This window comes from Hyaena hyaena, unplaced genomic scaffold (genome assembly GCF_003009895.1).
Source record: "Hyaena hyaena isolate Hyena2069 unplaced genomic scaffold, ASM300989v1 scaffold_836, whole genome shotgun sequence".
Taxonomy (NCBI): Eukaryota; Metazoa; Chordata; class Mammalia; order Carnivora; family Hyaenidae; genus Hyaena; species Hyaena hyaena.
Window position 1 is genome coordinate 298,938 of NW_024081464.1, and position 72,089 is coordinate 371,026.

The following is a 72,089-nucleotide window of genomic DNA, read 5'->3' on the forward strand; positions in this document are numbered from 1 at the left end:
TCAGAGCAGCCCACTTCTCCCCCTGCTCCATCCCCAGTCCCCACATGCCTTCCTACCTGTATGATCCTCCCAAAACTAACACTGTGCCCTCCACTGGTGGGGTGGTGAGGGAGGTCTCAAAGTGTAAGTCTTACCCACAGAATGCTGATAATCTAGTTGGTAATATCAAGCCAACATATCCAAATTGATTAAAGATGTGTCTGGTACTAAGCCATGAGCAATGGCTCTGAGGGCACTAGGAATCCAGAGGAAAGAGAGCCCCATGTAGGCTGAAGGGATCAGTGGAAGCTTCCAGAGGAGGAGGAACCAGCTGGAAGGCTGTAGGTGTTGGGAAGAACATTCTGGGCAGGCACTGGAGGAATGGAGAAAGCCCTGCTGATAAGCTACCCAGGTGAGAACAATTGTAGGGGAAAAGGGTAGCAGGAAGGAGAGGGAGAGAAGGCCAGCTTGGCAGGTGCTGTAACTACCACGTTGGCCAAGCATGGGCCTTGGGACTGCGTGCTGGAGGTCCAGTGAGCCATGGCCTCCCACCCATCTGGCTCAGGCAAGCTGGCTGTCAGCTTCCCCCAAGTCCCAGTAACATGGGGGCTGCCCCATTGATTGGTCTGTGAAAGGCCACTTGATGGGCCGGTTGCTGAGAGACGGCCCCAGAGGCCAGGGCTGGGATTAGCGAGTAGCCCTGTTTGCTCTCCTTGCTGGAAGGAAAGAGGACTTTGGTCTCAGCTTATCAAACTGCCCTGGGTTTGAAAGCCCAGGAATGCAGCCTTGGGCAAATGTGCAGGTTCACAGGACACCCATTAATCAAACAGTTCCCTTCCCTCCACCCCTAATAACCTGACTCCCACTGTACACACATACACACACACACACACACACACACACAGACACACACACTCACTCCCACTGCACTTTTATATGGTCTTTTGGAGGTCCAAGCCTAGGTCCGAGGGCACTAGGAATCCAGAGGAAAGAGAGCCCCATGTAGGCTAAAGGGATCAGTGGAAGCTTCCAGAGGAGGAGGTCTTTTGACAGCTGTGGCAGGTCCCAGTGGAGGCGTTTCAGGAGAGCAGATTGGCTTGGACACTGTGTCTTTCCCCTAGTTTGCCTGGTGGGCCTCCTAGAGGCAGCCCAAGTCCAGTTGTGGGTTTCCACAAAGGTGTGCGGGCTGGCCCACCCCCTTCCTCTTTACTTCATACAAATAGCAACACATTGTTCCCCCAAGATGGAAAGAAAAACATTCTAGGTGGTAACTTTTGGAGAAAAACTTTTTAATCATTAAATTCTTTCTCCAAGCCTTGTGAAATGAAAAATGACATTATTTGTTCTTTTATATAGCAGGCGAAACCACAGTAGAAAGTCACATATCAGTCCAAGAGGTCAAACCTCATAACTTCTAACCCAGTGCTCCTGTCCCTTAAGGGCAAAGTGGTAGAGATGGGTGCATTGAATCTAAGAAAATTGAATTTCTTAGGAATAAATGTAGGGGTTCCTGGGTGGCTCAGTCAGTTGAGCATCCAACTCTTGGTTTTGGCTCAAAACATGATCAGGGGCATGAGTTCAAGCCCTGAGTTAAGCTCTCCTCTGATAGTGCAGAGCCTGCTTGGGATTCTCTCTTTCCCTCTCTCTGCCCCTCCCCTGCTCATGCTCTCTCTCTCTTTCAAAATAAATAAATAAACCTTTTTTTTAAAAAGGAATAAATGTGAATAAAAATTATAAATGTGAGTTCCTGCTAACTAGGTTCTGGAAACCAAACTCCCAAATCCCAGATGGGGGTGCATAGCTTCGAAATAGCCAATGTGGAGAAGGTTCATGGTCTTGAGTACATGCTTTGAGTTGCCTATGGGCAACTGTGGGCTGTGGCCACCAGATCACTGATGTCAACTTCAGTGGCAGAAAGGATAGAGACTAGAACAAGGAGATAAAGAGCTAACACACTGTACACTGTTCAGAAATTGTCTAAAATACTATGCTCCACTCTGGGCAGCATACTTGACATCACCCTAAATTGTAAAGGGGAGCCCAACCCAAGAGGGTGAGCTGGCCAGTGAGGGGCTTCAGAGTTATGTTGGATGAGAAGTGTATGCAGACTCTGGAGATGCATGTCCAGAGGTTTGTCAGCTCGCCTGGGATGCACACGTTACCATCTCTCAACTCCGCCCACTGCCCTCCACCCTGTGGCTGCAGCCTTAGTGCAGGCACCCAGCACCTCTGGCCTAGACGCCTCCAGCAACCCTTCTTGGACACTCTGCCCAGGTGAGAGGACAGCTTCAGAAATGCCTTCATTATTCCACAGCCAGAGTGGCGTAGTTAAAATCCACACCTGATCCTGCCTTTCCCCACTTAAAACTTTGCAGTACGCTCCCACCCACTCCCCTTGCCATGGCCTCAGGATAAGTGCCCAATGATGCACATCCCGCAGTTGTCTGGGACCCATACGCTCTAAGTTATCTGCAGTTTGGGGGTGCTATGCTGTACCCCCAACCTTTGCCTATCCTTCTTCCTCTGTCTGGAGTGCTTACAGCCCCAGGATTCCCAATCTGAGTACACTCTGCATGACCTCCAGCACATGGCTGGCTGCCCTCTCTTCTGGGCAGTGCAGCCCCCTCTGCTCCCCCAGCCCGCAGGTTCATCACCCTGTGGGGCCTGCTCCTCTATCCTGTCTGCCATCTCCACTAGACCACAGGCTGCTCGTAGCTGATCGCATGTCTGCCCCCAGCTCCGAGCACCAGGCCTGGCACCCAGCAGGTACCCTATCAGTATTTGCCAAATGTATGAATGCCAGCTGTTTTCAAATATTTGAAAAGCTGTCATGTGGAGAAAGGGTTAGTCCTAACCTGAGTGGCTCAAGAGACACAATCAGGACCAGTGAGTGGAAGTGACAGAGGGGCAGAAAACAGGTGGGCTTTACCTATAACATAGATGGCTCCTGAAGGAGTGAGTTCCCTGTCACTTGTGGTCAACAAATGGGACAGGATGGCACCTTGGAGGGGGTGGCAATAGAGGGGATTCTGTTTAAATGAGAGCATCTCCATGGCCTTCGAGCTCCAGGATTCTAAGGACTAGTTCTATTTGGGGGCCCCCTCTACACATACACACCAGTCGTTGTGTAGATTTGAGCTTTCCCTCTTGAGAAGCCTCAGAGCTGTTGAGGAACAGAACGCAGCCCCAGCTAGGATGGAAAATCAGTCACCATTCTGGAGAGGCATGCTTTGTGTCTTTGGGAAGGCAGTGAGATTGATGTTTGGCCATCAGCCCATGGGCTCCTAGGAAACAGCTGGACTCTTCTCCACCCCAAACCTGTGGGGCCAGCGCTTGGCTCTCACCTTCTCCTGGAGAACCAAGCGTTGTGTTCCTTCCCAAAGCTGGGACCGGGGTCTTTGACATCAGATCCAACCCAGGTGCAGTAGGGGAGGGGAAGTGACCTCAGCTCAACCAGCACGGCTCCTTGGCCTCAGCTGGGCTGTCCTCCCTCACCAGCAAGGTCACTGTTATCTGCTCTGTGAATGCGCTCGAAGGGCCTGGACGCCCTCCAAATATGTGGAGGGAGTTTTAACCTAACCCAAGACTGAAAGGCCTCCCACGCCTGACATTTTCCAAGTGCTGTAAACTCTAGGCAAGGACAAGAAAGGCACTTGAAAGCACTTCTGTAGCCAGAGGCCTTCAACATTACCTGCACATGTATGCATACACGTCAGTATGTGTGTCTGTGTGTCCATGTGCATGCATATGCCAACACGTGTGCATGGGTGTGCCTGTGTCTATATGTGTTTTGTGCATACATGAACATGCGTGCATGTGCATATATGTGTGCGTGTGTATTGGGAAGGGGTAGAGAATCCACTTAACTTTGATTACGAGGCGGGACTTATAGAAGCATTTTGTCCAGAACCCGCTCCCAGGCGGGGAGGACAGAGTAAAATGGCTCCAATTCTCAATCTCTAACTGCGTGTTGGATGTGCTCACCAGCAGTCCCCTCTGCCGCTTTGAAATCCTTGACTGTGAACCATCTTCATCCTCCACAGAAACTTCTGCTTCCCTGTGGCTGTCCGAGCTACCATCACTTTTTGAGGGTCTAATCCTCAAAGCCACAGGGAAAAAGTGAGATGTAATGTGGGACAGTCTTGAATCCCCACCATCCCATTGCCAGTTATGTGACTCGGGTGAGTTAGCCTCTCTGTGCCTCAGTCTCCCCAGCCATCCAATTTGGAAATGGTCCGATGAGCTGATACATGTGCTTCTGATATGTGCAGCACTGTTACTCGTGGCTTCCCAAACTCTTTTTGTGTAGCTCTACATTTTGTGTAGCTCCCCACATTGTAAATCCACTTTTGCAAAACAAAAAACAAGAGAGCTCTTTCCCAGCTTCCCTTCCTGCAAGCCCATGACTTGTGTGTCACCAAGGCATGCCCCTGCGTGAGACTCTGAGCTGTTCACAGGGAGGCAGGCAGGGTGGACACCTGTGATGGAGGGTGAGGCGCAACAGAGGCCACTGAGCAGTGGCTCCCTGACCCGGCCAGCCCTGCCCGGCCCTGGGAGTTCCCAGAAGATCTGCCAAGCCCAGAGCTCGCCCACATTCTTAAAAAACTTCTTCCTTGCCTTAACTGCTAGCTAACACTGATTCTGTGGTCTGCAACTAAGCCCCCACTGACTTCTGAGAATCCACTACCACCTCAGGCATCAAAGTGGGAGCAGTTATGACTCGGTTCAATGAGATTAGAGGTACAAAGCGCCTAGTTTATGTCTGCTTCTCTCTGTGTAAAGCCTCTGGCATTCAGCCTTCAGGAGACAGCCAGGCTCCTTCTTGAAGTACGTGCCCTTTTCTGAGCTTTGCAGTAAAGCCTGAAGGACCGAGCCCCAGCTATGTGTGTGAGGTCTCATGCGGCTGATGGCAGGGCCTGGCCCTGCCCTGTGCCTCCTGTTATTGGTGTCTGGGAAGGAATCCAGAGGTGGCATGTTATGGAGACTGAGCTACAAGCAGACCCTGGAAACCAGTCTATTGTCTCGCTTGGAGATTTTCCTCCATGGCTAACGAAGACCTCAAGCCCCAGGTTCTGAGTTAAGTAGTTTGAGGAGTGTTTAAAAACAAAACAAAACAAAAAGTAGCTAATCCAGTATCTAGTCCTAAAGAAGTTAGTTGGGTTGGGGAGACATCTTAAATGCGTGGGAGAGAAGATTGACTGATAAAAAAAAAAAAAGTAGATTTGATCTTTTATTATTGAGAGGCACCAACTGTACCCCCTGCCCCCTGTCAGGGGGGTGAGATGCGTTTTGCTGGAAGGCAGGTTTTCCCAAAAGAAGTTAGATAGAGCCTGAGCCTTAAAGCATAGGCAGGACCTGAAGGGACAGAAAATCAGCAGCAGGGGTCCTGGGATGAGAAATAGCATAAGCAGAAGTAGAGTGGAGAGCCTGTCTGCTAGAATGGAGGCTTGTGGGGAAATAGAGAGAAATCTATCGAATTCCCAAGACCATCAAAGCCCGGGGAAGGAGCTTGAGTTTCAGTGCAGGACGAACATGTAGTTGGGTTGAAACAGAGGTGCCATTGACCGCACCTGTTTGGCCCTACTGTTTATTTTGAGCATATCATTTTGATGTTATCTGCCCCCTTTTGGAATCAAAACCCCCTGGACCCCTTTTTTGGAAGGTTAACCTGCTATATTCTTTCGTGCCTTCTGCTTCACTAAAACTGCCTCGGCAAAGAACGTTCCTGATGGGCTTCTTGCTCCCAGATTTAAGGCACCTCTTTCAGGCTTTGTCTTACTGCACCTCTAGTGTTTAATGTCATGAATCTCTCTTTTGTTCTAAAAACTCATCTCTCATGGCTTCTGCCCAGCATGCTCCTTGTTTCTTCTCTCCCTCCTCTGGCCATCCTGCCATCCTTGGCTCATTGGACTTTTCCCTCTCTGACCTGCATTGATATCATTTGTTCTCATGATGCCAACTGCCATCTACCTGCTGACCACACATCTACTACCCAGGTCTTTCCCAGAGCTTGAGACACGCATGTTCAAGTACCTAGATTTGACCAGCCCCTGATGAGTGGAACAAAATACAGGCATTCCAGACACCTTAAATTCAAAGCCCTGATTCCTGATCATCATCACAAAATTGTTTGTCCTCCCTCTGTTAATGGGCACAATCATCCACCTAGTGATCCAGGCCAGAAAGGAGGGAACTGGAATCGTCTTTTTCTCCCTGTCTCAGCCTCACCCCCTACTAATCAGAGGCCCTGCAGACTACCCGCCATCTCTGCCCTGTTCAGCCCCCTTTCCTCCCCTTCCCACCCCTGCTCAGGCCACTAGCATGAGCTCCTGGGCGTACAGACATGACTGTGTCACACCCCTCCCTGCATCATTCACTGAGTCTCCATTGCTCAAATTAAAGTCTAAGTTCTTTAGTGGAGCATATCTGCCCCTCTGTGGCATGGCCCTGCCTCCTTCTTCCACCTTTACCTTTCACTCTTCCACTGCACACTCCATTCTTGTAACCATTACCTGCTTGCAGTTCCCTGGGACATCATCCTGTTTCCTGCCCCAGTGCCTTTACTTGGGCTGTTTCCTCAGCCTGTGTTATGGATTGAATATTTGTGTCCCCCCTTCCACCTAAAATTTGTATGTTGAAATTCTAACACCCACTGTGATGGTATTAGACAGCAGGCCCTTCAGGAGATGATTAAGTCATAAGGATGAAGCCCTTATGAATGTAATTAGTGCCTTTAAAGAAGAGACTCCAGAGAGATCCCTTTCCCTTTCCACCATGTGAGGACATAGTAAGAAGACAGCTGTCTAAAAACCAGGGAGCATGGACACCTGGATGACTCAGGTGGTTGAGCGTCTGACTTCATCAGGTCATGATCTCACAGTTCGTGTGTTCGAGCCCTGCATCAGGCTCTCCACTCTCAGTGCAGAGCCCACTTCTGATCTTCTGTTCCCCCTCCCACCCCTCTCTATCTCTATCCCTAGCTTGTGCTTTCTCTCTCAAAAATAAATAAACATTTAAAAAGTAAATAACTAAAAATAAAAACCAGGAAGCAACTCCTCACTAGACACTGAATCTGCTGGACCTTGATCTTGGACTTCCCAGCCTCCAGAACTTTGAGAAGTAAATTTCTATTGTTTATAAGCCACCAGTCTATGGCATTCTGGAATAGATTACTGTGTCAGGAGTGCCCTTCCCTCCCTCCTTTACCTAGATAATGCCTATCTATAGACCTTGCACGATGCATCTCAAGAAACATCTCCTCCAGGGAGTTTCCTTACCCCAGACTGGATGAAGTGTTCTCCTCTGCACCCCGATACACCCCATACAAAAACACTTACAGCAATGTGAATGTTCTTAACACTACTGAACTGTTCACTTCAAAAAGAGACAAGATAATAAGTTTTATATTATGTATATTTTACCACAACTGAAAAAAAAACATTTACTGTACTGGTACTGATATTATCTGATTATAGCCACATCTTTCTCACTAGTCTTTGAGCTAAAGGATTGGGGCTGCATGTTATACAGCTTTGCAAATCTGTCACCCAGCATTGTGCCTGGCACTTACCAGGAGCTCCATTCGATTTATCAAATGGAAGCAAACTGAACTGCAGGATGCTTTGGAAGTGAGGAGTGACTGGGGACAGGAAGGACACAGTGGAGTCTGGTACAGAAGCCAAAGTATAGGGGATCAAGTTCAACCATGAACACTTTCCTTCTTTCTCTGAGAAAATCTTCTGAAACCAGGAGGGATCCCTGAAGTAGGTGATTAGGCAAGTTGAGGGGAAGATAGACTTCTCTTTGCTCTCTGGGACTGCTTCTCACCAGGATTCTTTGCCCTTCAAGGAGGTGTTGAGCCATAGGTCAGAAAAGCAAGGTCAACAGGAGGACAGGGAAGGCATCTGGAGCCCTTGTGTGATAGGACTTTCCACTTAAAGGATAAGCAGGAGACAGGGCAACAAGCTAAAAGATGTCTTGGGGGAAGCAATGAGCCAAATCTAGAAGTTGGGAAATTATGCACAGTCTCACTAGCACATCAATGATGCTAGATAAAAGAGCGTTAAAGGCTAAAACTGCCAGGTGCAATGCATGATCACAGATTAGCATCTAGTGAGGACATCTAGAGAAATTTGAATACAAAATGATGAGCATTAGAGGAAACTAAGTAACTTACTAATTTTTGTATTCTAATGTTATTTTGATTTTGACTATGTGAGAAAATAATCATATTTTTTTAGAGATACATTTCTGAAATACTTGAAGGTGATATGCTATGATAGCTGTAATTCACTTCAGAATACTTCAGCACTGGGGCGCCTGGGGGGCTGTTGGTTAAGCATCAACTCTTGATATTGGCTCAGGTTGTGATCTCGTCGTCTGCATCAGTCTCCATGCTGAGCATGGATCCTGCTTGGGATTCTCTCTCTCCCTCTTTCTCTACCCCTCCCCCCCTCAAAATAAATAAAGAAAAACTTTGAAAAAATAGAATACTTCAGCATCAAAGACAGTGAGTTGTAGGGGGAAATGCTGTTGTGAGAAACTGCAAGTTAGAGATACTATGAGTTAACAGCAGTTATTTTATGAAAATTATTGCAGCTGTTGAGTTTATGCTGATAACAGATTTTTATCATGCTGTTCTGTTGTTATAACAGGTCAAACCATTTATAACTTTATCATACCAAGAGCTATATGGGTGTGTGTTACGGACTGAATGTTTCAGTCCCCCTCAAATTTATATGTTGAAACTCTAATCTCCAATGTGATAGTTATTTGGAGATGGGGCCTTTGGGACCTAGTTAGGGTTAGATGAGGTCATGAGTGTGGGAGTACTGCCCTGATAGGAAAAGGAAGAGACAAGATGCTCATGGTCTCCCTCAACCACGTGAGAAACAAGGAATCACCAGGATCAGACCACGCTGGTACCCTGGTCTCACACTTCAAGCCTCCAGAACTGTGAGCAATAAATATTTGTTTAAGGCATTCAGTCTATGGCATTCCTGTTATGGCAGCTCATACAAGACAGAGTGAATGAAGTCAATATATCCAGTCAAAATTATTTTACTAACAAATGGAGACCCTTGGATGTCTGGATTGTGAATGTGCAGTTAATGGGGAGTCTGAGAGCTAGCTGGGAGGGAGATCAAATGCCTGAGAAGTGACTCAGAGAACAAGTGAAAGAGTACTTGGCCAAGATCATTTAGATCCAAAGCGCAACAAATCCCAGAAGAGCATCTCAAAAATCAGAAGCAGAGTCTGGGCTGTGCTGAAAACTCAGGAGCCAGAATGAAGGGAAGCTTGAGCAGATGTTGGGAAAGCAAGGACAAGGAGACCAGAGGAAAGACTTCGGGACAGGAAACACACAGAAACTGTTTCACATACCCTGTGGTCCTTCTCTGCAAGCGGCCCATGTGACACCTGTCCAGTTAGGATCACAAGTATAAAACCAACTTTACAACCTCAGGGAGGTCATACTGGAAAGAGTGAGTGTGTGTGCAAGTGTGCATGCACACACATATGTGTTTTCATGGTGTCTGGCCCACAGCAAACAGAAGGGGTTCTTTGAAGAGCCAAGCACAATAATATTAATGAAATCTGGGTTGACAGCCTGAAAGTGAGTTTACTAAAACTTAAACCATTAAAGGCATACAAATGAGGTAATTTAGCTTAATGACAAATAGCTGTACACACCTCAATGGTCTTGGAGGACATGAGTGTGTTACCATAAAGTACAAGAAATGAGGCTTATCATGATGACTCTTTATCATAAAGAAAAAGTTATATACAGTAGTATAGGGAACTACATTTAGGGAACCAGAGAGCAATGTGATGATTTTAGGGTCATTAAACATTATTAACGTATTTTAAAGTGATATTTTTGAGGAGTGACTTTATCAGACTATTAGTGCTACAAATATTTCATGTACAAACAAATGCCACATAGCTGCATTTGTGACTGTAATAAAATAGCCTGAGTGAGTTTACTTCCAGGGTAAATCAAAGATTTCAAAACTACTTTTTCTTTACTTTTCTACATTCAAATAATCAGTAATTCTTGGGGCCAAAGAAAGCCAGGAAAGCATGAAGAAATGTTCTTTACCTTGATCAAAAATTATTAATGACTACTCAAGTCCTGAAAGATGTATTTAGTTGGCATCCAAAAGAGCCCATTAAAAGGCACATTTGAAAACTAACTTGTAGGGGCGCCTGGGTGGCTTAGTCGGTTAATCGTCCGACTTTCGCTTAGGTCATGATCTCGCGGTTCGTGGGTTCGAGCCCCGCGTAGGGCTCTGTGCTGACAGCCAGCTCAGAGCCTGAAGCCTGTTTCAGTCTGTGATTCCCTCTCTCTCTGACCCTCCCCTGCTCACACTGTCTCTCTCTCTCTCTCCTAGAAATAAATAAAAACATTAAAAAAAAAAAGAAAAGAAAACTAACTTGTATATGTGGACTGAAGTACATTTTTCTTGCAAAGAATATATGTGTATATTATCTCTGTTATTAGAAGAAGAAATGAAGGAAGATAAGATGCCATCTATCTCAGTTTTACTGAATGAGCTTTTGTGTCCATCCTGCCATCCCCAAACATCTGATGCCTCCCCCAGTGAGGGACTCAGCCCCTCCCAAAGCAGTCCTTTCCAGATTTGCAATCCTGTTTTTAACACTTCTCTGGAGTATGGTGCGATGCATTTCTCCAGATTTCCACCTGTCATCCCAGCTGGATTCTGAGAAAGTTAAGACTCTAGGTTGCACTGTAGTTAACTTAGGCTAAGAAGAATTTATAACAAGCATGTAGGGTGTCACCCAGGTTCTCAGACCAGAAATGCAGAAAAAACAAAGCCAAGCCTAAGGAAGGCCCTGAGGCTCTATCCATCTTACTGCACAGCTTTTTTGGATAAGTCCAATTCAAGGGAAGAGTCCAATTTTTTTCTCAGCAAAGTACCTTTCTTCACTGTAATGTCCCAAAGAAGGATGGGGAAGGTGGGGGAGGTAGATTGTTCTCAAGGTCACAGTTCAAGATATGCAAAATAGTTGACTCCCAGTCTCACAGAACTAAAAGGTATCCCCTGCAAAGTCTAGCCATCTTTCTTCATAGCAGCCCTTCAAATACCCAAGTCCAGAGTCGTGTCTCCTTTGCATCTTCTGCCAAAAATTCTTCAGTTTTCTGTCACCCGATATGACTGTGTGTCGCTTCCCTATCCTGATTGTTTCCAACAGAACTATTGGAACAGAACTATTATGTAGTGCCTCAATGCAGGGATTTATGGATACTTGAAAATTTTTAATTTTTCCAACACAATGACTATTCTCATGTGGCCCTAGCTAGGGAAAGCAAGCTGGTCTCTGGATTTCCATACCACCCAAGAGATACTTCTCACCAAGTGTTATTGGCTCTAAGGGGAAAGAAACACACAAGTGATGGAAACCAATACAGATGGCTCAAATGTTCACACTTGAGAATAATTTTTCCAACATTCTCACATTACAGGAAGGAAACAAGACAGCCAGAGATTGGAAAAGATTTGCCAAATACACAAGTTACTTGAGGGATAAAACCAAGGATATTCCCTGATTCCCACACTCCTAGCTCAATGTCCAGAGGCCAGGGCCTTGGCTCACAAAACTATGTGAGCTTATACAATCAAATTGTCTCCCTCCAAGATATTTGTTCCAACTATACCCTCATGGTCTCATATGCCTGTTTCCTCATCTGTAATGTGAAGATGACAGATTTCACAGGGTTGTTGCAAGGGTAAAATTAAATATTATACATATTCTCACATCAAATGTGATTAATGAATAAATCATCACCATTATCATTATCACTGCTGTCATTATGAGACCAAACTTCGTAGAGTGGAAGAGGTTCAAGGCCACAGTGCAACAGGATGACCCACTTATTCAACCGCTGAACATCTTCCATGCATAAGGCCCTGTCCACCTGCTTTCCTTTAGGCACTCCAATCATACATATATGGATATACCTTGTTTTATGGCACTTCATTGTATTGGACTTTACAGATATTGTGTTTTTTACAAATTGACAGTTTGTGGCAACCCTGCCTTGAGCAAGTATATGGGAGCCATTTTTCCAACAGCATTTACTCACTTTGTGTCTCTGTGTCATATGTTGGTAATTTTCCCAATATTTCAAACTTTCCATTAATATTCTATCTGTTACAGTTCTGTGTGTTACTTTGATGTTACTGTTGTAATTGTTTTGGGGCACCATGAGCACCACCCATGTAAGATGGCAAACTTAATCAATAAATTATGTGTGTGCTCTGATTGTTTTATCAAATAACCATTACCCCATCACTGTCCCTCTTCTTGGGCCTCCCTGTTCCTTGAGACACAACAATATTGAAATTAGACCAGTTAATAACCCTACAGTGGCCTCTAAGTGTTCAAGAGAAAGAAAGAGTCTCATATCTTTTACTTTAAATCAAAAGTTAGAAATGATTAAGCTTAGTGAAGAAGACATGTTGAAAGCTGAGATAGACTGAAAGCTAGGCCTCTTGCACCGAACAATTAATCAAACTGTGAATGCAAAAGAAACATTTTTGAAGGAAATTAAAAGTTACTCTGGTGAACACACAAAATGATTTTTAAAAAAGTGAAACAGACTTATTCAGATATGGAGAAAGTTTGAGTGGTCTGGATAGAAAATCAAACCAGCCACAACATTCCTATAAGCCAAAGCCTGATCCAGAGCAAGGCCCTAACTCTCCTCAATTCCATAAAGGCTGAGAGAGGTGAGAAGGCTGCAAGAGAAAAGTCTGAAGCTAGCAGAAGTTGGTTCATAAGGTTTAAGAAAAGAAACATCTCTATAACATAAAAAGGACAAGGTGAAGCAGTAAGAGCTGATGTAGAAGCTGCAGGAACTTATACAGAAGACCCAGCTAAGATAATTAATAAAGGCAGCTACACTAAACAAGATTTTTTTCAATGTAGACAAAACAGCATTCTATTGGAAAAAGATGTCCTCTAGGATTTTCATAGCTAGAGAAGAGAAGTCAATGCCTGGCTTCACAGCCTCCAAAACAGGCTGACTCTCTTGTTAGCAGCTAATGCAGCTGGTGACTGAACTGAAGCCAGTGCTCGCTTACCATTCTGCAAATCCTAGGGCCCTTGACAATTATCTGTATATACTCCCCTGTGCTGTATGAATGGAACACAAACCTGGATGAAAGCACACATGCTTACAATATAGTTGACTGAATATTTTGAGCCCACTGTTGAGAACTGCTCAGAAAGAAAGATTCGTGTCAAAATATGACTGCTCATTGACAATGCACTTGGTCACCCGAGAGTATTTACAAAGAAATACACTTTATAAAGCTACAGCTGCCATAGATAGTGATTTCTCTGATGGACTTGGGCAAAGTAAGTTGAAAATCTTCTGGAAATGATTCCATTCTAGTGCCAGTGAGAACATCTGTGATGCATGGGAAGAGATTAAAATATCAATATTAACAGGCATTTGGAAGAAGTTGATTTCAACCCTCATGAATGACTTCAAGAGATTCAAGACTTTCATGGGGAAAGTAACTGCAGCTATGGTAGAAACTGCAAGAGAACTAGAATTAGAAGTGGAGCCTGAACAAACCATAAGAGACTCTTAAATACAGAGAACAAACTAGGGTTCGTTGGGGGTTGGGGAGAGGGGAAAGTGGGTGATAGGTATTGAGGAGGGCATCTGTTGGGAAGAGCACTGGGTGTTGTATGGAAGCCAATTTCACAATAAATTATATTTTTTTTAAAAAAAAGAAGTGGAGTCTGAAGATGGGACTGAATTACTGCAATCTTATGATCAAACTTGAACAGTGAGGAGTTGCTTCTGTTGAATGAACAAAGAAAGAGACTTCTTAAGATAGAATCTACTCCTGGTGAAGATTCTGTAAAGATTATTCAAATGATAAGGGTTTATAGACTATTATATAGACTCAGTTGATAAAGTAGCAGCAGAGTTGGAGAAGATTGACTCCAATTTTGAAATGTAGGTGGGTAAAATGCTATCAAACAGCATCTCATGCTACAGAGAGATCATTTATTAAAAAAAAAAAAAAGAATCGATCAAGCAGCAAACTTCACTGTGATCTATTTAAGAAATAAGATATGGAAATTTAAGAAATTGCCACAGCCACTCAGCTTTCAGCAGCCACCACCCTGATCAGTCAGCAGCCATCAACACTGAGGTAGGATCTTCCACTAGCAAAAAATTTATGACTTGTGGAAAACTGAGATGATGGCTAACATTTTTTTAGCAATAAACTACTTTTTTAAAAGTGTTTTTATTTTGAGAGAGAGATAAAGTTGGTGGCGAATGGAGCAGACAGAGAGAGAGAGAGAATCCTAAGCAGACTCCATGCTGTCAGTGCGAAGCCTAATGCAGGGCTCAAACTTGTGAACCATGAGATCACGAGCTGAGCTGAAGGTGGATGCTTAACTGATGGAGTCACCCAGGTCCCCAGCAATAAATTACTTTTAATTAAAGTATGAACATTTCTTTTTTAGACATAGTACTATTTTACACTTAATAGACCATACTATAGTATAAACAGAACTTTTATATGCACTGGGAAACAAAAAAATTCATTTGACTCACTGTACTGCAGTATGTGCTGTATTGCAGTGGTCTGGAACTGAACCTGCGATATCTCCAATGTGTGCCTGTATTAGGCTACTTCAAGTGGTCCCACAGCTCACTGGGATCTGTAGGTTTTCCCAGTACTTTTCTCTGGGTTTCATGTTGAATAGTTTCCATCGCTATTTCAAGTTCACTAATCTTTTCTGCTAGATGTCTAATCTGCTGTTAATCTCATCCTGTCTAGTTTTTACCTCAGACATTCTTTCTCATCTCTAGAAGGTATATTGAATCTCTTTCCATGTCTTCCACATTATAGTCATATTTTTCTCTATCTTCTACAATGTATACAATATGCTTACAATACCTATTTTAGTATCGTTGTCTACTAATTCTACCACCTGTCTCACTTCTGAGTCTGTTTCTATTTTTTGATAGATCTCTTCATTATAGGTCTCATTTTCCTGCATCTTTGTATGCTTGGTAATTTTTAATTGGCTGAGAGACATGGTGAATTTTACCTTCTAGGGTCCTGGATAGTTTTGTATTCCTTTCAATGTTCTTGAGTTTTATTCTGGGATTCAGTTAAGTTGCTGGGAAACAACTTGTTCCTTTCAAGGCATGCATGTAAGATTTGTTAGGATCGGTGCAGCTTTAAGTCTCAGGCTAAGCAGACTTATTGCCACTATGGAGGCCATAACCTTCTGAGTACGCTGCCCTATCCTTCAAGTATTATCAGGTTTTTCACACTAGCTTGTGGGAACAAATCACTGATTTGTGTGAACTCTGAGGATGGTTATGCTTAGTCTTTGAAGGGGTTGTTTTCCTAGCTTTCAGCAGTTTCTTTGCATAAATGCATCTGTCAAAGCTCTTCCAACTACTTGAGTGGTCCTCTGAAGGTCTCCAAAGCTAGCTCTCTGGGTAGCTCTCTCCTCTCCACTACTGGGTCCTGTGAACTCTACTCTCCCCAAGGAGACTGCCAAGCTCCACCTGAATCTCCCTGTCCTTATACCCCCTACCCCCTACCCCCAGTGCTGCAGCCTAGACACTTTCTCCTGTGTCCCTTCTCAGGGATCTCTGTCCTGCACTGCCTATTGTTCATTGTCTAAAAAACAATGTTACCTATATTGTGTCCTGTTTTTCAATTGTTTAAGGTGAAATTGAATCTGGTTGCTGTCACTCCATCTTGGCTGGAAATGGAGTTTCTGCTTCAACTCTTCTTTTTTAGAGAACACAGCTCTTTTTCTTCGCTGAGCATGAACCCTGGAGGATGCCAGGATTGGTGCTGCTGCTGTCATTTTACCTCTTCAAAGAGCCTGAGCCCAAAGCCAGCACAGTAGAGAGCAGAGCCAAGGGATGGAAAGAAACAGAGTCCTGGTGATGTTATCGGAGCCCTGAATCAAACCAGCTAGATGGGTTGGGGGAGGGGAGGGGAAATCCCTTTGCTCAGGCCAGGTGGGGCCAGAGTTTTACAGCATCTGAAGTGAATGAGTCTTAAGTGATTTGCTTTCCTATTTAAAGGTACATATGAATACTAGCATATGTCATTTCAAATTGGGGCAAAGGTTAAAAAAGCATCCTGTATAAAAGTGCTTGTCATCCTGTACACAGTAGGTGCTCAGTAAATGCTATCCCTCTCTCGTGTCCTCAGGTATCTGCTTCCTCCTTCCCATTATTGATCTGGCCTTCAAAATGGATCCATTTCTTTCTCCTGCCACCTCTCATACTCCTTCTTTGCAGTTAGTAGCAGGTCTGTTCCTTGGTTTCCCTTGGACCAGAGGGAGGGCTTTACAGTTAATATCCTGCCTCCTCTGATTGCAGCTTTAAGAGGTGTAACATTTGATAAGCTCCATTTAGCTTGGCTGTGCTGCATTGTTTAAATTATTCAAAGACAGATTGCTCCCCTGCCCTGCCCTCCCCCTCCCCCCAAGGATTTCTGCTCTACTGAGCCTGCTGCCTGCAAGTTACCAGGAAATAAGGAAGGGGAATCAGCAGGGCAGTTTCTCACTGTAAGGCTGAAAATCAGTTCCAGCCGTTGTTCCGCACCCATCACACCCCATTATTCCTTGCTAATTGCAAGCCTGGTATGCAGGTTAACTCTTTGAGAACAATGCTGGCTTTGATTGCTCTAGAGGCACAGAGCTGCCGCTTCATCTCTCCCGGCCCCCTCCCCTGGGTCTCTCCACCCCTGGCCCCCCACCCCATCCTCAGCTGACTGTGCCTGTCTGGGATTCCAAGGATCTTGCTTTGAGCAAGAGGAAATCTGTTCCCCAAGCGTTCTGTGGGCAGGGTGGAACATAGCCTTAGCAGCCTCATACCTAAATGATAGCAGAGACATACAACCCAGACTTAGCATGTGCTCCATTGCGTAAGCTGTCAAGCCTAAGCTTGTTTCCTAAAGGGGAAACAAGATGGCAGGCGTATCCCTACTCATAAAACCTCAGAAAATACTCTTTCTGGCCCAAAACAAGGAAGGAGAGCACTCAGCCATAGCCTGGGGACATGCTTCCCATTTATCATTCATCAGAGCAGGTTGCTTAGAATAGACAGAATAAATGTGGATGCTTGTCAGGCACTTTGATGGGGAAATATCATTTGAGGGACCATGTATTTCGTCTACAAAATTCATTCACCTGGATTTAACAGTTTAGAACAACAAAAAATAGTTGTAGGAGGGCTCACAGCCTTCAAAGCTTAAAATGTTTACTATCTGTTTCTTTACATAAAATGTTTGCAGACCCCTCATCTAGAATGCAGATTAAAAGAGACTAAGGTGACATGGCCACTAAAAACAATGGGAGCTTGTATCAAATTGGATCCCGGACCAGAAAAAGAGCACGAGTGAAACAAATGGCAAAACTTGAATAAGGCCTGTAGATTAGATAACAAAGGGCATCAATGTTAATTTCTTCATTTTGATCATTGTACTGTGGTTCTGTAAGATGTTAACATTTGGGGAATTTGGGTGTGCGGGAGCTCTTCGTACTACTTTTGCAACTCTTTTGTAAATTTGAAATTGTTTGGAAAAAAAAAAAGACTCACAAAAAAATGATAAGGGAGATGGAGAGTCTTCCTCCCCAGAACCCCAGGGACCTTGGGAAGGCAGCTCCAGGGTAGGGAGGCATCTGGGGGAGGAACACTTACACCAGTGGCGGTTCCACTCCCCAGAGAGCCTGAGTGTGAGTCGAGGGACCCAGAAACCGTAGAGAACATAGACTTTTGGAGAGGATGTGGAATGAAGAGGGAGGGGGAAACAAGATGGCAGGTGTATCCCTACTCATAAAACCTAAAAGTTCAGTAAATTTACTAGCCTTATGAAGTATGTGTGTGATTAGATTTCTTGTCTAAGAAGTGAAGAATCCAAAGTGGTGCCAGCTGCCACGAGACAATCGAACTGGTACACCTGGCTGTAGAGCAGAGAGGACGACCACGAGGGAAGTGAGGACAGCATTTCACACAAATCTTGGGCGTCGTCAGGGAAACATGATTGGAGGCAAGCACACCTAAATTGCCAAGGGGTAAGGAAGGCTCAAATGCTGAGTTACTCTCCCGTGCTTTGTGCTATAGAACACAAAATGTGATTTACTTCCTAACGAGAGAGTTGACTCTGATCTGCTCCCTTGATCACACGCAGTCCAAACTGGCACTGGAACGATAAATGAGGCACTGCGGAAGTCACCCCATCCAAACTGAATAATTCCCTGGTCATATACAGTCACTGACTGCGCTGTTTGCTTTCTCCAACTATCAGAACCTGCTAACCAGACTCTGGAGGAGGTCCATTTGCTGTGTTGCGGACAGCACAGTTGATCTGTGGGTTACCTGCAGTTATTATTAGTTAGTAACTAATAACAAAACAGAAAGACCCTGCCCACTGCAAAAATGTCTTTAAGAAGAGAGGGTGTGAAGAGGGCAGATTTTATTAGGTAGGTACAAAGATGGCCAGATCAGGCAGTGTGTGGCCATGGGGATGAACTTTGCAGTCCCCAGACTGTAGAGGGCTTCACTGACCAGGGGCCCCAGCCACTGTGCTCTGAAATCCATCACAGTGTTTACAGGAAGACCACACTTCCAACTTCTGCACTCAGTCAGCTGAACACTGGGTGGTATTCCTGGGACACCCGAGACCCCTCTAATGGCCAGTATGAACCTACAGTCTCCTCTGTTTCTCAAGCTGGCCTTCAACTGCAACATATCAAGAAACTTCCACCCAACTTCTTTCTCTCTCCTTCACTCCATTTACACTTGTTTACAGACTGACAGCTCTTCTAGCTTTCCCAACTCTCTCCCCATTTTCTCTCCACAGTCCCTAAACCTATTTTGGCATCTGTTTTTTAGAGGATCAGGGCTAACCCAGGTGACTCTGAGATGCCAACACCTACCTGATACAGAAAGAAGGGAAGGGGCAAAGTGCAAAAAGACTTTAGGGAGGAAGATATTTTAATACCATTTTATTAATAAGGTGTAAAATTTCAGGAACACAGTCTTTTCAAGTTTGCACAAATTCATCTTTTGTTTCAAATTTTCAGGAATACAATCTTTACTGGAATTATAAGGAGGGATGGTATTCACTAAAAAAAAAATCCATCAACCTATTGATCTCTGATTACCACCATTTGAGGTAGTTATCACTTTTATACTATTTAGTGTCTAACCTTCAAAAGTTTTGTTTAACAATTACTGAAGGCATTTTATAAGGAAAGGAAAAGTTCATCACCCACCCCAAAAGTAGTGAGAAAGTATTCCAGAAGAATAAGCTTCAGATTTATGGGTCAGAAGGAGTCAAAAAACCCAGTGCGAAAACATCCGGTTGATGTGACCTCTATTTCCACAATTGCATAATATTTATAAGATACAACTGTCAAAGTGATACAGTTTCATGAACTGGCTTTACTTACCTCTCTGCAAATGTTTTCTCCAAAATAAAAATAGACCAGATAAATCTATTTACAAAGTAGGAAGCTGCCTCAGAGACTTACATAGAAAGGGGAAAATGAAAAAATAAAAAGAAGAGGATGGAAGACAGAGGAGAGAGTGTGGAAAGAACCCTTCACACCAAGCTTAGCTCTGTAAGGGGGAATTTAGATGGCCTGCAGCTAGGAGATGGAAGGCCCATTAACCTTGTGACTGGAGAGCCCCTGCAGAGGACAAAGCCAGGAAATGTCTGGGTTGGCCAATCCTGCTGCTGACAAAAGTCCTAGACAAAACTACTCAAAATGTCCCCCATATAATCCAAGTGGGTGAAAACAGTCAGTGTAGAGGGAGAATCTTCTTTCTAAGAGAAACAGAGAGAAATGTTTGGAAAACATCTCTATCTCCACGTACTCCAAGGATGTCGGAGGCACTGTCTGGGAACCCAGGAAGAGGAAGTAGTCCTGAGATGTGAGAAGACAAACATGGGATTGAGCTCAGCTCCTTCCCACACTGAAGAAGCCCAAATGGTTCCCTAAGAACAAAGAGGTAACACCCCCAAGAATGTTAGCACTGGAAAGGCCTTGGAGCTCACAGAAGCCAGCCCGTTGTGTTGAAGGTTAGGAAATAAGGCTCATAGAAGCTTAGAGCTACAAAGAGCTGGTAGCACAATATTGGTGTCATGACATCAGCCTGTGACTCAATTCAAGAAGGCATTTCTGGGCTCCTCACCTCAGTGACTCTGTCAACACCTACTTCCTTGGCTGGATTTTGGACTCAAAGCTGCCCAAGTGATACAATCATATTTGTCTTTCCTTAAACTTTTCCTTAAATTTCCTTAAATTGCTTTCCTTAAAGCATTGTTGTTTTTTAAGCACAACTCGCAGTAAGAAATATCTTTTTAATTAAGTCCAACATGTATATACAGTTGGAGTGTATAAAATATATGAAGCAAAAGTTTTTCAAACTGATACTCACCCTATTTACAATACATTCTAGTATCCTTTCTTCTATCTCTTCTCGTCTCTTTTCTCTATCACTGAAAAGAAATGTTGCCTGCAATTGCACAAACATTGGCTGAAGGGAGGACCCGAGTGGCCTGAGGGTACTTTCTAGACCCAAAGGGGCCCCAGAAGAGATAGCAGTTAACTAGTGAGACTCTACTCACAGGTGTGGCTGGACATCATCATCAGGGCTTTTTGAGAAGACTGGAATTATGACCACATGAGGTCCCCATGACTGTGAGGTCCATGGGTCATCCCACTACACTAGGTCCAATGGACATGCCTCAATTCAGATGACCATAAAACTTTTTACTAAAATAACAATAATTTATACTTCCCTTATATGCATTATCTCACTAGAAATCTCTCAAGAACAACCTAGCAGAACAGACAATGTTATTCCCTTGTTTAACTGATGAGAAAACTAGGGGCTTAGTTGGTTAAGCATCCAACTCTTGATTTTGGCTCAGGTCATGATCTCACGGTTCTTGAGAACAAACCCCAAGTTGGGTTCTGTGCCACATAGAGATAGAGCCTTCTTGGGATTCTCCCTCTCTCTCTCTTCCTCTTCTGTTCACACACTCTCTCTCTCAAAATAAAAAAAAATAAACTAAAAGAAAAAAAACAGATGAGAAAAATAAAGGTTAGATTATCTAAGTGGCATTGGTCACTGTGGCCAGAACTAAGATCTGGATCTTATGATACTCTTTCTACCGTGACCCTCCGCTTCTCCCATCCCAGCGCTTTGATGATTTTCTGTTAAGAGTTGAGGAATCCTCTGATTCTAGAAATGCTTAGTTCTTCCCTCTTTCTTCTGGTTCTCAAGTTCTGACTGGACTAGGAAGGTCCTTGAGTAGGAGAAATTCCTACTAGTCAACTTACAGCAGTCTATGCAACTGACAGCCTCTCCAACAGAGGTTTCCACCAAAGTCAGCTTCCACAAAGTGCCTGAGCAAATGTTTAGGAATAACAGAGAGGGTGGATGGCTCAAGAAGAAATATGAAAAAGCCACAGTATTTTCAGCTCTGCCTGGAAACTCTTATAAGCATCCGAGGTCAGCAGCGATTTACAAAGACGACCAAGATATTTGACCAAAAGACACTGTGTGCTGGGGGTTAATGTTTTTATTAATTGATTGTGTTTGCAGCTTCTTAAAAATATTGTATACCCACTGGCATCCACCCCCGGTGCCATTTTGACAACCTCACATTTATCAACACAACTGCATCAAGGGATTGCCTCCTGGCCTCATTTATCAAATAAGCACTGTCTGCAGATGTTCTGGGATTTGTTGTACTTGGGATTAAATGCAGTGGTGGGGGGTAAAATTAACGGGGTTTCTATAAATATAACTTCTCTGGCTCTTGTTAAAACTCTAGGGGTCACAGGAAATCTCTGGTTTCAAACAAGGCTACGTGGAATGATCCTGTTTACTTGAAATGTCTAGCCAAGATCTAACTTTGCTCCATTAATACTAAATAAATAATTTCCACAGAAGCTATTTTTTGGTCACCTTTGCCAAAAATTTTGAGAAGAAGGGCCAGCACAGAAGCCTTACATGCATGTTTCATGTAAAAGCCACTAGAACAGTGGAAACAAGGCTTCCTTACATTTTTTAAGCTGTTTCATGACAGATAAAACTCAGCTGGTGAACCAATCTATATAAAATGACCCATCAGGACTACCGCACTGGTGTTAAAAAAAGAAATCAATGACACTTGTTAAAGATGGTGAGGCAGACTTTATTCAGGACTGTCAGGATAAGTGTAGGAACCATGCAATGGGATTTTATGATGGAAGAGAGATTGGGCTCAACCCTGAATATAGCACAGGCAAGTGGGGATTTGTAGCCAATATGGCAGTCAGCAGACAGAAAAGTAAGTGGAAACATCAGGGGTGGGAAACTCATCTTGCCCCTGGTTAAAAAACCATCTAGTGGGATTCCTGCTGGAGACAGGGCAGGGTAATCAAACATCACCTGGAGATGGAGGGGACCCAGGATCCTGATCAGATATTGAGGCTGAGAATGTTCTAGTGAAACTGACTTAGCAGGGTTCTTCCTAAAACTAGATTTTACAGGGAAGTGTACAGATGAGCCTAGGAGAAGAGTCAGGTGCCTAATTAAAGTTTTGTCAAGCAAATAATCTTTTGTCACTGGTTGCCACCAAGAGATAGTTCCATGAGCTTCATATTCTCTCCCTAACCAAACTTCTCTGAAAAGGGTCTAACAAATGTATTTAGCTAAGATGTCAAAGGTTGGTAAGTGGGGTTCCCAGATACAAAATGAAAAAATACAAAACACTCAGTTAAATCTGAATTTCAGATGAACAATGAATAATTTTTATGATAAGTATGTCCCAGGGCCCCTAGGTAGCTCAGTCGGTTCAGCGTCCAATTCTTGAATTCCGCTCGGGTTATGATCCCAGGATTGTAGGATCGAGCCCCACATCAGGTTCCTCACCAAGTGTGGAACCTACTTAAGATTTTCTCTCTCTCAGGGCACCTGGGTGGCTCAGTCAATTGAGCATCTGACTTAAGCTCAGGTCATGATCTCTCAGTCTGTGAGTTCGAGCCCTGCATTGAGCTCTTGTGCTGACAGCTCAGAACCTGGAGCTTGCTTCGGATTCTCTGTCTCCCTCTCTCTGCCCCTCCCCCATTTGTGCTCTGTCTCTGTCTCTCAAAAATAAATAAGCATTAAAAAACTTTTTAATTTAAAATTTAAATAAATTTTATCTCATGCAGTATTTGGAACATGCTTATGCTGAAAATTATCCACTGTTTATCTGAAAATAAAATTTAATTGAGCATCCTGTATTTTATCTTGCCAGCCTACTGGTAAGACTCAATATGCTACCATTTCAAGGGAATTTGAGTTTTTAACATGAACATGAGTAGATGTGGTTAGAAATGAGGAACTGAGGGACTGTGCTACTTTGCCAGGCAAGAGGCCTTCCTTGCCCCCAAATTTGCTTTGTATAGAAAAGGCAGCTTATCCATCTATCTCCTACCTTGTCACTACATAATAAAGCTTTGTGTCTTGACCTGTAGGACTGCTAAGAGCCACCATTACTGAGTGCTTAACTGTACACTCACAATTGGAGGTGGGTATTATGACTCCATTTTTACAAAAGAAGAAACAGAGTGCAGGGAAATCAGAAAATATGCCCAGTTCACCCCCAAGAGAGGTCACCAGAGTCAGCCAAGGTCAACACAGGAAGGAACATGCTGTTCCTCAAGCTGCCACGCTGGGCACGGGAGAGACAGAGCTGGACAATGGGGATGCAGAGGGGCGCCCAGACGCTGGTGGATAAACCCAATATCACAAGGACATTGATGTGAGCTGGGGGACTTGAGGAAGCTTCAGGCCAAAGCAGTTTGGGGGGAAATCAGTAAAGGAAAAAGGGGATTTAATTTGGAGGGAGGTGGAATGGGTGCCGCTCTGATTTCTGAAAATTGTGATCCTAACCGCCATCAGCCCCTCCGCTTGGTAAAAGTGTACCCTTTCCCATTGGGCTTATACCCAATTTATAGGAAACTCGAGCCATAATTTCAGGAAAAAAGCAGCCTCCTCAACCTTATTATTGGAAAAGGGTTCTCGGTCCCTCCACCCCCAGCATTCTCTCATAGGACCCCCTTCAGCACAAACCCCCAAGGTTGCTATGTATCTCTGATTAGTGCCCTAACAAAAGCAATTATCAATGTCACTCTAACCTCAGAGGCACCGACAGTGTTTCTCACAAGAGGTTCAAGTTCTCTGCACGGCTAACAGTGGTTCTCAACTGGGGCAATTTTGTCCCCTGGGGACGTTTGATGATGTCTGGAGATATTTTGGGTTGTTGTAACTTGAGAAAGGGAGGTACTAATGAGCTCCAGCAGGTAGAGGCCAGCAGTGCTGCTAAATGTCCTACAGTGCACAGTCAGCCCCCACAGCAAGGAATTATCCAGCCTGAAACCCTGGCCTAAACTATACGTTTAATCCCTTCATTTGAGAAGCAGCTATTTAGTACCAACCATGCCAGACACGGGGCTAGATGCTTGGAATGTGAGATAAAGTGTGGTTCTTGATTCCATCAGCTCACACTCTGGGTAGGAAGAAAGACACAGAATCAGAGCATCTCCAAACTGCACATGATAGTAGTTGTGCACAAGGCTAGGAGCACAGAGAGAAGAGGAAGGGGTAATCCTGCCCCTGGAAGGTCCAGGAGGGCTTCTAAGAAGGGAACATTATAAAAGGGCTGTAAAGAATGAATAGGAGTTTGACAGTGGGAAAGAGAGAAGTACCCAGGCACTGGGCCCGAAGGCTCAGAGGCCCACGGGTGTCAGAGTAACATAAGCACATTCCAGAAACTATAAGGAGTTCAGGCAGCCGGGGCATAGCGAAGGAAAAGAGTGGGGCCAAGCAGGGAGGGGTCTGGTCGTGTGATCACATTTGAGAGTGAAAAATTCACTTTGTATGGAGGATGGTCTGGAGCAGAGACAAGGGCGAGAGGATGAAGTGATAATGCAGAGGGCGAAGGGGTTTTGACAGTGATGGACAAAGCTGAGAGACTTTAGAACTTAGTGACAGATGCTATGGGACAAAGAAAGGGCTCCGGGATTTAGAGGTTGTAAGAAGAGGGTGAATGTCGATGTGGTTGGTGAGGAGCAGGATCTGAAGGGGTTTTGCTGTGGGGACTTGGATTATACTTGCTAAGGCTGCATCACAAAGTGCCACACACGAGAAGGCTTAAACTACAGAAGCGTATTTCATCATGGCTCTGGAGGCTGGAAGTCCAAGATCAAGGCGTCAGCATGGTTAGTTTCTCTTGAGACCTCTCTCTCTTGGCCTGCAGACAGCCGTCTTCTCCCTGGTCCTCACATGGCTTCCCTCCATCCGTGTCCATGTCCTAATCTCTTCTTCTTATTAAAACACCAGCCATATTCGATTAGAGCCCAGCCAATGACCTCATTTTAATTTAATCACCTCTTTAAAGGCCCTATCTCCAAATAGGTGCTGAGGATTAGGACTTCGAAATAGGAGCTTGGCGGTGGAGGGTCCCCAAGTCAGCCCATGACAGGAGGGAATGAGCTCTGTCGCTTTCAGCCCAGGAGTGGTCAGCTTCACACTGGTTAACACGCCAGCCTGCTGGGCAAGAGATGCAGGAACTTCCCATGGACCAGGTAGCCAGCTGGTTGTCCAGTCCAGAAAACTTCAAAAGCCCATTTATTGAGCAACTACTATGTGACTGACATGTTACGTGTGGCATGCCATTTCATCCTCACAGTAACTCTGCAGGTAGGTACAGCTGTCCTTGTCCTACAAATGGCGAGACTGGGGTCCAGACATCTTGAAATACTTGCCCAAGTTGTCATAGCTCTTTTGAGCAGCATTGGCCTGTTCCACCGCTGCGTCTTCCCCCACACATCGACGGGCCTGCCCACAGAGCCCAGTCTCCACTGAGGAACTGGCACAGGGTCCCTCGGGGAGATGCTTTGCCTCCGTGTTACCCATCTCTTGGTTGGCAGACCCCAAGCCTAAGGTGTCCCCACCGCACCAGAGACATGCCCGTGAAAACAACAGGTAGCTCCTGGGACACCAGAGCCTCGGGTCAATATTTACCCAGTAATTCAAGCAGGCAATAAACAGCTTACAGGTAGCCTCCCTCGCACACCACACAGCCCTTGGACTGGGCCCAGCCCGGCAAGTCTGGGCTGGGGCCTCCTCTCCTTGACCCTGGAAGCAATGGCTCCCTGCCTGACTGTAGAGCAAACATCCCAAGGGAGCTTTGAAAAATCCTAGGGCCCAGGCCATGCCCCGACTACTGAAATGAGGGCCTTGGGAGAGAGACACACGCACCAGTGTTCTTATAAGGCTCCCCAGTGTGTAGGCAAGCCTGAAAAATTGCTGTGATCTACAATGTGCTGGAGGCTCCTACTGTTTTTTGTTCCTGAGGCATGTTGACATGCAGCACAGAGCCCCTCCCCTCCACATTCGCACCTCTGGCTCCTCTCGTGCAGACCACACACTTATGCGTAGATGTCCACACACCATGGGGCACGTGCACACACACACCAGGACCACTTGTCATATGCCCATAGGATTATGATGCATCAGAGATGAGCTTCTCCGGGACTTCTCCAGGCGAGGGAACCCGGGTCACAAACCCTGGTTTGCCCCACATCACCCCAGCACCGACAAGCTTAGCCGAACAGTCTCAGCTCCTGCTGCCAGCCGGATAAAGGTGCCAGGCCTGCCCCTGAGATGTCAGTTCCAGGATCTGGGAGGGCGATTCCAGTGGGCAGCCTACACAGACCATCACAGTTAGGGGAGGAAAGGGACCTTGGCAATGATCTCAGCCCTTCTTTTCTGTGTGGAGAAACTGAGGCCCAGAGAAGGAATGTGCCTTAGGTCACCCAGGAAAGAGCTGACCATCCCCAAGCACGGCCGGCAAAATGACACTGACAACCATCTCAACCGTGAGCATCACTGACCACTTGCTCTGGGCCCACTGATCTTCTCAGTGTTAGATGTGTTCACACTCAACCCTCACATCCTTGGACGTGGGGGAGGGGGGTTCCCCAATTTTAGAAAGGAAGAAACAAACTTTTTCTCATCCCCCCTCTTTTTCTTTAATTTTTTAATGTTTACTTATTTTTATGTTTGAGAGAGAGACACAGAGACAGAGCACAAGATGGGGAAGGGCAGAGAAAGAGGGAGACACAGAATCCAAAGCAGGCTCCAGGCTCTGAGCTCTCAGCACAGAGCCCAACACGGGGTTCAAATCCACGAACTGCAAGATCATGTCCTGAGATGAAGTTGGATGCTTAGCCGACTGAGCCACCCAGACACCCCAGCCCCTCTTTTTTTTTTTTTAATTATAAAATACACATAACATAAAATTTTCCACTGGAACCATTTTTAAGTGTACAGTTCAGAGGCATTAAGTACTTTCACATTGCTGTGCAACCACCATCCCCATCCATATCCAGAGCATTTCATCTTCCCAAAGTGACACTGAACCATAAATTCCCCTTACCACCTTCCCCCAGCCCGTGGCAACCACCTTTCTACTCTCTGTCTTTATGAGTCTGACTATTATATAGGTACATCATCTATGAGGAATCATACAGTATTTGTCTTCTTGTGACTGTCTTATTTCACTTAGTGTAACTTCCTCAAGGCTCATCCATGTTGTGGCAGATGTCAGAACGTCCTTCCTTTCTGAGGCTAAGTAGTAGAATCCATCGTACATATATCCCACATTTTATTTACCATCAACGAACATTTGGATTGATTCCATTTTTTGGCTGTTGTGAATTATGTATGCTATGAACATGGCGTATAAATACCCATCTGAGCCTCTGCCTTCAGGTCTTTTGTGTATATACCCAGAAGTGGAATTTCTGGATCGAGTGGTAACTTTATGTTTAATTTTTTGAGGATCCCCCATCCTGTTTTCCACAGCAGCTGCACCAACATTCCCATCAACAATGCATGAGGGTTCTGATTTCTTCACATTGTCACCAATGCAGATTTTCTGTTCTGATAGTAGCCATCCCATTGGATGTGAGTGAGATGGTGTCTCAGTGTAGTTTTGACTTGCATTTTCCCAATGATTATGGATGTTGAGCATCTGTATATCTTCTTTGGAGAATGTGAAACTTAAGACTTTTCAGTAACTCTCAGTATCCATTCAGTAACCATTAGTATTAGCACTATTACTACGATCATTCATATTACCAGTACTATCACTATCATTAATATTAGCATTGCTGTTACTGCTACTGCTCTTATAAAGCTTCTTAAGACTAGAATCAGCCAGTTCTCTCTCACCACACAGCTCTGACCATATCCCTGAATCTGGGGTAATACTAGCTTGGTTGGGGCTAAAGGAAAAAGGATCAAAGAGTATCAGGGCTTTGTGATTTGCTCTCTATTTCAACATTTCTCAAAAAGTGGGCTCTGGGCTTCCTGGATCAGAGTTAACGGGAAGGTGTCCTTAAACTCAGATTCCAGGTCTCCCCCTCGGACTCACTGGGCCAGAATCTCTGGGTGGGGGAGCACTGGACATTTGTAGAACACAAGTCCCCAGGGGACTCTCCACTCAGTATGACTGATCATCATGGCCCATTGATGCCGGGGCAGGAGCCTTGCTCCCTAGTGAGCCTCATGGACATACTAATGATCCTTCCACCGAAAACAAACAAACAAACAAAAACCTTGTGTGCTTTACAAGGTTTTTCCTGCTTTCATGAATTTCTACATTTCCCTGGTGATCCTATATTAGTTTTACACTGGAAAATAAGCATGTTAAATGTCTATTTAACTAAAATATTTGAGGCATCAATATACCCTTTGTAGCAGCTTTTTTAAAAGTTTTTTTTTTTTTATTATTTATTCCGAGAGAGAGAAAACAAGCACATGCATGAGTGGGGAAGGAGCAGAGAGAAAGAAGATCCCAAGCAGGCTCCATGCTGTCAGCACAGAGCCTGACATGAAGCTCCATTTCATGAACCATGAGATCTTGATCTGAGCTGAAAATCTAGAGTTGGATGTTTATCTGACTGATCCACCCAGACATCCCCTCTTTTTAACACCTTTGGTGAGACATAACCCCTATGTAATAAGCTGCACCATTTAAGTAAGTATACAATTTGATGTTTTGACGCATGTATGAACCCATCACCAGAGTTGCAAGAATGAACATATTCATCTCCCCCAGAATTCTCCCCTTTGCAAGGGCACCTGTATTCAGATTCAGATAAAGATAGCTATCATTATGCCAGCAGCTGATTTTGCTGAGCACTTACTATATAGCAAATTCTTTTGCACACATTATCTCACTGACTCCTTACAATAACCCTGTAAGTTAGACCATGATTATCTCTAAGCTTCACTGAAGTCACAGAGGGGCTAACCTGCCCAGTCGCCCAGCTAAGATGGGCCAGAATCAGGATTCACATGTCTACTTGAGACCCAACCTCTTCACTTCAATGCTACGGCACTTCCTGCACCTCAAATCCCAGAACCAGCATGTAACGAATGCAAAATCCGCGTCTTTTGGCACACTTGCAGTGGAGTTCTCCACCCAGGACTTCAGCCACCACCCCTGGGAATGCACCCCCCAAGGCTTTGGGACAGAGCCTATCTCCTGTGCTGTTGCAGAGCCCAGCTAGATGGGAGAGGGTGGGGACTGTCCTGGCCCTCTCACCCACGCACCTCCCTGGTGCTAGAGCCCCTGGGCCTCACTCACCAGGGATGCAGCCCCACACTCTCCAGTGTTCACCTACATTCTCTCCCCTCTTATCAGGAGACACCTGACTGGGGCATCTCTGAAGAGAAAGGTGAGGAGCATCCCCCTCATCCTCAACCACAGCCCTCGGGAACCACAGCACCCAGACACAGAGCTGCCTGACTGTGCATAAGGTGAAAGGAATTTTGAGTTCTGGCTAATCTAACAAGGAGGAAATAAAGATACAAATAAACGCAGGAGGAAAGGAGAGCACAGGAGGAGGGTCTAGGGAGAGGGGGTACAATATGGCCGTTGGTGCTAAATTCTCTTGTGAGGTAGCCACAGAACCCCAGAACAAGGGCACCTGGGTGGCTCAGTCAGTTAAGTGTCCAACTTCGGCTCAGATCATGATCTTATGGTTCATGGGTTCAAGCCCCGCATCGGGTTCTGTGCTGACAGCTCAGAGCCTGGAGCCTGCTTCGGATTCTGTATCTCCCTCTCTCTGCCCCTCCCCTGCTTGCTCTCTGTCAGTCTCTCTCTCAAAAATAATAAACATTTTTAAAAAATTTTAAAAGAGAACCCCAGAACAATACTGCCCAATGTTGCATTTAAATGTGTCTGCTGTGTTGTCCCAAGAGATGAACATCCCCTCACTTTCCCCCAGGCCTTCTGTAAAAGTCAGCCTCCCACAAAAACGGTACCTCTCTGCTGCTTGGGGGCGTGAAGACAGAGGAACAGTGTCCTTCAGAAGGCAGCAAAAGGGTGGCAGACAAGGACGCCGACAACAGCAACGCAGAAGGTGGGCAGGTGGGTGGGCTGATAGTCTCCAGGGACACCGGAGAGAACCTTGACTGATTGATGGCCATGCCAGCCCTGGCTCTGCCCGCATCCTCTCGCATCCCCCAGAAATCCTACCAAGGATTGTCCTGGTGACCTCCTCCCAGTCCTGGAGCCAGAAGGGATTAGCCACATGCCAAAAGCCTAGAGGCCTGTTTGTCCCAAGGATTATGATAAGGAAGATGTCTTATAAGCCCCATTTTACAGATGAGGAAACTGAGACTTCTGCCCACTTGCTCCCTCCACTGAGCCACAAATCCTTCCCTTTACTTCTCTAAAACAAAGGAGTTGAACTTTGGGTCCCTCCCCACCCTTCCTCTTCAAACCACACCACCTAGCTCCCTGCCTGTGTTCACCTGCACCTCCGTGGCATATGTTCCCTCACTGCTCTAGAGAGAAGACCCTCTACCAGCCATTCCTTAAGAGTAGAGGCCACCCGTCCCTCCCAACCACCTGAGTAAATTCTGCACCAATCCATGTCCTCAGCTCTATTTTTAAACATTAACTGTGGTAAAATACACATGTAACATAAAATGTACTCTCTTAACCACTTGTTAGTGTGACGGTTCAGCGGCATTAATTGTTGTGCAAACATCACCACCATCCATCTCCAGGACTCTTTTTTATCTTTCTGAACTGAAATTCTATAGCCATTAAACAACAACTCCTCATTCTCTCCTCCCTCCAGCCCCTGGCAACCACCATGCTATTTTATGAATTTTATGACTGACCATTCTAGATACCTCATGTGAGTGGAATCAGACAGTATTTGTCTTTTTGTGACTGGCTTACTTCATTTAACCATAATGTCTTCAAGCTTCATCCATGTTGTAGCACATGTCAGAATGTCCTTCCTTTTTAAGGCTGAATAATATCCCATTGTATGGAGAGTCCACATTTTGTTTACCCATTCATTCACTGATGGACACTTGGCTTGCTTTCTTCCATCTTTTGGCCCTTGTGAATAATGTTCTGAATGTGGACGCACAAATATTTCTTCGAGACCTTGTTTTCTATTCATTTGGATATATGTCCCCAAACAGAATTTCTCGATAATATGGCAATTCTATGTTTAATTTATTTTCTTAGGAACTTCCATACTGTATTCCATAGTGGCTGCCCCATTTTATATTCCCGCCAGTAATACAAGAGCCCAAATTTTTCCACAGCCTCTCACTGTTTTCTGTTTCCTATTTCCCCCAGTCTCTCCCTACTTATGCTAGTGAAAGGTGGAAAAGTTCAACCTTCTCAAGGTATTTGTCCTCTGGATTCTCAATTTCTGTATGGTTCCCAATGTGCACATTTTTTACATCAGATAAAACAAAATCCAGGTGACTGAATACTTTCCTCTTCATCCTGTTTGGCTTCTGGCGTGGAGATGATTGGAGGTCACTTTGACCTGACTGCGGGAAGGTCAGGACACCTGTCCTGATGGCCACCAACTCTGGGCCTCTGGGCTGGCTACAAGCAGAGACCTATCATGAGATTGTTGTGCCCGATTCGCAAGTCTCCTGAGACCCCCAAGGAGCTGACACTGATGCAAGTACTAAAGGGTCTTTATTACAAGCTCGAGCAGGGGCTCACCAGCCTACCAGTGTAGTGGAAGCAAAGTGAAGCCTCGAACAAAAGTGAGCAGGGTTTTTATGGCCTAAGGGACGGGAGTGTTACAGTGCACACGTTGTACGTATAGCATCATCACATAAGCACCAATTACAATTGTACAGCACCCATGGTAACAGCTTTGGCCATTCAGTATCTGTGAGGTGTTCATTACTTTTGGTGAGACCCAATCATGACTTTTGAGAATCCTTTGAAAATGACCAATTATGAGGTGAGTTCAAAGGGCCCACATGGGGTTCAGGCAAGTGGTGAAAAATTGACTAGTTTGTACAGAATAACTGTCTACAGTTCCTAGCCTTGACTCAGACCACAGGAATGTTTTCTGATTAGCTGATCTGAGGGCGGTCCAAGGATGGCTTTAGCCTTGAGCAATCTGAGGAACTGGGGCTACATGCAGCCCGAGGTTGCTCTTAATGGAGGCCTTAATTTCAAAATGACGTTACTTAGGCTCTTCAAGATCTTCACCTTGGCTGTTGATTGGCTAAAAAATAAACTTGCTGCTTATTGGTGGAATGTGGGATGTTCACAGAGATATTCATAAGCACAATCAGAAAAAGGCAATCCCAAAGAAGCTCTCAGACATAGAACGGCCATCCTGGGAAAATCAGGATTTTAAGGTCAAAAGACCTGCAGAAGATTTTCTGTCCCGTACTTCCCTCTAAAACTCCATGGCAGAAAGACATCTACCCTCTTCCTAAAAATCTCAAGGGAAAGGAAAGAGGTTTCTGTGCATTTGTTAAATTATACTGCTGTGATCTGAATATTTTTGTGCTCTCAAAATTCGTATGTTGAAATCCTAACACCCAAAGGATGGTATGCAGAGATAGGGCCTTTGGGAAGTGATAAGTGGGATTAGTACCCTTATAAAAGAGATCCCACAGAGATCCCTAACTCCTTCAGCCATAGGGAGACAAAACAAGAGGACGGCTGTCCCTGACAAAGTGGGTCTTCACCAGACACTGAATCTACTGGCACCATGATCCTTCCAGCCTCCAGAACTGAGAGAAATAAATGTATGTTGGTTTGCTGTTTAAACCACCCAGTCTGTGATAATCTGTTATAGCAGCCTGAACCTCCTAAGACACATGCCATCAGAAAGAGGCAGGAGGAAGTTAAGTAAAGTGTGTAGTATTGGTTGAACAGCTACTCTGTGAAAGCACCATGCTCTGTGTTTTATGTATTTTATATGATAGAACTCTCAAAATCCTGAGGGATAAATAAAATTGAGGCCATTTTACAGATAGGGAAACTAAGGCTTATGGGGGAGAGGTGGCTAGCAGCTTGCCCATTAATGATGGTGATGTAAACCCAGATGCATCAGACTCCAAACACTGTGCTTCCAAACAGCCAGCTGCTGCTGACTGACACCATCTACTTCAGCTTCCCTGCCTCTTTGCTATGGTGGGGAGTACAGAAGGGGTGATGGGGACCTGTGGTTTCAGACCCTGGGGCTCTACTTTGCAGGCTTGGGGCTGGACCTTCACCTTTCTGAGGTAAGCAGGCTCCAGAAGGTTGACCGTCACACAGAGGTACTGACTTGAAAACAAGGTAGGGTTAGGACACCTGGGTGGCTCATTTGGTTAAGCATCTGACTCTTGATTTGGGCTTGGGTCATGATCTCATGGTGTGTGAGTTTGAGCTCCATGTCAGGCTCTGTGCTGACAGTGTGGAGCTTGCTTGGGATCCTCTCTCTTCCTCTCACTCTTCCCCTCCCCTGCTTGTGCTCTCTCTCTCTCTCTGCCTGTCTTTCTCTCTCTCTCTTTCTCTCTCTCTCTCTCAAAATAAGTAAACTTTTTTTTTAAAAGAAAGATGACCAGATGGTGAAGGGTTGCCTGACTCCCCCTCAGATACCATCTACTATCTCCAGAAGCCAAATCAGGGTCAGAACCAGACTGATAAGAAGAAAGTCTATGCCAAGTGACCTAGGGATTATTAAATGCATATTTTATTGGGGTAAGCTATACATAACATGTATTATGTTAACTATTTTTAAGTGTACAGTTCAGTGGCATTAAGTACACTCACATTGTTGTGCAACCATCACTGACATCCATCTCCAGAACTTTTTCATCTTCCCAAACTGAAATTCTGTCCCCAGTAACCACCAACTCCCCACTCTCCCTTGCCCCCGGACCCTGGCAACTGCCATTCTGCTTCCTGCCCCTATGAATTTCACTACTCCAGGAAGCTAATGTAAGTGGAATCATATACTGTTTGTGCTTTTATGGTTGGCCTATTTCATGTAGCATAATGTTTTCAAGATTGAACGTATGGATTATAAGATCCTTTGCACGTCATGTTGCCTGGTAAGCCACCCCTCTCTGCTGAGGAATTCATGCCAATTGGCCTGCACTAGAAAACCACTATCAAACCCATGCTGGCCTCTCTGCCCATGGACCATATCTCCAGTAAAGCCATGTTAGGGGAACATCCTCTTCATTTCCACACTTCCAGATCTTGCTGAAGTCCCCAGATGTCCAGGTCACTTTTCACTAATTTGCTTTGGGGTATGCTTCCCAGCCACAGCTGCACAGGCCCTTAATCTCATCAGGGTTAGGCACCCCCCCCCACCAAATACCCCAAGGGTGGTTCCCCCAGGAAAGACATCCAGAATCAGCAACTGCCTTATGGGGCTAAGGGCTCTCGGTTTCTGCCATTCTGCTGGGCACCTGCTGGCCTTCTTCTAGTCTTCTGCTCATTGACTCCCCCAGCCCAAGTTACAACCCCCCAAACAGAGCTGACCTCTGTGTCCCTCCCCCACTGCTTCATTCCAGCTCGTCCACCATCCTGCTCCCTACCTGTGCCCACCGGTGCCAAGTTGCCATTTGTCCCCTCACTGCCTCGGGGAAAGACCTCCCTTCAGTCATTGCTTGAGGACTGAGGCCACCTGTCCCTCCCAACCACCTGCTGGCTGCCCCAGACTGCCCAGGAGAGCTTCACCCTGACCTCCTGGGAACACATGGCCACGGATTGCATCATGCACACCTTTAGACTGCAAGTGCCACATGGGCAAGGACTCTGCTATTTGTCTTGGCTACACCTTTTTCTTTAATTCCCTGCTATCCTCATTTACGGCCCCATAAAACTACAGGATTAGAAAGAAAGAAATTACCCATTGGCCGTTGGCGCTCCCTTTTCTGGGGAGAGGTTGGGAGGGGTCCTACTGTCCAAGTTCAGAAGTGAAAATAGCACCTTTCACCTAAATAAGGAGAGGAACCCAAGAGGCCTTGCAGAGCTCGACAGCTGCCCTCTGAGCCCTGTCTTGTCTGCTTGCAGAAGGACTTCCTCCCCGAGTGACATCTTCTGGATGTGTCTACATGTCCCACCTCATCCCATCTCCTATTCTGTCTCCCACCTTCTCACTCCAAGCTGTCCTCTCCCCTGTAACTGTCCCGAGCTGCCCCCAATCCCCACCAGAACCCTTCACCACCATCTTTTCCCCCTCTTGGATCCCAGGCTTCTCCCTTCACCAAAACCCTCTCCCTGCTTCCCCAGCAAATCCTTTCCATGGGACCTCTCTCACCTTATTTGTAAACAGAGAATTAAACTAAGGACCCTTCTCCCAGAAGCACCCTCCTTACTTCCTCAGCCCTACCTGTCACCACGGACCACCTGCCCCTGCTGCTGCCCAGAGGAAGCCCCACTGATGAGGGGCAGGGCCAGCTCGTGGTCCCTAGAGAGCCCTTCCAACCTCCCACCCACCACCAGTCACCCTAGCCTACAGGCGGAAAGACCCAGCGGACAAAACCCTCATCACTTCTATCTGCGACGGAAGCATTCCAGGGCCAGCTTCCCACCTCCACATTTTAGAAACCACCTGCCTTTTCATCTTCTTCTCAGGCCTATTTTTAAAAAGTGATAAGGGCACCTGTGTGGCTGAGTCAGTTGAGTGTCTGACTCTTGATTTTGGCTAAGGTCATGATCTTGCAGTTCATGAGTTCGGGCCTCATGTCGGACCCTGTGCTGTCAGTGCTGAGCTTGCTTTGGATCCTCTGTCCCTACCTCTCTCTCTGCCCCTCCGCTGCTCATGGTCTCTCTCTCTCTCTCTCTCTCTCTCTCTGTCTCTCTCTCTCAAAAATAAATATTTTAAATAAATAAATCTATAAGGAACTCACCAAACTCCACACCCAAAAAACAAATAATCCAGTGAAGAAATGGGCAGAAGACATGAACAGACACTTCTCCAAAGAGGACATCCAGATGAGCAACAGACACATGAAATGATGCTCAGCGTCCCTCCTCATCAGGGAAATACAAATCAAAACCACACTGAGATATCACCTCACACCAATCAGAGTAGCTAAAATGAACAAATCAGGAGACTAGAGACGCTGGCAAAGATGTGAAGAAATGGACACCCTCCTACACTGTTGGTGGGAATGTAAACTGGTGCAGCCGCTCTGGAAAACAGTGTGGAGGTTCCTCAAAAAATTAACAATAGAACTCCCCTATGACCCAGCAATAGCACTGCTAGGAATGTACCCAAAGGATACAGGAGTGCTGATATATAGGGGTACATGTACCCCAATGTTCATAGCAGCACTCTCAACAATAGCCAAAACATGGAAAGAGCCTCAGTGTCCATCAACGAACAAATGGATCAAGAAGATGTGTTTTATCTATACAATGGAATACTACATGGCAATGAGAAAGAATGAAATCTGCCATGTGTAGCAACATGGATGGAACTTGGGGGTGTTATGCTGAGCGAAATAAGTCGGGCAGAGAAGGACAGATACCATATGTTTGCAAGTATAGGTGGATTAGGAGGAACTTAACGGAGGACCATGGGGGAGAAGAAGGGGGAAAATAGTTGGGGAGAGGGAGGGAGGCAAACCATGAGAGACTGTTGAATGGTGAGAACAAACTGAGGACTGATGGGGGTGGGGGAGAGGAGAAAGGGGGTGATGGACATGGAGGAGGGCACTTGTAGGGATGAGCACTGGGTGTTATATGGAAACCAACTTGACAGTAAACTATTTAAGGAAAAAATATATAATAAAATTAAATGAATGAATGAATGAATGAATGAATAAATGAATAAATAAATAAATAAATAAATAAATAATAAATTAATTAATAAATAAAAGATGAGAGAACTCCTTCTCTTACCAACATTCAGTCCCACAACTAGAGGTATCTTTTACTCCTCCCTCCCTCTCCACTCACATCCAACCTATTTTTGTGACTTAAAACTTCATGGCAGACCAGGCCTCTTGCAGCGTACTTCCCCTGGGCTCCACAGCCACCTCCATCACTAGGGACCTGGTCCTCTCCAGCCTGGGCTGGGACACCAACCACCCAACAGCTCTCCCCACCCCTCCTCATTGCTACAGAACAGCCTCAGCAAGCCAACACCCGAAGCCTTCATGGCCCCCTTCCTCAAAGCCCTAAATGATTCCCTATCTTCTATAGAACAAAGCACTCAAAGCCCTGAGCACTCTGACCCCAGCCTCTCCTTCCAGAATCACCTCCCATGACCTCAGCGTAAGTACCCTACACTACAGGTGAATGCACTTATTCATCCTTCATAGGATGTGCCTGGTTTATTCCCTGCTTTCAGGGGAACGTGCAACTAAGTGAGAGAGAATTTAGTTTTGAAAGAAAGCAGCTATTATGTTGTGTCTGATGGGTAGCAGGAATGATCTAGGAGAGAAAGAAGGGATGAACCAGAGGAGAGAGGGGAGATCTGTAGAGGCCACCCTCAAGCATCAGGAAGGAACAGGGCCCACAGGAGAGAAGGGAGTGGCCTTAGGATGAGCAAGGGCAGCATGGCCACACACAGATAGGAAGGAGGGTCAGACAGGTCCTGAGAGAGGCAGGTGGGTGGACGTCAGGCTTGGAACACAAGATGGCTTCTGTTTTCTCAATGAGATAAGTAGCTGAGGGGCACCTGGTGGCTTCATTGGTTAAGCGTATGGCTCTTGACTTCAGCTCAGGTCATAATCTCACAGTTCATGAGTTCAAGCCCTGCATCGAGTTCTGCACTGACAGCATGGAGCTTACTTGGGGTTCTCTCCCTCCTTTTCTCCCTGCCCTTGCCCACTCACTCTCTATCTCTGTCTCTCAAAATAAATAAATAAACATTAAGAAAAAGAAGCTGAGATAGAGGAAGAAGAGGAGGTGTGGAGGTCTGGAAAGAGAGAAAGAATGAAATATAGGATGACATCAACTATGAAAATAAACACCCATTTATGTGTGGATATGTCTGTCTATCTGTCTGTCTGTCTGTATATCAACCCACCTCTCCCTCAATCAAGCCTGGACAGAAATACATCAAAGTGTAATGTGAGGCTACATCTCAACAGAGGGTTTACAGGTGGCTCCTGTTTTCTTCTTTGTATATGTTTATATTTTCCAAAATGTGTCCGGAGAGTGTGAATTAATTTCATAGTTAAAATAGAATTTTTCAGAGGAAAAACGAAATGAGTTACAGGCCGGTATCTGAAGTTGAACAAAATGGTCACTTTAGAAAACAGATTAGGAGAGTCTCAAACCAGAGTCAGCCTTGAAAAGAAAAGGCACATTCTGACCCACATAGGAACAGAAGGGTTTGCCTCCTCCAAAGAAGAAACAAAGTGGCTATAATCTTTCTCTCTGTTACCACACACACACACACACACACACACACACACACAAACACACACACACACCAGGAGCTGTAGGGACAAGGAGAGTACAAGGCTATGAAGCTCTGTTCTCCCCACTGTCTGGGGATCTGTGTTCATGAAAATTCCATGTGTCTGGCTTTCCAAGACCAGCCCACATCTCATAGTCTGTCCATTTTTTTCTTTAACGTTTATTTAATTTGAGAGAGAGAGAGAAAGAAAGAAAGAAAGCAGGGGAGGTTCAGAAAGAAAAGGACAGAGAGACAAGCCCAAGGAGATCCCACACCAGAAGCACAGAGCCTGATGCAGGGCTCAAACTCATGAACCATTAGATCATGACCTGAGCCAAACCAAGAGTCAGATCTTAACCAGATGCTTAATCCAGGTGCCCCTCATAGTCTGTCCATTTGACAAGAAAAGCACAGGCAATGAAGGAAGGAAAGAAACTGGACCACGGCAAACTTTAAAACTTCTGTGCAGCCAATGACACAGTCAGCAGAGTGAAAAGGGATTCTACGGGACAGGAGAGAATATTTGCAAATCCTATAACTGATAAGGAGTTAATACACAGAATATCTCAAGAATTTCTACAATCCAATCATAACAGAAAAAACAACCCCCTGAAAACTGAGCAAAGGACTTGAATATGCACCTCTCTAAAGGAGACACATACAAAAGGCCAAGAAGCACATGAAAAGATGCTAATGGTTAGGGAACTGCAAATCAGAACTAAGAACGGGAAACATATTCCCAACTAAATAGCTGGAAGAATGTCGTGGCCAGGTCCATGCAGTTCTGACTCAGGTTTCCCAGGAAGAGCGAGGCATCCGTGTCACTGAGGTGACCAAAGCACGCATTAGATGCCTCTCTTAGGGGGAAAGGTGGAGACGATGTACAGGGTCTCACGGGATGCTCTTGGGTGAGTCGGGGCCACCCCAGGATTTTCACTCCGAAGAGCTCCTTACTTGCATCCAAAAATCAAGCGTATTTAGAAGGGAAAGGAGAGACAGACTCAGGTTGGATTCATGGAAAAGGCTCAAGGCGGATCCAGTTCACCGGCTCCCTGCCCATCCTGTGTGAGTTCAGGGCCATGCACCTCGAGCCCTGGCAAGGCAAGGCAGAGGTTTGCTGCCCTCCTGCACCTCGGCCACCTGGCACCGTGGGGCCTTGTTCAAGGCCTCCCCGCAGGTTAGAGGCCGAGCCTCACGCACGTCCCTGACTCCACTGTATCCGGTCACCGCCCCCAACCGGTGTCTGATACCAAGCCTGAAAAGCCACCAGCGTTTTCAAGAAGCAGCACAAAAATCTGAGCAACTTCATTTTGTCTGATGGAAGTCGCTCTCCCCACTTACCCCGTCTGCGTCTGGCCTCATTCCTACTCTTTATTACCAACACTCAGACTCCCTGACTGAGGTCAGGGTCAGACTCCCCTGACCGAGGCTCCCCAGCCTCCTTCCTGGACGAGCTGGCCGTCATCATGACTGCCAGCCTCCTCCTCCGAGCTATGTTCTTTCCCAGCATGGCCATCGGACGCCGCAGAGCGAATCTCCCAATCTTCTCCCATCACTCGAGATGGTACCTGTTCTTTTCCGCTGGGGTAGTCTAAACAGGCATCTTAAGAGAAGGACATTTATTGCCAAGACAATTGGAGATAAGGGAAGATCATCTGTCTGCCCAAATGGCTCTGCCGGGCCTGAGGTGCGGGGCTGTCAGAGTGATTTTAGCCCAGACCCTGCTAGACATTAGGCTCTTACAAACTCGAGATAAGGCCCTCGTTTTTATAAGGCTCGGAGGAGGAGAAGGGAGACGGGGAGTTGCATGATAGTTGCCACTGTAGATAAGGAGAATATATATTTTGTTTAACCAAACCTGTCCTTTGGCTGGAAACTCCAGTGAAATAGCATCCATCAAATCCTTTTCTGATTTACACAAATACCTGATTCCCCCGATAAGGAAAAGTGTAAGTCAACACTGCTCAGTTGTAATTGGGTGTTACCTGCCCAGATACCGGACTTTTTATCTACAGATCCTTTTGCAGGCTCCCTTGGGCTTTATCTGCCTCCTAGGTGTGACCAAATTGCCGTGTGTCTCTGTGTGTGTTGGTTCCAAGGGTCCGTTCATGAAAATGTCACAAATAAATGCTACAGAAAAATAGTGACTTGGAATCTTAAGAGGAGAAAAATGGGAGATGACAGGAGAATGATGGATCTATTTAACAATCGTACCTAAGCCGCCTCGAATTGCCTGCTCTTCAGAGATGTCGTCTGCTACCCATCACCCATAACGCAGGGAAGCCGAACCCGGGGGGGGGGGGGGGGGGGGGGCTGCCCTGATAAGATGCCGACGCTGTGGTAAATCATCCCACACCTCTGGACTCAGTTTCTCCATCTCCAAAAGCGAAAATTGTATCTACCGCCATGTATCTATCATGAGGATAAATGAGCTGCGTTAGGCCAAGTGATCTTAAAACAGAAAGGCTGCTGGATTAAATAAAGATTTACAAAGAATTATGTCCAAATGACCATTATTGATGATGTGCTGCATGAAGGTAATAGATGACACCTGGAAGGGACTCCAGAGAAAACCTACTTCCGGTGTCTCTCGTTCCAGATGAAAAAAAAAAAAAAAAGAAAGGAAAAAAGCCAGGAAACCGTCCCTCACACACCCACACCCAACACACACCTTCCTCAGCTGGCTGCTCAGGTCAGTGCCCGGGGAAGACAAGTTGGTGATGCAAGCCACTGGTAACTCAAAGTCCATCCTTCTAGCCCTGAAAAGTGACACGGTAGCAATGCAGAGAAACAGCTGGGACGCAATTTTGAGCAACACAGCAGAATACAATGTAGCACGCATTCTGTGCCACAGGTGTGCATGGGAAAGGCAGTGTCTCAAGATGAATGAAATAGATGTTTGGGAGTGGGTTTTAGTTTAGAATTTGGTCTCTAATTTCACTGCTTTGTTGCTGGTCTATTATTACACTCTTGGTAAAAGAATTCATTTTTTGCATGCAATACAGAAATGGATAAGGTAGAGGCGCTTGGGTGGCTCAGGTGGTTAAGCATCTGACTGGCTCAGGTCATGATCTCGCAGTTTGTGGGTTCAAGCCCCGCCTCGGGCTCTGTACTGACATCTCAGAGCCTGGAGCCTGCTTTGGATTCTGTGTCTCCCCCTCTCTCTCTGCCCCTCCCCCACTCACACTCTGTGTCTCTCTCTTTCTCAAAAAATAAATAAACATTGGGGCACCTGGGTGGCTTAGTTGGTTTGGCGTCCTACTTTGGCTCAGATCATGATCTCACGGTTCATGGGTTCGAGCCCTGCATCAGGCTCTGTGCTGACAGCCAGCTCAGAGCCTGGAGCCTGTCTTCAGATTCTGTGTTTCCCTCTCTCTCTCTGTCCTTCCCCCACTCACATTCTGTATCTCTCTCTTTCTCAAAAAATAAACATTAAAAATGTTTTTAAAATATATCTTTAAAAAACTGGATAAGGTATAAATGTAAAAGTGCCTACGCCACCCTCACTCCCCAGTCTCTTAATCCCAATCTCCCACGGTAACTAGCTTTACGTCTGCAGCATCTTTCCAAACTTTCTTAGATACAAACCTGAATCACAATGTTTGTATTTATGTGGTTTTTTTTAATGAAAATAGTGTGAGGTGGTGACTCTCAGATGTCACACAACTCAACAACCAGGAAAGAGTCACCCTGTAACTATAAACCCTCAAAGTGAGGGAGGGTACACTCTCCACCAAAGGACCAGGAAAAGATGACTAGTGGAACAGGATGAGAAAAGAGTTCATTCACCCTCTTAAGAGGAGACTTTACTCCCAGAAAATCACAAACTCAGCATGGCTCCTCCTGGTCCGGTTTCTTCCCCTTCGGCCCGAAAGCACCGAGTGTGTTAGTCTGTGGACTCAACCACCATCAGCTTAGTCACAGTCCAGCTTGATGGAGGGGAGGCGCTGAGGCATCAGTGAATCTGCGTATGTGAGTGACTTGAGAAAAACAAATCATAAAACAGGAATTATGGGAATAGCGGGTGGAGCAGGCAGGCACTGTGTCCAACATATTTTGTTATGTACATGGATAATATTCCTGGAAAAACCACCCTCTTTCATGACCCAATTCAAATGCAACTTTCATTAAATATTCGTTTATTCTTAACTCTGGGTTGTCATAATGTACTAATCCAAATTTTGGAACAGGGTACTTTCTTTTTTTTTTTAATTTATATATGAGAGAGAGAAAGAGAGAGGAGGAGGAGGAGCAAATGGAGAGAGAGAGAGAAAGAGAGAGAGGGAGAGAATCTAAGAGGGCTGCAAGCTCAGTGCAGAGCCTGACATGGGGCTCGATCCCATGACCTTGGAATCATGACCTGAGCCAAAATAAAAAGTCGTACCCTCAACCAACTGAGCCATGCAAGCACCCAGAACAGGGCACTTTCATAATGCAGTGCCCTAAGTACCCTCTAACTATAAGGATACTCTCATTCACAGGTCATCCCCATCAACAAGTGTCCCCATCTATTGACCCCAAAACACTTGTAATGACCTCTCCATAGTTAGGGTTGCCTGATTCAGCAAATACAAACATAGAATGCTCAATAAAATTTGAATTTCATATAAACAACAAATCATATGTCTTAAATTTTACCTGACAACGCTATCCGAATGCTATACTCTCCACTTGCAAGATTATTTCAAAATTTTATTCGGTGATTTCATTTGTTCAACAAGTATAATCTAAAGAATGGGTGACATTAACTCCGAAATGGAAGCTTCCTTGGGGAATATTTGCTACAAATTATATATAATCTTTTTTGAAACCTACAAAATTTGTCACAATCTTGACAATACCTAACTTCTTTCAAGCTACCAACAAATCTTTGTTAAAATGTACAAGCCTAGAGCACCCGGATGGCTCAGTCAGTTAAGCTTCCGACTTCAGCTCAGGTCATGATCTCACAGTTCATGAGTTCAAGGCCCACATCGGGCTCTCTGCTTGTTGGCACAGAATCATCTTCAGATCTTCTGTCCCCCTCTTTCTCTGCCACGTGCATTCTCTCTCTCTCTCTTAAAAGTAAATAAACATTTTTTTAATGTATAAGCTCAAAATTCCTTTGCACATTTAATCAGGTACAGTGCTAACTCACTTAGTCTTTTAAATAAACTACAGATAAATCTCAGCGATATTTCAACCATGTGTCGTAACACTCTGGGTTACACTAAACATCATCTTTTCAACTACCATTTATGTAGTTATTAAATACTTACTAATTATGTGTGCAATTGAATATATGGTCATAAAAATTCTGTGAGGTAAGCATTTATTACCATCACCATTTTTACGGGTAAAACTTTGTTGTTTTATTTTTATTTTTATTCACAGGTCTTCTGCCAGACAAAAGGAAATCAGAGGAATAAGTATCTTGTTCAATTGCCAAACAGCTGATGGGGGGGCAGGGGAAGGGTATTAAACCAGGATTGTCTGATTCTAAATCTTGTGCAACTTTATCTCCACACGTCCCTAATCTAAAAACAAACAAAAAAGTTAGTAATACATAATATTTGCATAAAAAAGAGGAAGTAAGGATTAAGAAAAAGAAAAACATTGGGGTGCTTGGGTGGCTCAGTAGGTTAAGCATCTGACTTTGGCTTGGGTCATGATCTCACAGTTAGTGAGTTCTAGCCCCGCATCAGGCTCTGTGCTGACAACTCAGAGCCTGGAGCCTGCCTCAGATTCTGTGTCTCTCTGTATCTGTCTCTCTTAAAAATAAATAAACATTAAAAAAAAAAAAGGAAAAAGAAACATGTAAATCACCAGATATGTCATCACCCAAAATCAACCACTTTTAAAATGTTAGAATTAACTGATTCTTCTTCTAGACATTTTCCAACACAAATAGATAATATGGGTATATACCTAAATAGATAGTATCTATCTATCTTTCTGTCCAGCTATGTGAGCTATAGTGACCTATTCAAAATATCAATCTGATCATGTAATTCTTTTGATTAAAACCCTTCAAAGACTTACCATTTTTCTGGAATAAAACCCAAAATCGTAGCATGGCTTGCATGGCCACAAACTGGTCCAAGCCGATCTTTCCAGGCTCACCTTGATCCGATCACCTCCCACCTTACTCTGCTTATCAGCCAGAATGACCACCTTTCAGCTTTGTTAACTCAATTAACAAAAATGATGCTGCACTTATGTTTTAATTTGCATTTATATAAATTATTAGTGAAGTTTAACTTTTTTCATACTAATTGGCAATTCTTTTGTGTGTGAAATGTCTAGTTATAGCCTTCATCTAATTTTCTCCTGAAGACTTGTTTTATTCTTACTGATTTGTAAATGCTTCATATATATTAAAAACCTTGTGGGTGCCTGAGAGGCTCAGTAGTTTAAGTGTTTGACTCTTAATCTCAGCTGAGGTCTTGATCCCAGGATGGTGGTGAGTTCAAGCCCCACATTGGGCCCTGCATTGGGTATGAAGCCTACTTAAAAAAAAGAAATGTTGACTTTGTCTGACATGTAAGTTGCAAGTAACTTCTTCCAATATCTCATAGTAATTTTTTGCCATATAGAATTTTAATTTGTTATCTAGTTAAATTTATAAATATGTTCCCTTATAGTTTCTACCTTGATATCATGCATGGAATGGTCTTTCCTACCCTGAGATTATATAAGTAAATGTTCAATATATTTTTTCTACAACTTTTTTGGTTTTAATTTTTTTAAATTATATGTTTGATACAACTAAAGTTTATATATACAGTACAGTGTGAGGTAATATTTGTTATTATACTTTGTTACATGGTTAGCAGTTATCCAAACACTTATATTGAATAATCTTGTTCTTTCTGAAATGCCACATTATAATGTAGTAAACTTCTAAGTATATTTCTAGACTACCTACCTCTTTCCATTGACCTATCTGATATTATTAAGTCAGTGCCACAGTGATTACAGCTTTATAAAGCATTTTAACATTTAGTGGCCAAGTCCCCTATGATTACTTTTCTTTCATGGTCATTTTTATCCCTTTACTGTTTCAAATCAATGTTAGGGTAAATTTCTGAAGTTCTAAAATATCAATGTCTCTTTCAATATTGAGTCTTCTCATCTAAGAGAGTAGTGTGTTTCTCCATTTGTCCACCTCTTCCTTCTCCCTCAATAAAGTTTAACATTTTTTGTGAAGTCCTTCACTCTGCCTTGTCAGTGAAAACCACACTGGAAGCCCGGTCTCACAACCCCACCCAGCAGCAACATAGCAACCACACTCTCAGCTGAAAAGGTGTTAGAGAAACCTAATGGAGTTAGGACTTTCACCACCACACATGGATAACGAGGCCTTAATTTTTCTTGTGGCATAAATGGAGGCCACACAAAGAGTAACAAGACACCTCTGATGATGTCAGGCAGAGTTGCATCAGTAGAGGCTTAGAGGGGAGCCTGAATTTCCAGTAGTGTCAGAAGCCTACTACAAGAGAAGACTTAAATAAGATCCAGTCTTATAATGTAATATGCAAAATGTTCAGGTTTCAACTGAAAATCATTCCTTATACTGAGAAAGGAATATATAGGGAATATACTTATACAGGGAAAATTCATCCTGATAAGGAAAGACAATCAACCAAGATGACACACATAGTAGAATTATCTGACAAAGATTTCATAGAAGCAATAATAGAAGTGCTTCAATAAGCAATTACAAACACACTTGAAACAAATGAAAAAAGCAGAAACTCTTAGCAAGGAAGAACAAATAAAGAAGAACCAAATGGAAATTTTAGAACTAAAAAAATACAGTAACCAAAATTAAAAATTCAGTGGATGGATTCAACAGCAGAATGGAGAGGACAAAGGTAAGAATCCGTGAACTTGAAAATAGAACACAAGAGGCACCTGGCTGGCTTGGTTGGTGGTGTGTACAACTCTTGATCTTGGAATTGTGGGTTCCAGTCTCATGTTGGGTGTAGAGATTCCTTAAAAATAAAATATTTAAAACCAAAAAAAAAAAAATAGAACAATAGAAATCATTACCCAATCTAAACAACAGAGAGAAAATAGACTTAAAAATGAAGAGAACTTCAGAGATGATAGGACAATAACAAAATAAATAAATAAATAAATAAATAAATAAATAAATAAATAACATGTCACTGGAATGCCAGGAAGAGAGCAAGGTTAAAAAAGGATTTATTTAAAAAGGCTGAAAATTTCCAATTTGGCAAAAGACATAAACTTAGAGATTTAAAAAAATTTAATGAACCTCAAAACAAGATAAATTTAAGGAAATTCACCTCAAAACTCATTCTAGCCAAACTTTAGAAAAATAAAGACAAAGAAAAAGTCTTGAAAGCAGTGAGAGAAAAATGACACCCTTCCTATGAGGAAAAACAATTGGAATGACAGCATATTTCTCAGCAAAAACCATGGGAGCCAGAAGGAAGTAGAATAATATTTTCTAAGAGCAAAAAGAAAAAACTGTCAACTCAGAATTCTGCACTCAGCAAAAATATGCATCAGGAATGAGGGTAAATCAAGGCGTACTCAAATAAAAGAAAATTAATAGAACTTGTTGCTAAAGACCTACATTAAAAGAATGGCTAAAGGAAGTTCTCTAAACAGAAAAGAAACAATAAAAGAAAAAATCTTGGAACATCAGGAAGGGAAAGAGAACAACATAAATGGGAAAATATGGGTAAATAAAATAGATTTTCCTTCTCTTTTCGAATTCTAAAAATTATATGTGGCCTTTGAAACAACAATTATAACATTGATATGATTCTCACTGTATGCAGAGGAAATACTTAAGACAATTACTCTATAAATGGAAGAACATAAAGGGAAGTAAGATTCCTACACTTCACTCCTTCACTCAAAGTGGTAAAATGTTGATACCAGTAGATAGTGAGAAGTTATGGACTAATAATGTAATACCTATGTACCTACTAAAAACTCTGTACAAAGAGACACATTCAAAAACTCTGTAAGAATACCATCAACCAACACGAAATGATCAATATTGGCACAACATTCCACCCAACAACAGCAAAATACTTTTTTTTCTTTTCAAATATCCATGGAACCGATATAGACCAAGTCCTGGCTCATAAGGCAAATTTGAATAAATTTAAAAGAATTAAAGTCATACAGAATGTGTTCTCTGACCACAATAAAGTGAAAATAAAAAATCAATACCAGAAAAAGGACTGAAAAATCTGTAGACACCTGGAAACTAAACAATACACTTCTAAATAGTACATGGTTCAGAGAGAAAGTTTCAAGGAAAATCATAAAATACATAAAACTGTATGAAAATACAACATAAAAAATTTGAGGGATGAAAATACTAATTCAAAAAGATATATGCAATCCTGGGGCCCCTGGATGGCTCAGTCAGTTAAGAGTCTGACTCTTGATTTCAGCCCAGGTCATGATCTCACAGTTTGAGCCCCAAGTCAGGCTCCATGCTAATAGTGCAGAGCCTGCTTGGTCTTCTCTCTCACTCTTCTTTCTCTGCCCCTTCCTCCATTGATGTTCTCTGGTTCTGTCTTAAAAAAAAATAATAAACATAAAAAAAGATATATGCAATCCCATGTTTGTTACAGCATTATTTATAATAGCCAAAACATGGAAACAACCTGTGTCCACCAACAGATGAATGGATAAAGAAGGTATGGTACATATACAATGGAATATTACTCAGCCATAAAAGAAAGAATAAAATCTTGCCATTTGCAACAACATGGATGGACCTTGAGGGCATTATGCTAACACAGAAAAAGAAAGACAAATGCCATATGATATCACTTGTAAGTGGAATTTTTTTTAAAAAATAAACTCATAGGTACAAAGAACAGATTGGTGGTTGCCAGAGGCAGGGGATGAAGAGTGGGAAATATGAGTGAAGAGTGTTAAAAGGTACAAATTTATAGTTATAAAATAAATGAGTCATACAATGTAATGTACAACATGGTGACTATAGTTAATAATACTATATTGCATACTTGAAAGCTACTAGAGAGTAAATCTTAAAATTTATTATCACAAAAAAAGTTGTTATCACAAGAAAATAATTGTAACTATGTATGGTGACAGACGTTAACTAGACTTAATTATGGTGATCATTTCACAATATATACAAATATCAAATCCTTAACATTATTCACTTGAAACCTATATATTATATCTCAATTATACCAACCACAAGGAGATAAAGATTTTTCTACCACTACCTAGTTGTGTTCCTTGAATATGTAATCTTGTTCTGACTTAGCTTTGCAATCTGTAAAGGAGGACACAATTTTAAAAAATTGTGTTTTGGGGGGGGCACCTGGGTGGCTCAGTTGGTTAAGCATCCAACTTCAGCTCAGGTTTGTGGCTTCGAGCCCTGTATTGGGCTCTGTGCTGACAGCGTGGAGTCTGGAACCTGCTTTGGATTCTGTGTCTCCCATTCCCTGCCCCTCCCTGAGTCACACTCTGTCTCTCTCTCTCTCAAAAATAAATAAACATTAAAATTTTTTTTTAATTTTGAGGGGCATAGTTAAGGCAGTGCTAAGAAGGAAATTTATAACATCAAATGCTTGTATTAGAAAAGGGGAAAAGTCACGAATAAAATCTAAGTTCCCACCTCACAGAGCTAGAAAGGTCAGAATGAAAAAAATCCAAAGTAAGTAGAAGGAAGAAAATAATAAAGTCAAGAATAGATATCAACGAATTTGAAAACAGAAAAAAATGATAAAGAAATATCAGTGAAACAAAAAGCTGGCTGAAAACATCCGTAAAATTGACAAAACTCTAGCAACATTGAAAATTTTAAAAGGAGAGTGAAGATACAAATTGCCAAGGTCAGGGATGAAACAAGGACTATCATTTCAGACCGTACAAACATCATAAGACGAAAAGGGAGTACTATGATCTATTTTACACACATGAGTTTGACAGCTTAGATAAAATAGACCAATTCCTAAAAAAAAACAAACTACCACAACTTAATATAAAATAGATCACGTTAATAACCCTGTAGCTCCTAAGAATATTACATTTGTAATTTAAATTCTCAAAAAAGAAATATCCAGGCCCAGATTATTTTATTGGATAATTCTACCGAATATTATAAATATGAAGAAATAACACAAATTCTACACAATCTCTTCCTAAAAACAGAAATGAAGGAAACATTTCCCAATGTATTTTATATGGCCAGTATTACTCCGATACCAAAACAACACTAAGAAAAACACAAAAAGAACACTACAGACCAATATTTCTCATTTATACAAATGCAAAATCCTTAACAAAATATTAGTAAATAGAATACAGCAATACATAAAAAGAATTACTCATCATGACTAGAGAGATTTATTCCAGAGATGCAAAGCTGGTTAAATATTTGAAAATCAATCAATGTAATCCACACTAATAAGCCAAAAAAAAAGATAAATCATATGATTATATCAATTGGTACAGAAAAAAGTTTTTGACAAAACTTGACACCTGTTCACAAAGAAAACTCTGAAAACTGGGAAGAGGAGAATTTCCTCAACTTGACGGAGATGATTTACAAAATACTTATAGCTAATATTATATTTAATGATGAAAGACTGAATGCTTTCCCCTTAAGACTGAAAATTAGAGAAGGATATCCACTCTCATTATTTCTGTTCAACACAGTACTAGAAGGTCGAGCCAGAACTATGAGGAAAATAAAGAAAATAAAAGGAATACAGATCAGAAAGGAAGAAATAAAAGTATGTCTATTAGCAGATGACATGATCATCTACATAAAAAACCCCAATGAATCTCAAAAAAAGATTTCTAGAACTAAAAAATGAGCTCAACAAAGTTGCAGGATGCAAGATGTTTTTATATGCAATTATGTTTTTATACATACAATTATGTTTTTATATGCTAGCAACGATATGAGAAAACTGAAATTAAATGTATAATATATACAATTGCTCAAAAAATAAATACTTAAGAGTAAGTCTCACAAAACATGTATAGGATTGTACACTAAAAATTACAAAACACTAGTGAAAGAAATCAAGAAAGATTTAAATAAATAGAGAGACATACCATGTCCATGAATTGGAAGACTCAACATAGTAAAGATGTCAATTCTCCCAAATTTCTTATATGGATTTAATGCAACTCTTGTGAAAATCTCAGTAAGACTTTTTATAACAACAGATAAGGTTATTTTTAAATTTATGTAGGTAGGCAAAAGAATTAGAATAGTTAAAAAGATTTTGAAAAAGCAGAATAAAGTAGGAGAAATCACTTTGCTTGATTTCAAGACTTATTATATGCCTACAGTCATCAAGAATGTATAGTATTTTTAAGGAAATAGATACAAAGAGCATTGAAACAGAATAGAGACCCTGGAAATAGACCCACACAAGTACGGCCAGGTGATTTTTGACAAAGGTGCAATTCAATGGAGGAAGGATAGTCTTTCAACAAATGGTGCTGGAACAACTGGATATCCATAGGTAAAACAAATAAGTAAACTTCGAACTAAACTCACACCTTACACAAAACTAACTCAAAATTAATTATCACAGATTTAAATGTAAAATATACAGGTATAAAATTTTTAAAAGAAAGTATAACAAAATCTTCAGAAGCTAGGGTTTGGTGAAGGTTTCTTTGACATGACACCAAAAATATGATCCATAAAAGAAAAATTAATAAATTGAACTTTACAAAAATTGAAAACTTTTCTCAGTGAAAAATTTTCTTAAGAAGATTAAAAAGTAAGTCAGAGACAGGAAAAAAATATTTGCAAGCCACATATCTGACAAAAGATTCACATCAGGAACATTCAAACTCAACAGCGAAAAAACAAACAACCCAATTAGAAAACAGGCAGAAGACATGAAGAGACATTTCACTGAAAAGAATATACAATTGCAGAGAAGCACATGAAAAGATTTTCAAGAAACATCACTAGCCATCAGGAAAATGCAAATTAACATCATGATAAATATCACTGCACACCAATCAGAAGAGCTAAAATTGAAAATAGTGAGATACCAAATACTGACAAGGATGCGGGAAACCTGGATCTCTCACACATTGGCGGTGGAATATAAAAAGATACTGTCACTCTGGAAGACAGTTTGGTAGTTTCTTACAAAATAAAAATACTATTACCATGTGACCCAGTAATCACACTCCTGGCATTCATCCCAGAGAAATAAAACTTATGTCCACACAAAAACCTATACACAATTACTTTTAGCAGCTTCATTTGTAATAGCCAAGAACTGGAAATAACCAAAATGCCCCTCAATAGGTTAATGGTTAAATAAACAGTGATGCATCCATACCATGGGATTCTATTCAGCAATGAAAAGAAACAAACTAATGATAATCCAACAACCTGACTGAATCTCAAGGATATTATACTAATTTTCAAAAGCCAATTTCAGGGCTCCTGGGTGGCTCAGTCAGTTGGATAAGCATCTGACTCTTGATTTCAGCTTAGGTGATGATCTAACGGTTAGTGAGTTTGAGCACCACGCTGGGCTCTGTGTAGACAGCACAGAGCCTGCTTGGGATTCTCGCTCTCCCTTTCTCTCTCCTTCTCCCTCTCTCTCAAAAGTCAATACACATAAATTAAATAATTAAATTAAATTTATAAAATTAAAAAGCCAATTTCATAGGGTCACAATCTCACAAGGTCATACAGTATGATTCTATTTATATAATATTCTCAAAATAACTAAATTACAGCTATGGAGAAAACTGTGGTTGCCAGGGGTTAGGGAGGGGGTTGGGTGCGACTATAAAGGAGTAGTACAGGGGGAGTGGTCTTTGTGGTGACGGAATAGTTCTGTATCTTGACTGCAGCAATGGTTACATGAATCTACATATGATAAAATGACGCAGAACTATACATATACATTATACTATGTCAGTTTCCTGAATTTGATATTGTACCATAACCATGTAAAATGTAATCACTGAAGGAGGGAAACTGGGTAGAGTTTATGGAATGTCTCTGCACTGTCTTTGCATCTTTCTGTGAATATATATATGTATAATTATATTAATACATTATATCAATACTATATATATTTTATTAATACATTATATTATTGTATGTACTCAGTGGTGTATTAGCAGCCAAGGGACTTTCTATGAATAAGGCCTGTAAAGGGAAGAGCATTTGGGTTATGAGTCCTTTCCTCATATTTTAATTGCACACATCTCTCTTAACAAGCTATGGATGATGGTCAGGGATAAGAACAATGATTGCACTGTCTTCCTTTTATTTTTGAGAAAGGGAGAGAGAGCGCGCGCACGCACACAAGAGTGATGCAGGGCAAAGAGAGAGGAGGACAGATGATCAGAAGCAAGGCAGGTTCTGAACTGGCAGCAGAGATAACATGCCCCGACCCGAAGTCATTGTTTAACCAACTGAGTCACCCAGGCGCCCTGCACTGTCTTCCTTTTAAAGTATGTAATGTCAAAGGACGTCTTGATCACTAAGAATTTAATAGAAATCAGGGCACCTGGCTGGCTGAGTCAAAGAGCATGCGACTCTTGATCTCAGGGTTGTGAGTTCAAGCCTCACGCTGGGTGTGGAGTTTACTAAAATAAATAAATAAACTGTATTAAAAAAAAAAAGAATCTGAGGGGTGTCTGGGTAGCTTAGTCGGTTAAGCGGCCAACTCTTGACCTTGGCTCAGGTCATGATTTAATGTCATGACAGAGTGGAGCCTGCTTGCGATTCTGTCTCCCTCTCCCTCTGGGATTTCAACACATGTGCTGTTTTCTCTGCATCTTGAAGCCAAAAATGGCCTCCCTTAATCTCTTAATAAAGAAGCATTTCTGTGAGCACTCTCTCTGCTCCAATGTAGTTCCCGAAAGAACCTCATGGACTACCTTCTTTCCTGCTGCAAAATCATTCTCTTTTACAATTTCTGATCAGGAAGGACAATCTGCCCCTAGATAGAACCCTAAGTAGGAAAAGTGGAGGTTGCCTCCTCTCCAAATTTTAGATCAGAACTCCGTGAGGAGTGGAAAACAGTATGTAATCTCCTCAAAAAATTAAACATAAACTGCTTTATGATTCAGCAATACCACTTCCTGACAGCGGGATCTAGAAATGGGTATTTGCATATCCATGCTCAGAGCAGCATTATTCACAATAGCTGAAATGTCCATCCATGGGTGAATGGGTGCACCAAACTGGTCACTGTATGCAATGGAATATAATTCGGCCTTTAAAAAGGAAGGATAAGATGGCTAACAGACACATGAAGTGATGTTCAATGTCACTCATCATCAGGGAAATACAAATCAAAACCACCATGAGACACTACCTCATACCTGTCAGAATGGCCAACATTAACAACTCAGGCAACAACAGCTATTGGCGAGGATGCGGAGAAAGAGGATCTCTTTTGCACTGCTGGTGGGAATGCAAGCTGATGCAGACACTCTGGAAAACAGTATGGAGGTTCCTCAAAAAGTTAAAACTAGAACTACCCTATGATCCAGCAATTGCACTACTAGGTATTTGTCCAAGGGATACAGGTGTGCTGTTTCGAAGGGGCACATGCACAGCAATGTTTATAGCAGTGCTATCGACAATAGCCAAAGTATGGAAAGAGCCCAAATGTCCATCGATGGATGAATGGATAGATGTGGTATATGTGTACAATGGAGTATTACTTGACGATCTAAAAGAATAAAATCTTACCATTTGCAACTACGTGGATGGAACTAGAGGCTACTGTGTTAAGCAAAATTAGTCAGTCAGAAAAAGACAAATATCATATGATTTCACTCATATGAGAACTTTAATATTTGAAACAGATGAACATAGGGAAGGAAAGCAAAAATAATATAAAAACAGGGATGGGGACAAAAACATAAGACTTAACTATGGAGAACAAACAGAGGGTTACTGGAGGGGTTGTGGGCCCAGTAAATGGGTGAGGGACATTAAGGAATCTACTCCTGAAATCATTGTTGCACTATATGCTAATTAACTTGGATGTAAATTTTAAAAAATAAATTAAACAAAAACTTTTTTTTAAAAAGGAAGGATATTCTGACATAGGCTACAACATGGATGAACCTTGAAGACATTACACTAAATGAAATAAACCAGTCATGAAAGGACACATGCTGTATGATTCCAGTTAAATGAGGTACGTAGAGCGGTCAAATTCATAGAAATAGAAATTAGAATGGGGATTGCCAGAGACTGGGGAAAGAGGTGTAGGGAGTTGAGGTTCAGTGGGGACAGACAGAGTTTCAGTTTGGGAAAATGAACAACTTCTGGACCTGGGCGGTGGTGATGGTGCACAACAATATGGATACACTGAATTGTATACATAAAAGTGGCTAAGATGGTGAATTTTACATTATATATATTTTACCATAACTTTTAGTGTTTATTTATTCTGGGGGGGGGGGGCAAATAGGGGAGGGGCAGAGAGAGAGAGAGAATCCCAAGCAGGCTCCCTGATGTCAGCACAGAGCACAACACGGGGCTCTATCCCCAGGAACTGTGAGCCCATATCAAGAGTCAGACCCTAACTGACTGAGCCACCTAGGGGCCCCTTACCATGATAATTGTTTCTTTAGGAATAGAATTTAGTGATTCATCACTTACATACAACACCCAGTGTTCATCCCAACAAGTGCCCTCCTTAATGCGCCTCACCCATTTAGCCCATCCCACCCCCCATCACCCATCCAGACCATAATAATATTTTTAAAGTCCATAGAGGGGAGCTACGTGGGAACAAGACAGTCCTCTGGTGAAATAACAGACACACTGCACCTCTGGAGAAAGAAGGTGGACCCAAGCTTCTGCATCCTTCTTATACTGTTCAGCTCACTCTTTAGGAATTTTAATGATCTGACACCACAGGGTGTTTTACACTAAAACCTTCCTGTGGCATAGTTTTTACAGGCTATTTGGCGGGAGGGGTGGGGGGGAAGAGTGTAAAGGCAGATAACAGTAATAGACACCTTATTCATCACTTACAAAAATATTTGTAGCTAAAAATTTTTAGAAGGAACAAATATTCATTTTCCCTTTTTTCCTCCAGGCCTTCATCTCTCTAAGTTCTTTTCCACTACACATTTGCCCTTTGATTCACTTCCCTTTTCTGTTTCAGGTTCCTGGCCTACATATGGAAATAAAGTAGTAGCTTGTACGTCCTCTTCTCACTTGGCAGAGATCGTTGTAAGAATTCTGGGAGTCTAACCCCCTCAAAAAAAAAAAAAACTCAAAAAAGAAAAAAAGGATTCTGGGAGTCTGGGAAGTGGGAAATATGTTAAAATACAAAAGCATTGTTATTCTTCTTATCATTAAAGACTGTCTTTCGGAGATGCTGACTCCACAGACGAGACTCACCCTAAATAAGTCAGGGCATGTTTCTTCCTGTGTGCCTGGCACAGCCCTGTGATCTTGGGTCATTTGTGGGGCAGAGAAGTATGGTGGCCAGTAGCACTGTACCTCCATGTGTTGTAGAGTGGTGAGCTCCCCGTAGCAGGAATATTCAAATAGAGTATAGCTAATCACCTCATGGGGCTTCATGCTTTGAGCAAGAAACAGGAATTCTGAGGTATCTTCCAATACTAAGAATTCATTGATTTTGTTATTGCTACATTAGATATCAATTCATCTCGAATTCGACATGGGCTCCATCCTTTTCCAGGCTATGTGACTGGGCCACTGGCACATTTCTAACCTCTCTGATTAGGCTCAAGGATCTTATACTGTTATATAAACTGCCGGCTGCTCCTCTCGTGAGGAGTCCAGGAAATACTACATGATCTAGTGTTATTTTTTATTGCCTTCTGGGGACAGCAGGGCTGCTGTTATTGTTATTTCCACCTTCAGAGGACAATGGCGATGGCGCCTAGGTAAGCGTCACCAGGAGGCCTGCCCCACGCATCAGAAAGGCTGGACTAGCCTCTCAGAGCGACTTGGGGTGAAGAAGTCTCATGTTGTGAAGTCAGCATTTCCCCCCACAAATGGTGATTCCTTAAGTTTGTTTTCTGTAGGGCTCAGTTCTTCTGAGTGACCTTCCGGAAGCATCTCTGGAACCTTGTGAACATTGACTTATTAAAAAAACATCCGACTAGGGCTTTATTCCCTAACAGGGTTTCCTTCCACTTGTACACATACCAAAAAAAAAAAAAGACTGCTGAATTAATGAACCACTTCTCTTATCTATTTTTCCTGTTATCTAATTCCGAGGGGAAAGCTGGGAGCTCTGAGGGAGCTGGGAGACTCGGCTCACAACGCCTCCCTCCCACCCCGCAGAGAACAGCCTGGAATCCCTGAGACTGAGGGACTGAGACCTATCGTCCCTGAGAGACTGCCTCACACCGGCCTCCAAGGAGCTGCAGGGACACCGCTCCCACCGAGGGTGAGTCCTTTCTCGGCCTTCCAGGGGACCCCCCCGCCCGGGGAAGACAGAGATGCAGGGAGCTGGGAGGCCAGGAAGGCCAGGAGCAGCGAGGCGGAAGGAAGGAAGAGAAGGCCAGAGTGAGCCCGACTCTCAGGCTGCGGGCAGCAGGGAGGGGTGGGGAAAGGGGCAGGGAGAGGACCTGCCAGTGAGGAGAGGGTCAGCTAGAGGCTCTCAGACCTCTGAGGACAGGAAGAAAGGATGAGGTTCTTGGCAGACCAAACCGCAGATGCAAGTCTTCCTTTCCCACTTCTCTCTGGTTCATTTTCTCTCGGTTTCCCTTTCTCCTTGGTAGCATTTGAGTGTCTCCGTTTCTGGGTTCAGCCTCCTACTCCAACAATCAGAAACCACCAGTGGGGATGGTCAGTCTCTCAAGAAAAAGTGAATAAATACATACCACACAAAAAAGCAAACGGATTTGACCCGGTGCCCCTGGGCCCTCTTTCCTCTCCGTCCAACACACTCAGATCGCATGCCTTTCTCCTGGTGTCCGTGCTGCTGATGCCGTCTTGAGAACCCCCGAGAAAGCTCAGGAAAACGTTTCCTGACCCCTGTCAGACCAGCCTTGTATGCTCTCAGGGCAGAAAGTCTCACCAGTGTGTCCTATGGCTTCATTGGTGAGTTAGCGAATAGGCCTCACGGACCTCAGGATCTGATACTTTTCTTTACCTATTTACAGGCCAAGGGTCAGCCAGACTAGGGGGTAGGGTCTAATTTTTCATTTATTCTGGAGCCAGACAAGTGATGGGAAGGAGGGGTGGAGGTGGGTTTTTGCAAGTGCACCACAACGATCGCGTTTTTCTTCCCACTGCATGCTTTGAAGAGCTTGGTTGCAGATGCGTTTGCATACAAGTCAAAATGACCTCCCGTTTCTATAAATCCAGAGTTTGGGCAAATGCGCTTTGAATCTTCTCTGTAGCTGAGAAAAGGGCTGAGTCCAAAGGAAAGGGGGAGACAAAGGTAAAGAGAGAGAGGCAGCTTTGAGAAAACACGGGTTGGAAAATGAGAAGCTCCTGAGTAACAGCTAAGGCTCTGGGAGACTCTGAAGGTAATTGGGCTGTCTGAGTTCCTCCCCTTGCCCAAAGGTTGAAAACAGACAAGGGCGTATTTGAACCCGGCAGCCTTAGGGAGGACTAGGCGAGCCCTTTTTTGGAATTGGGTAGGATTTAGTGCAAAGTCTCTTGATGTCTGTGCACTCACTACAAATACCAGTTCTGCAAAGCAGAGAACGGAAAAATGTTCCTTTGTGTATGTTTCCCTCTCCAAAGCCTTGCTGGCTTCCACGGGACGAATTCAAAAGCTGTCTCTAACCTTACACTCCTCTGCTTCCTTTTCCCCTGCCCAGCTCCAGTTTCCCTTGGCCCTCCTCATTTCTCCCTAGTCCCCGCACACTCACTCTCCTGCGGATTCACCAAAATGGAGGGAAATTGGAAGGTTTTTAGCTGGGCAAGGTTAAGGAAGTGCCAATATCTGAAATGAGGGGAAACATCGCTGTGAAAGTCTGCTAGAATCCCACGACCTATCATCACAAAATTGGTTTGGCTCTTTTATTAGTAGAAGCGATGAAGTGTTTTTGTTTCTGTGAGTCTTATTTGGATAAATGGTCCTAGAGTAAAAAAGGTATTTGAAAGTCCCAGTTTATGAACTTTTTTTTCCCTTACAGAATACATTGGACTTCATTTTTTATGATGTAGACATTTCCTCTTTCTTCTAAAGAACTTGTCTGTGAAAGTGATTTTTCATTGACGGGTTCAATGGTGTGTGTGGGGACGGGGGGGCACTTAGACAGTTTTGTGAGGCTGGTATTGAGGAAGTGGGAATAAGTTGGTCTTTATCCCTGGTCTATTTCTCGAGCCCAATAAAATATCCATTTCAAATGACTTTCTAATGCCTAGTTATATTTGCCAAGTGATTTATAGGACGTAAAATTACAGTTTGCATGTGTGAGTCCAGAGACGTGTTAGGGCTCGCGACAGGAGAGAAGACGGCGGCGGCGTTCAGGGCTGGGGCCGCAGACACTGAAGAAACTCAAACGATCAATCTCCAACTGTCTAAACACAGCACCAAGTGGAGATTCGAGACAATTATCCGAATAATTGCGAGGGAGGGAGGGACGCACTTTCACCTGCCTTATCTAGATAAAGGGGCGACACAGGCAAATGTTCGTATCCCTGAAGGCCCTGCCTCGGTTCTCTCCAAGATCACGGGAATTCGGGCGATTTTTCTGTAGGTTCTTGCAGGGAGTCGGGATGAGGCGGGAATGAGACGTCTCTAGAGAAGCTTAAAAAAGGCTCCCACCGCGCCACTGGGGGCCGGGGGTGGGGGGTCAGTGCTCGGTGGGACGCTCCCGCCGGCCTGATAAAGCCCGCAGCAGATCTAAGGTCAATAAACCAAGCGGCGTCAGGCTCCGGCGGAGAGTTGGAAGGGACAGGAGAGAGAACGGAGCAGACTTAAGGCTGTCGGGAAAATGAAAAGAACCGAGGACGGCTGACTTCCAAACGTGGGCGTCAGCGCCGAGCGCGGGGCCGCAGCCCTGGGTCTCAGCGCGGGCGCGCAGCCGGGGAAAGGGAGCCGGCCAGGCGGACTGGGTGGGGTCCCCGCGGTGCGGCCCAGCGGGAACAGCGACGACCTTAAAAGTGTCCCGGGGACGCCTTAATGGGATGAGTCTGGGGCGAACAGTCCTAACCCCGTGGAGAGTTTGGATAAGGAAACGAAAAGTATTTTTTTTTTAATTTAAGGGACGGAGGAGGGGGCTATGGAGACCCCCAAAAGTAGTGGGGACACTCAATAAATCTTCAGGGACCCCTCAAAGAGGCAGAGAAATACCCCTGCAGTAGGAGAAAAAAAGGGAAGAAGACCGTATTAATTAGTGATCAATATCAATCCCGTTTTGGGTGGCGCTTAAAAGTTTACAAATTCATTTCACATCGAGATGTTGTTTCTCCCACACTTTACATGACGGGAAGAAAGATTGGGAGAAGTGGCTCTGCCCAGGGTGACATCGCCTGGGTGCACCGCGAAGGGGCTCGAACCCTTTGCCAAACGACTACTCATCAGAAGCGATCTTCCCAAGAGAAGGCTCCCGTGAGAAGCACGCAGCCCTCGCGGAAAACTGGGCAACGCAAACCCGAAGGATCGCTGCTCTCCCGTAGGGTGGGCTGACGTCCCTAGCCTCTGGTCCCTCTGGGCGAACCCCCGGGGCACAGTCCGCGCAGCCAGGTGGGAAACGACGCGGTGGCGGTGGAGAAGGCTCCTGCAGCGCGACCACACGTTCTAGAACCAGCGGATCTTTGCAGAGGAACAACTAGACCGAGGGAGTTCTAGGCCACTTTGCAGCGGAACCTCCTCTTATCATTTCTATTCCTGGCGAGGCCAAGGCTAGCTTGACTTGACCGCACGCAGCCATTAGGGCGCCACATGGGCCAGATCGCCTCACACCGGTGTGGTCCCAGCGGTCCCATCGTCCGGAGCAGGGCTAATGGGCGGGAAGGCTCAGGCCGCAGACGGCAGAGTCCAGGTCGCGGTCGGTCGTGCGACCCGGTGCCTGGGCCTAGTGCTGCTCAGAGCGCGTCCTTTCCGCGATCCGAGCTTGGGGAGCTCAGCCCCCGGGGATGCTCAACGCGCAGACGGACCCAGGAGCCAGGAGGTCCGCGTGCGCGCGCCGTTCCAGGCGCGGGAGCTGGCGCGACCCCCGACCCGCTCGTGCCAGCGGCGCTGCCCCCGCCGTCTGGGCAGCGAGAGGGGGAGCGAAGCCGAGGCGTCCTGCTGTCTTTCCAGACTCTAACGCCCACATAAGGTCCCTAGACAGGCCAAGAATTACAGTAGGATTTTCATTAAAACGTGTATGCTTAACACGCACACACCTCACCCCCCAGTTGAGCTGTTCCGCATTTCAACCTGGCGGTACAGATAGACATCCCCTTCCCACCCTAGTCGAGGGGCGCAGCGAACCCGACTCCAGTCCGCAAGGCACTGGTCCAGTCCTTCCCTGGGCCGGGTTTGGAGGGCTACTAAGGGGCATGGATGGCACCCGGGTCTAGCTCCCGGGCTTCGTGGCTACGGACGCACAGTTCAGAGAGTCTCCCTCAGCCGCGTTCAAAAAGCCTTAATATTTCATGCACAGTTCTTGCCGGCGCGGAGGCCGGAAGTAGAGACTTCCCGAAGCTTCTGGACCTGGGACTTCGGATTCCCAGGCCTGGGCAAGCTGAAGTTCTGGGGAAGGGCACTGCCTTATTATCATTTCTTGGCCGCAAACTCCACAGTTCCTCAGCACCCTTCCTTCTTATCCTAGAAAAGACCCCTGGCAGACCCTTCCCAAATCACAGTTCGCTAAACCCAGGGGCAGTGGTGGCAATCGGGGCGCGCAGATGCCCGCCCCAGGGGGCCGGTGTCCAGGCGCCGGGTGCGGCGTCTACCGGGTCGGGCGTTTGGCAGGGCGGAGTTTGGAATGGCTGCTGCTTTTTCTTTAGATAGAGTGATGTGTCGTTTCTCCCTCATCCACTCTACCCACCGGGCTTAGGGATTTTCTTTATTCGTTTCGTATTGTCTTAGCTTCCCCTGTTTTCTCCTTTCCTCCGTTCATCCCCACCCATCCCCACCTCCCTCTCTGATTCTCGTTCTCCTCCCTCTAATTCAATTCCTGAGTTTCCTTTTCTTCCTTAATCAAAATCCTTCCCTCTTACTTTGTTCTTTATCTATAAAATGTGCTCTCCTTTTTTTACTGCGCGCCTTTCTATTTTGCCCGGCCCTTGGCGGCTGCAGACCAGGCTGATCTTAGTGACCACAGGATGCTTCCAGACACACATCCCACATTTTAAATTTCCCCGTGTCTGGCTTGATCTTTTCTCATCCCGACCATAGACCTTTCCCCTCATGATAAATTTGTTTTTATTAATTTGGATGTACCGCTTGCATGCAGAACTTACTGGATAAAGATGTCCTGTTGGGTGAATCAGAAGCCTTCTGCTGGCAAATTATTTTAATGTCTGGATATGAGTCTACACCGTAGCTGTGCTGTTTGTCCTTACGAAATTTCTTGAGTTTCCACCTCTAAATAAATAGCATACTATAAAATCATTTTCTAATGGCTAAGTGGGTGTCTAACAAGATTGATTCACTAAAAAAAAAAAAAACATGATGCATGGGTTTTTTAATGTTGTGGGAGCATTGCGGATGAGTTGTCCTGCCACACCATTTATTATGGCTTTTCACTAACTACAAGATTTAACAGGAAATTGATATGGTATAAATAGATAACTTTTCCTTGTTCACCGGCTAAGACTTTATTTGCTTTCTGTTATATCACAGTAGTTCTATCATAACAATGATAGAACAATTAGTCTCTCCTTGTAGATAAATAATGATTTTGAGCATTTATCATTGTTTTATGGAGAATTTGTTGTTAGAGCATACATGAAATTTTTATTTTTTTATAATAGTGTTGATAAATAGTAGATCCTTTTTTTGCTTTTAGATAAATGACTGGGGACAAAAAAAATCACTCATAAGGAAAAAAACTTAAGGTTTATTGAAGAAACTTAAAGAAAACTCTAAAGAAGCTTTTCCTTAAGAAACAGGATCATTAACGGGTAAAAAACTTGACCGTGAAGAATTAGGAAGGGAGGTCAGAAAGTTGGCTATGCTTCCTCTGCAAGGATTCAAGAACAACAAAAATTAGGAAAGGTACAGCCCTTCTGGCCTCATGCAGCCGTCGCTGTATAAAACCATCTCTCTGGTATTAAGGGGGAGAGGGGTGTCGTCAAAGTGTTCCCAGCTTCTCAAAAGTTGACAAGCAGAATCTACGAGTTACTGTCTTAGAACTACTCCCAGAATTCAGCAGATAGTATAATGACCACATCAGTAGTTACTTAAATGCTGTGGGGGGAGGGATGCAGGATTTAGGGTCCAGGACAAGTTCTGAGAAGAGGCGCTCTGTGCAAACAGCCTTGGGGCCCCAGGATTTGTCAGCAGGTCTCTGCTCTCCCTTGCCCTCTAGATTCCCCAGGCTTCTCCGGGCTGCCTTAGAAAGCTCTTGCCAGAGTGGCCGCCCGGGTTTGCTCCAGCCACGATAACAGAGGGGCTCGCTATCTAATCTGGACAGCAGCATGAACAATCCATTAGACCTCGGCATTTATCCGGGGCGGGGGTGGAGAGAGGGATGCGGTCTGGCTGCCCCACCCAGTTCTGGGAGGCTTTGAGCTGCCCCATCAGCGACAGGAGGGATTAATGAAATAGAGAATTTTGTGTGGACTCAGAACTGACCACAGCATAGTATGCTTACTGATGCTGGTAAATTATAATTCTACCCATTGTCAGTGTAAGGATGAATTAGAATCCCTTTGGGTTTGGTGGACCTTGTTTCCTTTTAAGAAGTTCCATATATTTTTACATTGCCTCATTCAAACTCTACACCAGTCAAAGGGCACTGTTAGAATCTAATATTCACCCATATTCCTTGGGACTTGGGAGACTTCAATCTATCCACCATTCTTTCGGTCATTCAGTCAGCAAACATTTACAAAGCTTTTCTCGGCACCAGGCACTGTGCCTTGTACTGACAGGCTAAATTATTTGCCCAAGATGAGAACTTCACTGGCAACGAGGGTGGGACCCTAAATCAACTATTCCAGTCCCGTGACTGCTCACTTCTTTACTCCAACACATACAAATCAGAGACATCGGGAGCTAGAAGGGCCCCAGAGGTTATCTGGTTCAGCCTTCCATTCAATGCAGGAATCCCCTCCCCAGAAGGCCAGCAACAGCCTCTACCCTCCAGTGGCCCAGTAACAATCCCTCCTGCCTAAGCTTTCCACTTGAATGTGGCTCATTGGATGGGCAGGTCCTTTCCTGGGAGAACACCTCTCTGCCTGCCCACACTAGCTCAGGATGCTACATCCCTCATCCCTGTTGTGACCCACAATACCCCCACTAACCCAGCTGTGCCACTTCCCCTTCATATTTCTCCTGGAAAGAGAAATTTCAGGTGCTGGACACCAACACGCATGAAACTTTAAGGCTCTTTGGGCCTTAGTCAATCCTTGCTTGCCCACAGAGGATATTTGCTGGCAGAGGAAACACTATAGGCAGTAGCCAAAGAGTGACCAGAGCCTGGATTCTAGTCCCAATGCAACTACCTGCAAACTGGGTGACCTCAAGCAAGTTATTTCTCTTCTATTTCTGGCACATCCTAGAAATAAGATGTATGAATGTGCTTCTCAATAATTGAGTGTCACCTTCTTCACAGATAAACTTTCCTTTCAGAGATAATCTGAAGTTATTCTCATTTGCTGGTTAATTTTAAAAGCTACAAAAGGCAACTTCTGGGCAATGAGCTCATGACAAAGAACATTCTGGAAACTTTAGATTTGACAAGATACTACATGCAAATTGGCCCTGGAGCAGTGGTAAGAGTTTGGATTCCAGTGTGATAATAATATGGTTTGAATCCCATCTGCACTACTTACTGGCTATGTTATTTTGGGAACATTTCTTACCATTTTTGTGCTTCAGTTTCTTATATTTTGAAGTTCTTACAAACTGTAGAGGACAGACAGGATCTCTCACCAGTCTCCGATATAACCTCCAAAGTGTGATTCATTCAGTTTGGCATCAATGTCCCCCTTGGTTTCACTTGGCTTTGTTTCTTTTGTTTGTTACCAGAAATTAAATTTGTCTAATAAGTGGTTGAAAAGTACCTGACACATCGTTAGATCTATTTTTAAACTATCTTACCCAATATTAAGTGCTGCTGGTGGTAGTGGGAATTTTGGATTTCTAGAAGGCAATGTTGCAATATGGATGCAAAACCCTACAAGTGTTCATATTCTTTGACTCAATTTTTCCAGTAATAGAAATTTACCCCAAGGAAATAGTCAGAGGTTTACAAGATGCTTTACTTACCAAAATTTATGTCAATTTGACAAGGATACATCGAACTTCTATTTATGACAGCGAAAAGTAGAAAATAATGTGAACTCTGAACAGTAAGAATTTATTTACATAAACAATGCAATGTATGTAGTCATCATATTGTTTCCTTCAATTATTAAAGACTTTATTATTTTAAAAACAGAAAGTAGATTGCAAAAGCACTCTATTCAGTGTGAAACTGGTGGAGAGAGGTTGGGGAAGGGAGAATGTTCTCAGGGGTTCTTTCTGGGTGGTGTGGTTAGGACAGATTTTCTTTTTTGTGATATACTTTCCTGTATTTTCCAAATGAACTACAATGAGTTCCTGTTTCTTTGAAATTAGAAAAAGAGATGTTTTGAGAGGGGTGGGGAGGATAGACCTGATCCAAGATCTGTTTCTTCCTAAGATTTCGTGACTATTGTGCTTCTGATAAATAGCTTATCCATTTTAGAGAATTCAGCTTTAGACTTCCTAAAACTTCAAGAATAGTCCTGGACTCTTGATTCCTAGATAAAGACATTTACAATTGGTGGGAGTGATTTTTTGCCAAAAGAGATCCCCCCCTGCCCCTTTAGAAAATGTTTTCATGGTTGTCTCAGAATTTCACTTGTAACCTTGAGTGTTTCTGAAATTGAAAACAATAGTCTAAGTTCTTGTAGCTTTTCCTCTTCTCAAAACTCCCTTTGCTGGCAGAAGGATGTGCTGGAATGTAAGGCCAGGTGCTGGTCCAGCTGCAAATAGAAGCTGATTATTCAGACCAGGGAGAAGAGGAGGAGCGCTTGGACGGGGGAGGGAAGACAGACATTTAACAGTGGCCCAAAATCTGGAGAGGGTGTTCAAAAGAAAAGACCTTTGTGAAAGCAAGAAAGTTAATCACTAAGAATGGGACTGAAGATCAAATGAATTACAAGTATTAATGAACGTGAGGTACCATTATTGAAACTGAAATCATTTTAATTTGTAGATAAATAAGTAGCAGCTTATAAAGATGAAGGTTGCTTCCTCCCCCTTTATAAGCAGGTGTGAGATGGGGTGAGGGAGAGAATGGTAACAAAAAGAAACAAAATCTCACCATAAAATTAGGGAGTCTTCAGGAGGTCTGGCAGGCTCAATGGAGCATGGGATGCTTGAACTCCGAGTTGTAAATTTAAGTCCTACAGTGGGTACAGAGATTACTTAAAGATAAAATCTTTATTTAAAAAAATATGTTAAAACTTAGGGAAGCTTCAGAAAGCCCTTACACTGAATTTTTCAACTTAATGTAACACGTTTGGTCAAGAGATGGTAAAAGTAGCATAAAACTAAAGGTCAGTTTCATTATTGTTAATTAGCAAATAAACATTTAGCAAATAAAAAATTGTAGTCTGAGTACCGTAGGAAGTATGGACTTAAAATACCACTCCTATTCTCTTGCTGTATACTTTTTTTTCTTCATTTTGAGGTCAGCCTTCGTTTATTTGTTTGGTTGGTTGGTTGACTGGCAGTAAGGAAAATGTGAATAGAATTTTTGTAGAACCACAGAATTTTAGTTTTTACAGAATTACAGTTTTGTGGATTGTTCATCCCTGACCTCCACTACAAGGCAAGCAGGACCCAGTCAAGCACCACATTTATCTTCATGCCACATCTGCTAGCCTCCTGCACTGTACAGACATGGTGGTAGTACTGTTTTGAAGAATAATTCTCACAGAGGTGTGTTCCAGACACCTTTGCTGACTGACTTCTTTACAACAAAAATCCTTAGCAACAACTGGTTTCTCTGCACGTGTCTCTCTAGGGAATTAAACCCCAAACCCTGAGCACACCGTATGTACTCTTGACAGGGCCAGGGTGCACCCCAAAGCAAGGGGGATGAGACGTGAGAAGAACCAGAGATGGGAAGGGTGCATATTTTCAAAGGCTTTGGAAAATGCTTTATTTTCTGTTAGCTGGGAGTTCCTAGGTTCATGGGCCAGTAAGATATTAACTGATTTTCTTATCAATATGCCATTTAGCATTCCCAGAAATGTCTCATCAGGCACAGGTTTTTCTTGAACAGTCAATCTTTACATAATCTTTGTATAAAGATTATATAATCTATTATATAAATTTTAAATAATTTCAACATGTAATCAAAATAGAACAAGAGAGGTCAAACAATCCTTCCCTTGGCTCTGCTACAAACCAATTAACTGAACGGTACCTCAAATGGTCCTCTCATCTGTAAATAGGGGACAATGAATAACATTTATCAAAGTGCTTTCACATATATGTCACATTTGATCCTCACATGTTATTGCCCTCTGGAGTAATCAGTGTGAGTATTACTGGAGTACTGTGCCCGTTTTATAGATGGGGAAACTGAGATCAGAAGTGTTGCATTGCCAAAGGTCACACCACTAATAAGTAACAGAATACAACTCAGAATGCCTGGCTCTAACTACCAAGTGTTGCCTTCCCCACCCCCCAGGGATATGCCAAGGATTCATGAGATAGTCTATATGAACTGATTGCTCTAATAGGTATTATCAGGATCCCTTAATTTCCTCCTTTGAAAATCATGGAATCAAGGAATCTAAGAGCAGCAAAGTTCTTAGAGCTGATCTAACACACGTGCGCGCCACACACACACACACACACACACACACACACACACCACATCTTCATTCTGCAGGTGAGGCCCAAGGAGGTTAAGTGATTTGCCAAAGGTCACCTCATGAGTTAGTGGAAAATGACCAATGTGATTTTTAAAAATTAGTTTAAAAAACTGCCTACCAAGCCCATTTTTATGGCTTATTTTAAGCAAGTTAATAAGTATACCAGACATAGCTTTAAACTCAACTGAGTAAATGCTGACACTAGTTTATAGATTTAGCAGATAAGTAGCAATAAGGAATTATTCATCTCTCATTTATCAACCAGCCTCTCCAAGGTGCAAGTTATAAAGTGAAGCAAATAGCACTTTAAGAGCCCCCACACATATGAGATCAAAACAGTGAAAATAAAGTGGTTTACAAAGCCATACATTTACAGTGTGGCTGTGAGTGAGGTTCCCTGAGGTGTGAAAAGAGAAAGAAATTTGGGCAAATTATTGCATTTCACAAATAGGAAATTTCTTATATAGACCTCCAGATTCAGTCTCTAGATTTATTCGTTCAATCACTACTTCATTCTTTTGAGTGTGTACCGAGCACCTACTATGTGCAGGGCATTGTGGGGGATCTGGAGAATTACCTCAATTCTATTCCAGACATCAAGGACTTTTTAAGTTTAACAAAGTGACAAAATAAAGTGCACACACACATACACACGCACTTGAATTTCAGAGTCAGCCGGTATAAAGGGAATGTTTACGTGGGAATAAGAGGAAAGGGGAGACTGCCTGACTGTTGGGGTAGCCACAACAAGGACCACACTGAGGAGGTGGCCTTGCCACAACCTTCTCCCCAACACCATTTCTTTATCATGAGAATGGAGCTGGGAAATGTTATGGGCTGGGGGGTGGATAAAAAGCGGTAGTGAATTGATGGTCCCAATTAAGAACCAAATTAAAAAAACCCTGTCTCTTCCATGTAGCTAGGTATTAAATACAAACACACTGGTGGAAAGAAGGAAGGAGGACAGCAGTTGCAATATTTGTAATATTTGTAATACATTCTAATGAGTGGAATTAACATGCTCTGCTTATTTGGGAGGTGAGTGCTAATGAATTCCCACATATTACTCAGCAGGGCTGGCTTATTTTATTATTTTTAATCAATCCTAGTTTGTCAATGGTGAACCTGAAGCCCAAAGTTCAATGTCAGTAACAGAGCAATCACCAATCTATAAGTGACTTTGCTCTCAGCTGCCCAGACAAAAGAAGCTGTGCAGCTTCTCTTGGAGCCCCACATTCATAAAATTGAAGCATTTCCCATTGAAAAGAAAACATGAAAGATCTTTACTCAAAACCCCTTATATTGTAGATGGGGGACCAAGGCTCAGAGAGTTCAAGCGACAGAGTTGACCATTTAATTTACGTGAAACTGATTGTGTGTGCTGATAGACTGGAACATGGGATCACCCTATGAAATGATGAGAGTCTGAACAACGGTAAAGTCCAGAACCCTATCCATTATGTGCCCTCCAACTTTGCTGTCTTATTTTCTTTATTTGGAAGGCTGGAATATTTATGAGTCCACAGGCTATTTGGAAGACATTCCATCTAGAAATATAATATGTATCGAGTGCCCCTTTTGGCTTGGTTTGTCCTCGGTCTAAGAGGGGCATGGAGTGACTATAGCTTTGAATGTCTATGATTCCTTGAGACCCTGTACCATATCCTCACGCCACCCACCTGCCCCCCGCTGGGGCTGCGCCAGGCTCACTTCCTGCAAAGGGCAGGCCAAACAGTGCTAACCAGGTTCCCAGACTACCCCAGAGCTCAGTGCTGCCTTATCGCTAATCTTCTCACCCTGATGATTATATCAGGGTGAGGAAAGCTTGGCCTTGGGGTTCAGATTTATAGAGGGGAGATAGCAGTTCCTATAGCAGCTTGTTGAAATGGAAGAACAGGGTATGACCAAGGTCCCAGAGCCCCTGCTCCCAGCTTTGCGATGAAATACCTGTATAACTTTGAATAAGTATGTAGCCCTTTCAGGGTCCTTATTGCCTCATCTATTAAATAAGTAGACTGGATCAGGATTTATGTGATGCCTTGCAACTCCAGCACACCACATCAATATCAGTGTCAGAGAGAGGCTGTCCTGTGACCAATAAGTGAGTCAAACCACACCACCAACAGATGCACGTGAGCCAAGATGCTGGTGAGGCACCACAGGGCATCTCCTGCATATGCACTTTTCTATGTTTGCGCTAGCAAACAGGGACCACGGTGCATGTGTTTCAGCCACATCCCTGGTACTACCTCTTCGGTCACAAAGGACAGGGATTTTGAAACTCTGATTTTCTGAATTTAATTCAACAACCTCCTTAAAACATCAACTACATGTTAGAAACTATGGAAAATACAAAGGTATTGAGGGCTTTCTGCCCTCAAGAAGAGTGAAGTTTGGGAGAGAGGGGTATGCGGACAGGCAGGCACAGGGAGATACTGCACTGAAATACAATGTGTTAAAGGCTGTGAAACCAGAGGGAGAAAAGGGATTGATTCTGGGAATGGGAGTTTAAAATATTTTTTTAAAAATTTAAAGGAGGATATGTAAGAAGTAAGCCCTTGCTTTTCCCCTTTTATATCCCTCACGGGTACCAATGCCTTGTTCATACGGGTAGTATTTGGATTCTGAAAGCAAACGACTTGCCTGTAAATCCTAGCTCTGTTACCTATCAAGCTGGGTGAGTTACTCAATCGTTTTGTGCCTCAGTTTCTTCACCTGTAAAATGGGAGAAGTAGAGTGATTGTGTGGATAAATGAGCTAATCCGCCCATGCAACATACTTGGCATCATGCCTGGCACATAGTAAGTGCCCAGTGTTAGCTGTTACTCAGTAAATGTTTGCCTAGTAAATGGACTGAAGTTTTCATCTGCAGTCCAAGCCTTTTATCATACACACTCAGATGGGCCTCATATTTTGGGTTCTTCGCTGAACACACTCATTATCTGTGGCTAAGATTAGGTTCAGACTTGGAGGCCTGGCATTCTCACCCTTCAGCTGTGCAGGACCAGGAATGAACCTCTTGGTATCCAATCTTTTGGGGCACAGAATGGCATGATTCAGTGCTATCCACTTGGGGAGCCCCTAAGTTACAAATGTTGATGTAAGAAGGGGTCCATTCTCTTCATCTGACAGTCAGGAAATTAAGGCTTAGAGAAGTGATTTGCCTGGGGTCCTGCCACTCACCGGGAGGCGCTGTCTGGATTAGAACCCAAGACTCCTGACTCCCAGATCAATGAGCTTCCACCATCGGCTGCCCTGATCCTGCCCCGCCTGGCCAAAGCTGCACTCTCAACATCCACTCACTCTCTCTGCTGGGCCCCAGAGAAAAGACTGCCTTGTCTTCCAGTTCTTAGGTGCATCTAATGCAGAAGCAGGGCCCTTTACCAGCTAGGGCTAACCTGTGCTCAAAGAGGCGGAAACGACAGCTGGTGCCCCTTAGCGCTAGGAGTTGCGCTGTCTCCAGTGTTGCCTTACTTGTTTAATTCTCATTAACTGGAAGTGCTTTGCAGGTAATATCTTCATGGTCCTCACATTAGCGTCCGGGACAGAGAAGGTGGCCTTGGGAGCTTTCACTAGAAAGGCAGAGGGGCTAAGTCACCCTGCCGTGTTCTGCAGCCTGCCCCGCTCTCCCACATGGGCCCGGGGAAGGGCAATGCGCAGGAAAAGAGGCAAAGCCCGACGGGAGAAGGGGGAACTGAGAAGAATTCGCGCGGAGCGTGACAATGAACTAAGCTCCAGTGTATCCTCAGGAGAGCCAGCAAAATGTCTTTGCTGTTGGAAACGAATACTTGCTCAATCAGAAAATAAGAAGTGTACAAAACCGGGGTAAATGCCACGTGGGGGCATTACCAACTTTACACGTAGGTGCACTTACTCTTATTTGTCTACCTGTCTCCTTATCTATCACTATATAAATTTCTAAAGAACGCAAATGGACTAGTCGCCGGCGTCCCGGCTTCTCTCACCGCCCGCGTGACTGACCTGGAACTCTTCTCCTTCTAAACCTGTGAGAGCCGCGGCGGCGGCGGCGGCGGCGGCGGGTCCCGCCTCGCAGGGCGCGGCCCCTTCCCTCGGGAGAGGCACTCCCCGCCCGGGGCAGCGCCGGCGGGCAGCGCGGCCTCGGACGCCTGCACCCGCCTCGCCCGGGTGAGAGCGGAGGCCCGGGCACCGGCCGAGCGGGGGGAGGGGAGGCAGGGGTGCGGACGAGCGGGGGCGGGAAGCGGGGAGGAAGCGGGCCCCGCGCTCGGGGCGCCAGGCCCCGGAGGCGCTTCCGCAGCCGCCGCCCCCTCCGCGGAGCCGCGCCGGGGCGCGCCGGAGGGGGCGGGCGCGGCCGGCC